At 43.2% G+C, this 72,089-nt stretch overlaps 1 protein-coding gene across 1 annotated transcript; it reads right to left on the bottom strand.

Moving 5' to 3' along the window:
- Window positions 1-13,250: 13,250 nt before the first annotated feature.
- Window positions 13,251-60,424, bottom strand: APOB (apolipoprotein B). The gene is given in 31 exon segments (XM_044445188.1): window positions 13,251-14,480; window positions 14,482-14,529; window positions 14,531-16,149; window positions 17,428-17,611; window positions 19,099-19,213; window positions 20,622-28,166; window positions 28,720-29,093; window positions 30,028-30,167; window positions 31,288-31,475; window positions 31,948-32,123; window positions 34,078-34,288; window positions 34,766-34,887; window positions 36,742-36,924; window positions 37,817-38,028; window positions 39,922-40,089; window positions 41,412-41,609; window positions 42,755-42,931; window positions 44,426-44,660; window positions 45,131-45,342; window positions 45,905-46,051; window positions 46,154-46,271; window positions 47,402-47,629; window positions 49,286-49,508; window positions 50,150-50,232; window positions 50,347-50,471; window positions 51,086-51,247; window positions 51,427-51,577; window positions 52,759-52,904; window positions 54,128-54,243; window positions 58,205-58,243; window positions 60,349-60,424. Coding segments are annotated over 31 exon segments (13,749 nt in total). The 5' UTR covers window positions 60,404-60,424; the 3' UTR covers window positions 13,251-14,431.
- Window positions 60,425-72,089: the final 11,665 nt, after the last annotated feature.

Genomic DNA, 72,089 nt, shown 5'->3' with positions numbered 1-72,089 from the left:
CAACATCACCATCTGGGTGTGACCTGATGACAAGAATTAGAACCACTGGACTACAGTGTCTCCGAGGCCCAGGCCCACCGGGTCATCCAGAAAGATACCATGGTCAATGGTTCTGAAAGCTGTTGGGAGGTCCAGAATAACTGGTAGGTCTTCTAACCCCCTCAGGTTTGTGGTCTATGTATGCACCAAGATGAACAAAGCAATCTTAGTTCTACATCCTAGGAGAAAGTCCGAATGAAAAGGGTCCAGATAATCAGTATCATCCAAATATTTTTGGAGTGCTGAGTTCACCATTTTCTTGATCACCTTGAGTAAGAATGCAATATATGGGACAGGCCTCACTTCCTAGATCTCTAGGGTCAAAGGAAGGTTTCTTTTTAAGAAAGACCGTATTCCTGCCTACTTCTCGCAAACAAGTTCCTTTCACAGAGAGGAATTAATCATTTTCTTTAGCCATGTGAAAAGTTCTCTTCTGGCTGATTTACTTAACCAGAATGGGTAAGTATTGATTCACCCATTCCTAGTCTGAACAGGTGGACAGTTGTACCTGGCTTTGCAACCTCCCTGAAGTGTTCATCTTATGAAGACAATATGTTGTTTTTGCCAAATGTACTTTTCCTCCCTGTTTGGCTTACTGCTACATAAACTTAGAATCACTAAATCATGCAGTTGGAAGGGGCTTTGATGGCTATCAGAGCCAATCCCCCCTGCGCAGGGAAGGACTCAGGTCTCCCATCCAGATTCTAACCAGGCTTGTTCCTGCTTAGCTTCCATGATTAGACAGGATCGGGCATTTCAAACTATATAGAACCTGCATTCTCAGTTTGTTTCAAATGATGGGGGTGCATAGGAAATAAACTGAAGCTGGTGGAAAACACCAACCCTGATGCTTTCTGCTGAATTTTCAGCTACAGCTAGATAGTGCAATTACTAGTTTGCTTTCCAGAATGAATGACACTGACAGCACTTTCTTCAACCTAAGCCTTCATACATACAGAGGTGATGACTTAAACATTGAAAATCCAAATTCCCACTCTTTTTATGTTTCTTGCAACAATATAGTTTGGGAGTTATGTGAACCTTCCTATTTGCCCTCAGATAAATGACTCTAAAACTGTCCACATTCATAACCAAGTTTATCCTCAAAAGCAAGAAGCCCTGCTCTCCCACCCCTTTTGACCAAATGGTGTGTAATTTCTCTTACCAATCTGCAGCTGCAAATCTTGGGCGCACCCAAACAGCTGGGATTTCTGAATACAATGCAACCTTGACTGCATTCCTCTGAAGTGAAGTTCAGTTGCTCGGAGAATCTATTGGTGAATTCCGTAAGTCTCATTAATCACTTAAGGAGCAACACTGCAGGGGAGGCCTTTACTTTTTTATTTCCCATTTGTCCTTGATATTCTCTGCTTATTACAAGATCCCTTCCTTTACAGAAGTGATAATGTAGCTGTTTTCACGTACAGATTTATCCCTTTTTGCTCACTCTGGGAGATCGTTCCTCTGTGTGAGATCTGGGAAACTAAATGACTTTTGTTGAACATGAAAAAGTGTCCTTCATAGGACAAAACACCTGGTGGAGAAGCCTTTTAATGTGATCTGCTGGCAAAACCTCTCCTGCCCTGCCTTTAGCCAGCATGGGACATTCCTCCCCTTGATTACCCTGGAAAATCTTTCTTTATTTTACAGATGCTGCAGTGACCGCAGATGCAAAGTACTAGTTAAAGCTAAGACAGATTATATGTGTTTTTAAATTCACCATGAACCATAGATGTGGTGTCCAAGATGTACCTGTTTTTGGAGACTGACTATGGAAATCTTTGTTGAATCTGCTAAGTAACTGTTGCTGCTGCTACTTTCTACAGTGCTCCATATCTGAAACTCCCTTTATTCTCTCCTTACCTCCTTACTAGACTCACCACCACCCCTTTTTGCCCGCTGTTCCTAAATGCTGGTGTTTGGGATGGGGAACAAAAGTTCAAATAAGGATATTAAAAAAGGTGAATGGTTATGAGCATGTCAGGTTATACCCCAGTCTGAAGTCATGTCCATAACAATTTTGTGGAAGAGGGCAGTTTGGAGGAAAATAGTGACCCCTGTAAGTGGCCACCATGTTTCCCCAAGAAACCCTCTTGGCTTTGTCTCAAGGCTTCCTGGAGAAAATTGTGGTGGTCTCCAGTGAATCAGGAGTGGAAGTGAGTGAAAGTGTCATTTTCTTCCCAGAGCCCTTCTTGGAATGTTCCTGTGTAATTAAGTAGTGTTGTTTCAAGGGGGTTCAGGGAAAACAAAATGGTGGCTACTTCTTGGCAGCCCCCAGAAGAAGTATTATTGCCAGCACCAATCAGTTTCCCTCCATGCTTCACACCCCCTGAACATCTGGCCCCTGATAATGGGGAACATTTTGATGAAGCTCTAGCAATGTCTATAAAAGTTCTAACATTCCTTCCAGTGTGCCAATAAACACATCTCTCTCTAACATGAGAACAAAACACTGCTCTGAAATTGCTGATTCACAGCTTGGCTAGCAGAACTTCCTAACTTAAACAGGCCCTCTCTGATTTGCAAAAGAAAAAGAATACAGAAGGGTAGCGAGGCAGCCTAGCTCTCAGGTTTGCTCAATAACCATGAACACCCCAGATGGGCCATGCAAGGGGGAGCATCTTTCTTTCAGCACTTCTCTGCTGGATCCAGCTCAGGTCCTTTTGTGGTCTTACAACACAGCAACATTCTTCAAAGTGCAGACATTCCTTTCAGCTTCCTCTTCAGCGGTGGCACACCAAGAATGTGGAATTGCCTTACCACTAAGCATATGAGCATACATTCTCAAGTGCATATTTGCTGGTCACACACTGTGGTGGCATGCCAGCAGAATATCGCCAGGCAGGATGTGAAAGGGGAGTCTGTGGATAATGGTGTGATGCCCTAATTTGCTGGGAAGGGAAGGGAAGGGAAGGGAAGGGAAGGGAAGGGAAGGGAAGGGAGTGAGAACACTTGTTCTCTTTCCAGTCACGCCTCACATAGTCAGATTCATCTGGTCAGATTATGATTATAATTACTATTATTAATAAAGTTGTTTCTTGCCTGGAAATTGATTGTACTTATTGGCTCTTATTTGTAATCTTGTATGCATTTCAAAATTGCAACTGGCTGCCCTGTATTTACTCCTGCTGTGATACTTGCTTAGATTTATTTCAGCTGCAGTCCAACTCACACCTCCCTAGAAGGAAATCCTATTGAGCTCATTGTGCATGGTGACTTCCATTCCATAGCATTAGGTCTCCTGAAATGGTCGTGGTGACCGCTTCTTGCTATTTCTCTTCAGGGTAAGGCAACCATGTTCACATCAGCAAACGGGGAAACATGATTTGCAGAAGTCACAGAACATTTGCAGAGCTACTTTATAGGGAGAGATACACATTCGGAAAGAATTGCTATAATTTCAGTGGGTTCCATTTAGTGGCACCAGAAGGGATGGGACTTCCCCTTGATCCCTTCCCATTCACGGCGCCTCATGCAGCTTCCATATGTGCTCACAAAGTACCCCACCCCTGACAATCCTCTGGAGCAGGTTCTAGGGCTACAAGAGCCTGAGGGTGGAGTCCTGCTTTGGGTTTCCATTCTGCCCATGGACGGCCATCCTTGAATCAAGCACATTAGACACAGAGTGCATCTCAGCACAGTGCGGGAGACAGGGGCCCAGTGCCCCGTGGGCTTGGCCTGCAGCTGCGGGGCTTGCTGTGGATGCTTCTCTCCCTTCTGATCCTTAAATCAACTTTGGCTGGGTGGCCTTTCAAATGGAGGATGTCCTCAAACAAAAGACTGTCTTGCTTGACACAAGGCCATCCTAAATTTGATTGATAGATAAAAAAACTTTACTACGGTCAAAGACCAGCTCCAGTCAATGAAAACATAGATTTAAAAAAGAAGAAACTACATAGAAGGATTTCTGTCTTAGAACCCCACTCAGATGAATAAATATTTCAACACAAAATCAGTCCTTTTAAATCAGTGACATTCCCAGGCTTTGTTCTTGTCCAACTAGGTGGGGCCACACTCCCTCAGAATCTGTCTTTGGAGACCCATCACGGCCACAAAGAATTTAGCCACACTGTATGTTATTGTTGGGTTAGTGTCAGACAGCCGTATATAGATATATTATTGTTCCGCATGGTCCGGGAAGTGATTCATCAGTCAATTTGATTGAAGACGGACAGGTTGAATCAGAAGTGGGCTTGATTGACTGATTGTGGGCTTGATTGATTTAACAATAACAACAACAACAATGGCAAGGATTCAAATTTCTCAGTGTTAGTAACAGTGCATGCTCTTCAGAAATCACCATGGCAAAAATTCAAACTCCTTTATGAACAAAATTTTGAAGATGGAGTAACAGTAAATGGCCAGATTCATTCTCAAAGTCTAGGCCAAGGGCGTGTACTTTAGGTCCATCCAGTTATAGTGCTTTGAGCCCATTTGTGCTCTTTGATCTCTCCATCACATACTTACTCACAGATCATAGAATAAACTGACGCTAATTGACTGGCAAAAGAACATCATAAAGTGTAACCAGCACTGGTCAAACTAAGTTAGGTTTGCATCTGCTAATAGTAATGATTGCCAGGATATACAAGAGACCTTGAATGTTTGTTTTTTTCCCCTTCTGGCCATTGGATCACAGAGAAGTGTAGATAACTGCTTCGGTGACACATCTGCCTGTGTCCAGATGAGATGCTGCACCAGCCCACCCCCACCGCTGTTCCTGAAGCGGTCACAGCACTTGTGCATGGCAGGTCCGGCCCTTCTGGAACAGAAATGTGAGCGAGTGCAGCAGACCTGTCTCAATCTAGAAGTGAGCCTTTTGCTCATCTGGGGGCTTTCTCTTGGACATAACTGAATTGTTTTTTGGCAAGAAGTGGGCTCCATTTGCTCCCCCAAAAAGCAGAGGGAAGCACTGTTTCGGAACCAAATTGGCAATAACATGGGGCTCCTATTGGATGCTGTCCTGTATTTACAAAAGGGATAGCCAAGAGAGGTGGCGACAGAAAAACTCTTATATTGAAAAGAAGGAAAATAGCTAAAATGTCAGGCAATGGCTTATATCCAGACTTTGTCATACACAGAATATATCCACTGAAATCAATGGGAGTTAAATTAATTCATTTAAGTCCCACTCTAAGAATGGCTAAGCCAGGATCTAACAGAAAGTTAAGACAAAGACTTGGTTCACACAAAATGATAAGCTCGGATGGTGGTTTATAAATCAGGGGTGACTCATAGGTATTGTCTGAATCCAACCAAAGTGGTTAACAAATCAGGCTGCTGGTTTAACACAACAAGCCCCATGGCTTACTGTGTTGTGTGAATTAAGGAAGGCCTTTTAATGAATTAATTTGAAGGTTTGAAAAGTAGGGAAAAGTGATGGAGGCAACTTGATTGCAGGATCTGCTATGGTAGACTATGCTGAATCTCTGACAACCCACATCAAGCTGTCCTAGGCAAGTGTGCAGCCCTTCAATGGAGTTGCTGATTTATTTCCTGGTCCAAATTAAAGTACTGTTCAAAGTCTTGAAATCCCTAAATGGGTTGGGACTTGGCTATCTGCAAAGACCACCTGCACCTGAATAAGTCTGCCAAGGCATAAAGATCCATGCCTGGGCCGGGCTGTTGGGTCCACTTTGCAGAGATATTTGTCTAGTGGTTCTTGGAAGGAGAACATTCCCAGCAGTGGTCCTGAACTTATGCAGTTTCTCCTGCCACCCTGAGGTTTGTGCAGTTCTTTTGCTTGCTTTGCTTGCTTGTTCTTTTGTTGTTAAAGGGAGCCTGGAGACTTTCTTCTTTGCCTTAACTTTATTGCTGCCTTGTTGTGCAACTTATTTATTTATTTTAGTACCATTCAACTGAAAAGTATTTGTGCATATATTTTAAGAATGATGCCTTTTCTATTTGAGAAAATTTGTTTCTATTTGTTACTGTGTTTGTGAGGGCTTCCTGAAGGGCAATTTAGAAAACTAAAAGTAAAAATAAGCACTGAGAACGATTAATGAATAACGTAAAGCCATGATCATCAGCTCATAGATGGTTTTGTGTTGAAATGGGCAAATCCTTGCTTCATTCAAGACAATGTGAAGCTGCCACTGACTTCAGAAGGAGATAACAGTTTAGCCTGGCCATTCATTATTGAAAGGTTTGTTCTACTTTATTTTTTATTTTGGACAGCCAACAGCAGTCATACTTTTTCTGGAGTGGCGGGGGGGGGGGCCCAAGCCCCATTCTATTGCTCACCGTTTATATGCCAGAGTTATTTCTCACACATTTATTGTGTTAGTCTCCTTAATTTGATCCCGTGCTGTGTCCCGGTGGGATGCCATTCAAACGTTATATCAGTGATCTCAGAGCTGAACTCCCAAAGGTTTCTTTTACAAATGGCTCCTTACAGAGGTGTGGCACACTTTATTAACTTAAGTACCCATTAGTTGAAAATTTCATTAGTTTGAGGGGAAAGGGGATCAGTTTCATCAATAGACCTGGTCTGGGTAGATTCTTTGTGTCAACCTGACCCATATCAAAATGGATTATTGTTGTAAGTGAGACAAGTGACCTAATGTTCTGCCTATTATGCACACATGATCTATAACCTTTTAAAATACTAGTGTGGGAAAACCGCACACTTCAGTGAATCCCCAAACCATAGATTCTTAACAGGTGGCAGTCCCTCACTTAGCAACATTTGTTAAAGGGTGTGTGTATGAATTATCAGGGGTTACAGTTTCCAACTAGGTAACCAAGGGGAAATCGGAGCAGAGAATGAAAAGGGGACAATGGACAGCATAATGCACATCTTAATGAGCTCAGATGACCCCCGTGGAACGTTGTACCTTAGTGCCACCATCTGGAAGCATTTCACTGTAGTTCATTCCCATCCAGAAGCATCCTCCTGGTTGCTCCGCATTCTTGAAAGGGATGTCAGAACCATCCTAATGCTATCTGTAAGTGCATCCTGTGTGTGCGCAGACACAGACACCCACCAAATGCCACATCCAGTCCAGAGTATTGTGGTCAGGGCAAGTTACCAGGATCTCAGGATTCCCTAGTTAAAGCAACTCCACTGCCTGTTGGTTGGTTTCTGGGCAGAATTCAGAAGGTTTGTTATGACCCATGAAGCCTCCTACAGTTTGGGACCAGGCTTTCCACAAGGCTGCCTTCTCCCTTATGAACCTATCCAGGTTCGAAGTTCATTATGGAAGCCCTTCTCCCGATGAGGTGCATTTGGTGGAATGTGAAAGATCTTCTCCATGGCTGCTCACAGGCTCTGGAAGTCTCTACTGAGGGAGGCTGAGTTGGCCCCCTCTCTGTTATCCCTCTACTCTCAGCCAAATAGGCTTTTATTCAGGCAGGCTTGGGGCATACCAAGTGGTCTGTTATTGAAGTGGCTTTAATTGGTTGGGTATGGTTTATGTCTTCTATTGTGTGTTTTAACCGTGCTTTTGTTTTTGTTTCTGGTACATTTTAAGGTAATCTGGATTTTATTATCTGCTTTGGGCATCAGATTTAGTGGAAAGGTGAGATATGAATTAAATACATAGATCTAATCTTAGATCCACTGATGGTTATTTGTAAGCTTTATATGCAAACTGCAAATCACCATCTGAATTGCCAAGATCAGATGACATTGCTGTTGGAACTATTTTCCTTGAAGAGTTGCCATGCTGCTGATGTTTCATCTCTAATGGTGCAATTCTATATATGTCCACTCAAAATTAAGTCTTCTTGATGTAAGAGAGTGTAAGGGTTGCACTTCAAATGGCCTAAGAAAACTTTTAGCCACTGTGCTCCATCACAAACTTCTCAAAGATCAATGTCCTTTCAGCCTGCTACTTATGCTCCAACTTCAAGAATACATAGAGAGACCATTCTGGGAGGTAGCTCCCCAGTTACTGAAATATTATTTCTTTGGAGAATGATAAAAATCATTATAATTCAAGTGAGCTTTTGGTATCCAGAAATAGGCTAGAACAGGGGTCTCAAACTCAACTTACCTGGGAGCCGCTGGAAGTAGAGTCTGGGTGAGGCTGAGCCGCATCAAGTATTTCACCACCGCGGTGGTGGTGGGCCGCTCAGCCTGCGGCCGGCCTGGGTGCCACCAGTACTTTGAAGGCCACAGGGCCCCTCCCCCATGCCCGCCTGTCCCGGCAATTGGCCCGCGGGCCGCGAGTTTGAGACCCCTGGGCTAGAAAATGCAAGATGAGGTTTAATTAATATAGTGGGGGGTTCAACTAGGAGCGATCAAAAAACTAGAATTGTATCTGTCTAAGGAAATCTTAGTCGATTTCTTCCATGAATTTAGTTGTCTGATCTACCTACGCAGCATACACTTGGCATGCAAACATAGTGGTAAAGCAGTGGTGGGGAACCTCTTAGATGTTAGATTTATAGATGTTACTGGATTACCATTGATGAGATCTGGAGTCCAACCACATCTGGAAGTTCTCAGATTCTCCACCTGGGTCAAAATAAATAAAACACCTTTTAATCTTCTCAAATTACAGATGATAACACCTGCATGACAGCAAGCATTGTCCCAGAAGAGACATTTTTCTTCTCCATCAGACTTGTAATATGATGTGTGTCATCAGCAGTTTTTATAAGTATTTGGTGTTTCATTTTAATGTCACCCTAGATCACTTTTTATTAACCAACCAAAACATTTTAATCAATGAATCATGGCAGTTATCAACTGAACAAGGGGTGGGAAATCTTGAGGGTCATATTTCTTCAGGCTTAAGTGGTAAGAGGCTACATTCTTCAGGGGGTTGGCCCAAAACATATGTGCCGGCCCACCCCTTAAGGTCTGGGGCAGACGTCCTTCTTCCGGTGTCCTCCCTGAAGGAGATTAGGAGGGTAACTACCCAGGGAAGGGCCTTCTCTGAGGTGGTGCCCCAATTGTGGAATTCACTCCCCAGAGAGGTTCACCAGGTGCCATCACTTTATTCTTTTCGCTGCTGAGCTAAAACCTTTTTATTTTCCCAATGTTTAAAGATCTGATTGTTTTAATTGGGGTTTTATTGTCAGTAGAATTTTTCAGGATGCTGTGTTTTATTTTACATCGTTGTATTGTTAAACTGTCCAGAGACTTCAGTAAGGGACGGTCTAGAAAAGTTTTAAATAAATAAATAAAGGAGAAGGGGATAGAGTTACTCTGTATTTTTGCCCCCCCCCACCTCTTTCTTACCTTTCTTATGCATTCCTCTCTCTTTGTTTTATACCAGAGAGATAGCGTGGTATAGTGGTTAGAGAACTGGACCAGGTCTTGGGAGATCCAAGTTCTAATCCCCACTTGGTCGTGAAACTCATTTGCTGACTCTGGACCAGCCGCTGGCTTTTAGCAGGTTCTTGTGAGGTCAGAATAGAGAGGAAGAAGAGGATGGTTAGGTGAGCTGTCAGGGATTCCTTGCAGAAAAATGTGTTGGAATCTAAATATAATAAATCAGTATCAACTTATATAAATACATACATGCACACATAACCATTCTTTCAAGCACAACTGTTCTCTCTCTCTTTAGGATGTTGGGATTTGTAGTCCAACACATCTGGAGGGGGCCTGACTGAAACCACCTATAGCCTTTTCCAAAGCACAGTGTGTTCAGATCCTTCAAGTCTGGGCCCTAAAGCTGACTTTCTACACTCTGTAGGGCTGAGTTGGAACAAAAGAACCATGAGTGAAAGGACAACAATATACTAGCATTGTTCTTCAACCCACATCCTGCAAAGTGGTGAAACTGAAATCCCCCTGGTTCATATTCAATATTGTAATTTGCACATATGTTGTTCTACCAACTTGCTCTTCTAGAACATTATTTCAAAGTTCTTACTCTAACACATCCCCTCCCTTCAGCTTCCTATAGCTTGTAAGTGCTATTGTTGAAAATAGAAGTGATACAAACAAGAAAGCCCAAGGATCTTAAACTTGACTGTACTGAAGGCCATGACTCTGATTTACTCTCCTGACCTTCTCTTTCATCATATGAACATCACATAGGAGGATTCTTCAATTAAAGGAATGCAATTTAAATAAGAAAACTAAAACAGCAACAACACTTAACCTCCTCCTCTGTCACCTGAGGCCACAATCCAACAAAGCATGAACTGGAATGGTGTAGTGGTTCAAATGTTGGACTGGGACTGAGGAGAACTGGATTCTAGGCCCCAGTCAGCCAGGGACCTCACTGAGTGACTTTTGGGCCAGTCACTCTTTCTCAGACTAGCCTACCTCACAGGTTAAGGGTTGTTGTGAGGATAAAATGGAGCTATGCAAGCTGCCTTGGGTTCCTCTCAAGAGGAAAAAAAGCAGGGTATAATTGCAATGAAATCATAACAATATTATGTGACCAGGTTGCTGTGGCCTCTTAGATCACAGGAAGGCGACCAGTAGCAGTCCATCCAAAGGCCAGGGGAACGTCAGCAGCACATCCTAGTATTGTTTTTTTTTCTACTGGCTGGGTCTCTTTGGAGTGTGGCTCAGCTGTGAGCCACCCAGCCAAGTGAGAAGACCCAAGGTCTGAAACAGGATTTAAAAATGTGGTGGTTGTGATCCCTTGCAGTGCAGGCAGCACACAATCTTGATGTTGCTTTTATAGAGCATTTTTAAATCTTCATTCAGTCTGGATTTAATTGCAATGTTCAATACATCATGATAGGCCTTTTAAATACTTGCTTTTGACCTCTCTGAATTTGTTGACATCTCCCGCCAGTTGTGATCAACTAGGATAGTGTTTTTTATTTTGACTTGATGCTTTCTGTCACCCACTTGGGATGTGGATCCCACTGGGAAAGCAGCATATAAAGAAACACGGTTTAGCACAACACAAAGAGTTGTGCGCACACCCGGAGCTTGTTTGACATTTCAACCTCAGCTGTTTGATAAGCTCTTGGAAGGGTTTATGTTGCGTTTAGGTAAACTGAAAGGTGAGTTACCCCTTATACGCCTGACAGATACGCCAAATAAGACTTTGGGTCTTCAGTATTTATTTTTATTTTTATTGCTATGAAATGAAATGGTGTGTGTGTGCAGTGAATTTTCATTGATGATCGTATGCTACTATACCTGTATAATCTTTAGTTCAATCTATGGAGCTGTCCATATTGCATTATTTTGTGGACTTCATCTATTTTATTGTTGATTTTATAATGGAACTGTACACCGCCCAGAGAGCTCATGGAGGGCTACAGGCATGGTTTATTAAGTAAGTAAGTGAGTAAGTAAGTAAGTAAATATTGCTATAGGAAGGCCAAGGGCAACCCTAACCCTAACCTGGAACCACCAGTTAATTTTCTGCATTATTTTAAGTTAATAGGCTCTCCTTTCTTTTCAAATAAATACTATGGGTTGATGCCAGTGTCCTGTTCATAAATGGCAATGTTCTCTGCCTCCCTTTCTCCATGTAGCCCCTCACGGTAAAGGCTTTACTACCTCAGTGCTTTACCTTTACCAAGGCCCTTTTTCCTCCCTTTTCTCTTCAGAAGGACTCATGTGCCCTTATAATAAAGCTTTTTTTCCATCAAGGGATTTTACTGCCTTTCAGTATATATTCTTATTCCTTCCATCACACAACCCATGGTGGTATTGCAGTATAGTGAGGCACTGTAAAAATACACTAGGCCTCTGTACCAAATAATGGTGGCATCCTGGAAAATACCACCTTTTCCTTACTTTAAGAAAAGATGCAAAAAGGTGGCTGCAAAACATGGGAGAGGCCCTGGGAGATGATGCGATGAACTCCAAGCTTCTGTGAGTGAGGAATCACAAGCACACAAGAAATTCCTCATGTATCTTTTTGTTCCGTTTTGTTCCCCCCCCCCGCCACTTTTTTCTGTGTATGTGCTTGTAGTTCCACTCTCGTTTTGTGTTCCTAGTGTTTTTTTTTCTGATGCTCATTTCTGTTGAAAGATTGTAAAAATAAAAATTACTAGTATGAAAAAATAAAGTTTTCCATGCTGTTCTAGGGAATGCCCAGCTCACCTCCAAAGCAGTTTTTCAGGGCAATACACGAGAGGAAGGAACTGACAGAAATCACGTTAGGACCAAAATGGGAGAAGAAGGGATTGGTAGAAATCATCTCTACCTCTGTTCCAGCAGTGTGAGCAGAGTTTGACACATGTGGACTCAGGATCTGACCCTACAAATAAATCTCAAAAATCATGATAGGGTGGAGTTGGGAATGTGTTTGTGATTTGGCTGTTCCTGAAATTATTTGGTTACTCTGCCAAACTCTGTGTTTCTAATAATAATCACAGTTTTCCAAAGATGGGAGTCCCAGTGCTTTTTTTGTAAAAAAAAAAAAAAAAGATGCCGGAACGCACGTCGCCGGCAGTAAGCGCACAACCACACACCCCAATCCCAAGCGGAGCAGTGTCCCAAGCCCTCACTATCTCACTATCAGATCGCAGATAGCAGACACAAAAGCAGCCCCCATGCACTATGTTAATGATGTTTGCTGCTGATCTGCTATGATTCAAAATCACTTCATAAAATCCATTGGAAAAAAGGGTGCCGGAACGCTGTTCCAGTGCGTTCCATGACAAAAAAAGCCCTGGGGAGTCCTATGAGAAAGAAGACTTTGAATACGGTTACATATATTTGCAAAATTGCTTTGTAGAGAATCTAATCTATATCCATATGCTAAAATAGTTTGGTAAATGGAAAATAAGAAAAATACGATGCAAAACAACCTAATCTCCTGATTTGCTGGTAGCACAAAGCCAGGATTTGGCATTTACCTGAACGAGTAGGACAGTGCATGTGCAAAGTGTGAGGCTTACATGTGCTCTTCTCTGCCCCCACCTCCCATGCAGCTGGGAAGAGAAATCAACTAGGACTTAGTCTCATTTTAATGGATTCCTAGCCTTTCACTACATGCAAACCAGGAACTGTGGTTTCAGAGTTGCCCCAATCAAGGGTAAAGTACATCTTTATTCAGATTTGTTTAGAAAGCTAGTTTCTTTGAAACCACAACTAGGGATCTGCTAAAGTGAAACTGAATTTGGATTTCAGGAATTTGCTAAAGTGAAACTCAGTCTTCCATTGTACAGGAGGAAGTGAAGGCAATGGGAGTGTGTAAGCCTGGCATTTCCCATGGGATCGGGCCTGCCTGTGTACATGCCATTAAATCCTGGTTTAACATTCAGAGCAAACCGGCCCAAATACAACAAATCCTTATTCTCAAATGAGCAAAGTAACAAAACAGACAAACACCTAGAGTGAATAGTTTAATTAAGACAGATACATACAACATTTCTACTAATACTGAAAACATGAGTTTATTCTGCTAGAAGCAAGAAAGGAAGCTAATTGGGAAGGAAGCCCATTCAAAGGAATTCTAATATGTACATAGCATTCCAGCTGCAAAATATAAAACCAAATAAATTATGTAGCCCAGATAGTTTGCTCTCAGAAATCTCAAATTTCAATCTTGTCAGTAATGGGTTGCCCAAAGATGGATCCTGCATCTTTAAAAGCTGAGCAGTAGAGAGAGTCCACTCCTCCAAGATTGCAGCTGCTGAACTTTTCCCATCTGTGTGGAACCGTTACAGCAAAGACAGAAGCACAACAGCCACGCTGCAGAAAATGGAGTTGGCAACCTTGGATGAACAGTGGCTGACTTTGGATTGGATGAAAAATGATACGTTTCACAATGAAATTGAAAATATATAAACAAGAGCTGCAAAGCATAGAAAATACTAGCTTGGTTGACAAGGAAAATGAAATTATTTGTACATGTATAGTGCTTGACCCATGACAGTGGGCAGAAATAGAAGCATTCTATTTTTACGTGTAGGCAGATTAATTTGACCACCGAGGTCTTTGTTCTTATCCTTTTCTGTTTCATGTAGAATGCATAGATTCCAACCCAACACTTGCACGCCAGCTCCTTTTCCCTGCTTTATTACACAAGTATATACAGCTATAGTTATCATGTCCCCCTTCAAAATTATTTCTAATTCACATTATTTTGCTTAGGCTGACCTTTACCTTATCAACTGCCCTTACTCCATACGGTTCTGAACATTCACTAAGACTGTTTACAGGCATTATTGTGCTACAACAGGGCTGGCTGTATAACCTCTGGAGTCACGGTACAGACTCCCTATAACGAAAAGTGGATCACAGTCTCAATCTTACAAGAAAAGTGGTTTTAATAAAGGACACTGAAATGGCATGAAGATTTCATTTATTGGCTTTTGCAGAGCATTAAACTAACCTGCAGATTATTCAGTTTTCATTTACAAATGCCAAAATTCAAATGAATAGCTTGCTGATGTTCTCAAAACAGTGATTGCTGCTGGATTTAAATATGGCATGACAAAACTTGCATAACCATTCTTCTTGTCTGTCCAGTCAAGACTGCAGCCACTTTGGTATATTTTGCTTGATCTGTTACATGGTCAGTTGTACAGTGCAGACCTGCTCCTTAGTGAATCTTTCACTCTTTCCACTTCTTGGACGACCAGTCAATGCTTTGCCGAATCAGTATGTTTCTTTTGGGGATTTTCCTTACTTAACTGGGCCATTTGAGAAATGGAGTTAACAGGTGGCAAAGCAAATGGCTTTGGTATGTCTATTCTGAGCTCTCCTTGGCGAACAGCTACATAGGGCCTAAGAATATCAGCTGTTGATTGATCAAACGCATAAACAACCTTTTGGAGATACTGCAAGAATGTAATAAATTGGTTTATTACCAGGTCAATCAAGTTTTTGGACTCACTGAGAAGCTGTGCATAATAATTGGAAAGTTGCTCAAATGCCTCCTGTATGATATCCTTCAACTGTTCTTTTTGTATAGCAGCACTCTTCTTAGCCTCTTCAGACCAATACTGGATCTTTTCAGAAGCCATCTTAGAGAGCCCTGTGATTTTTCCATTGTTCTCCACAAATTCTTTTGCTTTTTCTGTCAGATGAGCAACCAGCTCAGCAGCATCATTAACACATTTGGTGTGCCACTCTATTACAGCATTGAAAAAGCTCTTCAGCCAAGCTAAGAACTGCTCTTCCATTTCAAAATATTTTTCAGACCATCCAGCTATGCCTGAGTCAATATATTGCTTCCTTAGCTCTTTCACTGTATGCAAAAATTCTTCTAGCTTACTGGAGATACTCCACACATAATTTTGCATGAAGTTTTCAACACGAGGAGCCAAATATTTTGCATCTTCTGCTAAGCTTTTCAGTGCTTGTAAAAACTTTGTGGACAGTTGTTTGGCCTGGTCTTTTACATAGTCATAGTTTTGGGATTGTAAATTTCTGATCAACTCTTCTAATGCTTGAAAGGCTTGTTGAACTACAACTTTTAGGTTTTTTATGTGTTGTGAAAAGTCAAACTCTTGCAGTTCAACAAATATCTGACTGACTTTGTTTTGCATATGTGCTAGAAATGTTTTAATTTCATCAAGTATAACACTACCCCTAATAACCTCATTGAAAACTGGAATTTTAACCTCTACCTCAGTGAAAAATTCAATCAAAGCATTAAGATATTCCTGCAATTTTGTGATGCAGAGGTCTGCAACTTTGGCGAAGTTTTTAGTGGCCATCACATAAAGTTCTTCACCAGTGTGCTTTCCATCAACTCCTGGCACCTGGAATCTTGTTGTCATGAAGTATTCAAAAGAAGAGTCAATAAAATGGTTCATCCTTTCATGGTATTCTCCTATCGCTTTCATTGTGGAATTAGAATACAAGCCTCTGATTTGGTCATAAGTTATTTGATCAGCTTGGTCTGCAAGCTCACGATACAGCTTTCTGGCTTTCTTCCTCATAACTTCATATTTCCCCGTGGCCTCATCACTCATTACACGAAGCTGCTGTTCCACTTCATTGATATTGTCCAAAGTTCTTCTGTAAGCTGTGTCAACACTATCTTTCAAGTTGTCCTTCAGCTTTGATGTAGCTGTACTGATCGCCATCCCTGTATGCTCCTGGTGGTACTTATTAACAGCGTGATACAAAGCATCAGCCATCCTAGGCCCTTTTTCTTTTAGACCTTTGAGTAGGTCCATGGCACCATTCTCTTCCCAATTGGTTTTGACTTGAATCATTTCAGGATTTTTGAATGATATCTCACTTTTGAAGACATCAACATCCTTCTGGGGGTCAGACTGCAAATGTAAAGTACATTAATAGGAAGTAAATATTAGCTTCATTAGCTAAAAAAATTCAGCTTTGTTATAAAAGCAAGACATTAACTATTAGATTAAATAATTTGTTTAATGATTTGTCTGAATTTACAGTCTCCTGAAGGACTGTGGAATAAAAAGTAATGCACATTAAAATGTTGTAGGTGGGTGAAATCATTCCTGGGCACCATTATTATGGTTGCTATTTCATTATTTTATATAGCACATTTTACATCCCCATGTAGCTTTGGGCTAATGCCTAAAAATGCATCCACACCAACCTGCTTGATGGACTAGTCTAAATTTGCTGCATGCCACTTCCATTTGTGCTCATATCAAAGTCTGTCCAGCCCAGTTCCCACATTAATGTGGCACTTAGCAAACAGTATCATTTGGAGTAGCTACCAAGTGTGGCTCCGCCTACACCAATTGAAAAGGAGTCACCGTTTCTTCTGTGGGGGAAAGGATGGGTGCGCCTTCTCTCCCAGGGGCATCTGTGTCTACAGGATAACTGACAGCACTGCTGGGGTATGATATTCTGGGGCATTCCAGTTGGCCTTGGGATGTGGCATGCCGTGTTGCTTTTCTACCCACATTCGATGGCCATAATCCCTTATATAAGGAGAGGTGCATTGCACAGGGAGGTAGAGGAAAAGTTATACTACAACGCCAGTTGACTGCCTGAGGGGGTCACTATTTCGTTGAGTGGTGCTTTGCGCAGGTGGTGGAGCCTTACCAGCTAATGGTGTGTCAACACCCCGAATCATGAGATCAAGCCAATAACTGGAGAGTCATTCAAATATTCAGTATATAGAGATATACCTATAGATCTCTATCCATCTGCTTTTCCTTAAGGCATCAACTTTCTCCAATCTCCCATTTATATCCATTTGCCCTCTCTCAATACATCCACTTTCTCTTACCCAGGTGAGACTTTTGAGTAGACTATGCATTGCAAACAACTGAATGACTGACAGGACAGAACATGTGGGAGCAGCTAGACTAGTTGGCGTGACCACTGGCTAGGCTAGCCTTAGAAGGGCAAGTTCTTCTCCCCCGGCTTTAAGTAACAATGCTTTAGCATTGCCATGAGATATGCTTGACTGGAGGAGGAGTAAGCAGTGAGTCCAGCAGACAAGTTGACTTGATTGTGACTTAAATCCCATTGATTTCAATAGGAAGAACATTCTGCTGACTTAGCCTGCATCCAGGCCATGGTACTTAAGCAAGGGCACATAGTCTAAGTTCTGACTTCCCTACCTGAGTCCGGTAATAGATCTTGCTTCCGAGAACATCGGTGTCCTGGTTGATCTGAAAGCCCAGGGTGCCAGCAGAAGAAGAAGAAACCGATGTCACAAACTTTGAGTTATCTGCCTGGAAACGCACTTGCATATCAGTGAAGGTTGGGCTGGTGATGTCCAGAGATGCCGTGTGGTCAAAGATTCTAAAGAAGCCACACAAAAAATCAGATAAGGGATAAATAATATGCTGATGGTTACAGTGAAAAACTGTATCTGTATATCACAAACTTCTGAACAAAACTAATTTTCTTTGGAATGCCCTCTCCAGAAAGGACTGCCTTGAATTTGATGTATTTGGGGCACCTTATTTGCCAAGGCCTTCTGGAAGGGTTTTTTTTTATAGGTGTTGTTGATTTTTCTTGGTCTTTATGCTTAACTGGCTTTCCTGTTGTTGTTTGGTTGTATTCAGTGGAGGTTCTGCACTAGCAGAAAGCAGTTCTCTAACAAGGTACCCAATTTTCATCAATCTCCTCTACCTACTGCAACCCTCTGACAAATCCCATATTGTTCTGGCAGGTTTTCCAGTCCTCAAGAGCAACTTTGTGGGTGGCATAGAAGTTTCAGTGGGTAGGGTATATAGACAAAAATTGGGTGCCCCAGCTTGTACAGAAAGCCTAAAGCCACAATTTGAAGCAATCTTGGATTAGTTTTATCTGATTGCTTTTATTAGTCACTTCTGGAATCCTTTGGGGTGAAGAGCAGGGTCTAAATTTATGCATAAACAAATAAATATAATACTAAACACATTCCACAAATATTATGTAGAATGACCAGGCTAACTAACATCACCTTGACCTTGGACTATTAAAGAGGATAGATGGAAACACTCCATATATAATTTTAAACAATTAAAACTAATGCAAGTGGCTTCTACCTCACACTCCTGTATTAAGTATTCTGTTGTTGCAGCAGGAGGTAGAAGTGGGTTATTCCTGTTGAATCTGCAAAGTCTGTTCAAAGGATCAACCTTTGAGCGCAGAGGCATCTTATACATTAGGTTAATTGAGGGTGCAATCCTATTTATGCATGTTTAGTCAGAAAAAACCTTACATTGCCCAGCATTTCTTGGCTAGCTGACTGGGAAGTCCTGTAGGACTCTGTTCTGTCTGAACATGCATAGGACTGTGCCCAGTATTTCACAGCATTCATACATTTTTATCACATGAGCTCGTGGAGCTCAACATCAAAATTGGATCAATATGGGGGAGAATCGACTGCAAGGAAGGAGGCAGCATTTAAAGCTGCCACAGCCAAAGGCCTGTAACTGAAAGGCATGCCATGAAAGACAAGTTTTGGCAGTTGTCCCAGATGGGATGACTGACTGTGGGTGGTGTACCTCCATTGGTGGGTGGGAGTCCATGGTGGGGGGGGCACTGCCAGAAAGATGGTGGTGGAAGCTGCACATGGGCCTCACTTCCCAATGGCAAAGCAAAGAGCCACTTCTGAGAGGAGTGGCTCTTTCAGACATGCCTCCCTCCCCTTGTCCCCCTTGCTTGTGTGGCGGTGCTCAGGAGCACCCCAGGGAAGAGGGCAAGCGCCCATTTCACAGCCCAGCTCCATCCATCAGGTTTCCTCTTACAGATTCTGGCATACAGTTTGCCATTTGATTGACCGACACGAGAGTCTTTACCTATCTAGTTGCAGAACAAAGTCTTCCTTGTAAGCAGCACTCAGGTCACGATGTGCAAAGGAGCCTTGAGTATTTATCGTGAAGCGGTCGTCTTCATACCTGTAGGTGGCCACACCTAGAAAGAAGTTTCACATAGGTGGCGTTTGAATGCCAGGAGAGACTGCCTGCACTGAGAGCCTCCACCTCCATGGCCATATAATCCAGACTTCACTTGGTGTGCCAATATTCCCTGCACTGCATGGAGCAGTTTTGCCACTGCTTCCCTATGTCTGAAAGCAGCTGCTGTCACCATCCTGGAGGGCCAGTAGCTTGCAAGGATGGAACTGTGATTTAGAAGACACCCTGCACATCTCCCATCCGCCATATGCTACCTGGATGGCCTGCTTTTCCTCCTTGGTCCTGCCCCCCACTCAACAATGTTTCATGAATGATGTCGACCACATATAGATGCACGCAGGATTCCAGAAGCATGTCCTCTGGACATGGCGCTAGGAAATGGCGAGGAATCCAAAAAGGGGTGGGAACCTGTTGGATTCCCTGGGCTTGGCTCTGTCGAGCCCATCTGCTTTGTGGTGGCCTGGGAAATGCACCCTGAGTTCATGGGGCACTCCCCAGGAAGCAAGTCCCACATGCTGCGCAAGCAGTGCTGCTCTTGCAGTGGGGGTTCGTCACCAGGAATGGCGCCTGGCATGCCTGCTTGCAACACACTTCTTGCAGCCACTCCTGACAGGGAAGGTTGCTGGTTGCATAACCCGGGGTCCACAGGCATTTGCAGGCTTCCTCCCAGCTCAGTTTGCTTTGCGGGACTGGACGGGGCCCAAAAGGAAGTCCGTGGCTGCGATTGCAAAAGGGATTGTCCCTACCCTACATGGTGCTACATGGCACCAAGCATGCCAGCACTACCTGCTCCATCCCAAACATTGGCTGGATGCTCTTAGAAACCTTTCCATACTCAAGTGCCACGATTGCATGAGGTTCCTGGTGCTGGAGGCGGCTCTGAGCACAGCCTGGCACTGAGCTATCATGTGCAGCAAGAAAAGGTTGGGCGTGGAGGGGAGGTGTCGGCACAGGGACACTGGAAGTGGGGCCAACACACCTTGCCGCACGCTATCTAGGTAGTTTGTTTGTGCTCTTTGAAAGAAATGCTATATAAACTTTAAGTATTATTACTGCCCAGATAAAACAATGCATTTTCTCTTCTGAAATATAAAATGCAGAAGGTTTGGTATAAAATGCAGTGGTTTGGATCCTAGAAAGATGAGGATCCTGATTCCTCATCACCTTGCAGCTGTCCATGCTCTTGTGTGGGGAGCATGGTAAGGAGGGAGCTCATGAAAAATGCCGAGCCTGCTGAGGGAGAGGAAAGCACCCCAGACTGGTTGAAAACACTTCTGTTCCCAGAGAGGCTTTGGAAGGGGGCAGGTGAAACTGGAATGCTTTCTTTCATAGACTTATTTTAGCATCCAGGCCACTATGCTTGACCCAAAGTTGAAAGAATAAAATTGAGGGAATAGTAATCTTACCATCTAGATCATACTCCAGAAATTGCAGAGGTGAACTTGCAGTCAAATCGATGGAATGTTGGAAAGATCCCTTGTTGTTCTTTAGTTCTGTGTTCCAGGTGCTATTGTAAATTGGGGAATCAAGCTTGAAAGAACAAGCCAAAGCTCCAAATTTCGGAAAGTAAATTCCAGCAGGCAAAGCAATTTTGAAACCTGGGATTTCAACCTGCTGCTCAGGAATTGTAATTGTAGGCAGTTCAAAGTCGGCTATTTTTTTGGCTATGGCACTGAGATCCACATTCATATTGCTGAGAGAAAGGGTCTTCGGAAGAGTGAACTCTGATACTGTTAATAGATGTTTGGGTAGAGTGAACTCCAAGTAGGGAATTTTATATTCTTCATAGCTGGTTAGTACATCCAGCTTGGGAAACTTTACTACTGGCAGTGAAGGAAATTTAATGTCAAATGGTATTGTGGTCAGGTTTTTGGGGACTTTAATCTCACGTAGGTCCACAGTGTAAGATGGGACTTGCAAAGTTGTAAAGGGAATGCTAAATTCTGGTGTTGTGACAGGATTCTGAACTTTCAGCTCCATTTCAGGAATTGTGAGTGTAAATCCATCTGCCAGTTGGTTCACATTTAGGGGGAAAAAGTACCCATCTTCATTCTTTGTATACACTATAGCTGTTGATACATTCAGGTACTGCCTATCTTCAGCACGAGTGGTGAGATCCAGTTTCAGGATGTCCCATAGGCTCCTCTCATAAACTGGCAGCGGGTGTTTGAGGAAATGCAGATGCCCCCCCAATGATTCTGACAAGCCAAATCGAATTTCTGTCTGGTAATTTGCTAACTGCAAATCATGTCCAAGGAAGATATCATAGAACTGGCCTTCAGTCTTCCAGTCAATTTTCTGATGTTCATTATTGCTGACCATGGACATGGCATGGTTAACTGAAGTCTCACCAAATAAATAATGTAGATGAGCAGCTTGCATTTGAAGAGCTGCTGACATACTTCCTGGAGCTAGTTCAAAAGTTACTTTACAGTTCTGATTTCCTTTACCATTAACAATTAGATGATACTGAACATTATTTTCCCCTGCATGCTCCCACACTGCATAAAGACGACTGGTAGAGGCTTCGATGGCAACATTTTCTTTTGTGTCGAAATTCCAGACTCCATCCACACCAGAACTAGTCTCAAACTTGACTGCAGACCGAACAGTTTTAGCATTTATGTAGGCATTTGCCTCATGAGTTAGCGTTCCAGAAAATGCATGTGATTTGCGAAATTCTGCATTGATGGAACCTTTGGTTGAAGTATCCATGGATAGGTAAGATAAAATGCTTTCTAGAGTGACCTTGTGGGCAACTTCTCCTTTACAAAAGGCAGGAAAAGTATTCAACTCATAATTTAGATTAATAGTTGAAGTGATGATTGGTTTTGATTTAGCATTTCCTTTAAGTTCCTGCTGAAAACCCACATACAAGCCTGGAATATTGATTTTGGCTGTAGTTGTTACTGAAGCTTCTATGTTTTTCCTTGTGAGACTGATAGTACTGTCATGGTTTTCATAAATAAATTTATTGTTCAGGGATAATGCACTTGCTAGCTTCAAACCCCTCTTTCTTGTGAGACTGACAGTTCCATCCAATTTATACTGCAAGGCATCAATCACGGAAGAGGAGGATGAACTCAACCGAGCAATGATATCAGATTGATTAAAAAGTCCAGCGTTTGTGTTCAGGGTAATCACACTAGACTTAAATGAAAATTCGGTGGTAAAATTCCCAAGTGCTGGCATATGGACATAGCTGGGATGTGCTCGATAACTGGGAAGTTTGAGTGTCTGCAGACTATGAGGAATATGAAGAACTGGAAGCTCCAGGGATGGAAGGACAAATGTGTATGATGGCACTGACATTCCAACGAATGGGAAAGTGAAACTTGGAGTGCTCATTTCTTTTGGGATCACATAGCCAAAAGCTGGGAGCTCTGCTGTAAAAGGAGAAATCTCAATGTTGAGCACTGGAATGGTGTACCCTCGGATCTTGAACATCTGTGGGGCTTGGCTGGCTGAAGTATCCACTTTGTATTTCTCAAAGTTGGCTTTGGCTTGGTTATATGATGCTGTAAGGAAAGCTAAGGTGGTGTCCCTACCTTTTTCAAAATGCGTGTTGAAGAACTTAATATGGTTATTGAGTGCCCTGTGCACGCCATCTAAAGGAATTTCAAAAGAATGTACATCTTTGTTCTTCTTGTACTGAGCTTTGAGGTTTAAACTAAATGATTGCTTTGTGGTCTTCAATAAATTCTTCAGCCCTGTTTCCTCCCACAGAGAATAACCTTGCACGTGGGGTGTCTTGATGTCAACGTAGGGGATAGTTTGTTGAGGAATTGATAGGGGGGTGTTGAGAAATTCCAAGTTAGCATCACCATTCATGGATACAGAAGCTTCTATGCTATCATCATTGTTACTAGCAGACACATTATGGGCATATTTGTATTGGTTAAATCTTCCTTCAGCTATCCAGCTGATTTTTTGAGTGGAAGGATTCAGGATCAAGCCATACTTATTCAGACCCTCAATTTTTCCAACCATTTTCAGTGGGAAGCTAACTTTTACATTCATTTCGTTATTTGTTGATGTGCTAATTTCAAAGGGCTGTACCAACAAGTTTACATCATTACTTATAGTTCCAGAGATACGTCCACTCAGCTTAGCTTCATGTGCACCTTGCAGTTCTACTTTCAGTTCTGCAAGATTCAGGGTCCCTTGTAGATTTAAAGTGCTACGTCCCAGTGGTGGAGATTCAATTCTAGAACTAACCCGAAGACTTGCAGAACTCGGTAAAGTATATTCATATGCCAGTCTTTGGTTGACCTTTAAGTATTTATCATTGATCTTGTTTTCTACCACAAATGCAGCCACTGATCCTTCTACACTGAAACTGAGATTAGAATCATGGGTTCCTTCATCAGAGTAATCACGAGTATTCCATTTCCAGTTTCCTTTACCAATGGAACTAACTGAGACGTGTCCAGCTTCCAGTACTGTTTTTATATCATTGCTTAATTCAGCTTGGCTAGTGAACTGGGACTTTGGAACATTGAGCATATGTGTGTATGTTGTCTTGCTTTCCATTGAAATCATATTCTGCAGGTTGACCATTAACCTATTGTGCAGTTCTATAGCATTCCGTGCAGTATGGAAGTTAATGGTAGTTTCAGCATTACCTTGAACAGAAGTCCTCAAAAATGTTATTTCACCTGCATGATCCACTTTGAGGTACAGGTGGGAGAACTTCAGGCTGTCTTTTAAGACTAGCCGCTGCATCTCAGGAGCTTTGAGGCGTGTGTCTGCAGTCATGCTGAAAGCCAAGGCATCGACTTTGGATGTTGCTACAGCTGACACAGAGGCCACAAATTCTGGGCTGTGGGCAACAGTTGTGACATTCTGAAAACCAGCATTAGTGTTCAGTGTGAAGAAGGGAGAGGCAACTCTGAAGGCTCCAGACAGTTTTCCAAATGTAGGGACAGTCAAAGAGTGTGGAATGCGTGGAATCTGAAATTCTGGTATAGCAATATCTTCAAATTGGAATTCACTCAGATTGAGTGTTGGGATCGATAATGCTGGTATCTGTAACTCAGGCAGATTCATTTCTGGGAATGAAAAGTCAAAAAAATACATGTCTTTTATCTTTAGATCTTGGAAATACACATCACCTGCAGGAAACTGAAAGTCACTTGTCATTATCTGATCTATCATCTTCACAATCTTCAATTTGATTTCATTCAAATCAATTGTATAAGAGGGAACCTTATAGGTATTTAGAATAGTAAACTCAGGAGTAGTAAATCTAGCTGTAATTCTGATCTCTTGTAGTTTCTTGAGATTTATCTGATATGAAGGGACATACAGGTCTGTGAATGGAACAGTAAAAGCTGGAGTTTGAATTGTTGCTTCCCGTAGGGCCCGTAAACTGATTTCAAAAGCAGCCATATTGATTATCCCTGTTCTGATTTCAGGAACTAGAAAACCAGTTTCAACAAAGTGGTTCAAATGGTCAGCCATATTTTTTACATTGTATTGCTCAGCTAGAAGAGCTATCTTCTTGGAAGCAGCATTCCACTGATCAACTAGATAGGTGATTATGGCATTGTACACCTGGCTTGCCTTCTCAAGATGTTTCTGGCATTCTGTTGGTATGTCCATTTGATAAATTATATCACGTACCTCTTCCAGATAATCACGTATCTTCTTTTTCAGTTCCTTTACTGCTGTGGAGCTCAGGAGATCATTGAGCCAGTCAACTACTATAGCAAGTCTAGTTTCTTCTAGTTTCTTGATATATTGGAGAACCACAGCATTTACCTCTTTGATTAATTGTATGGCTGCTTCCAATTTCTGTGGTAATTCTAAGGCTCTGATTTCATCATTGATTTTCTGTGTTCCCTCCCGAATTTTATGGTTTAATTCATCTACAAACTTGTTGTAATCAAAGGACTTCAGCTGCTTTATAACAATATCAAGAACATTGTTGATTTCCTCCACCACATTTTTGAAATCAAATGTCTGGAGCTGCTTAATAATATCATCGATATATTTCTGTAACTGATTGAATAATGATTTTATATCAATTTTTCTCAGTGACACAGTTAATTTCTGGACTGTTTCTCTGATTTTCTGCTGCTTAAAAAACTCAATCACCTTGTCCATCAGAGCTTTGACCTGCTGATCAATTTGATAGTTTACGATAAGTTCATGCATTTTGGCTTGCAAGACGTTGATATTCTCAAACACTCCGAGCTGCTCCATAAGACTTAGAAGAATATATTTCAATTGTTCAAGGATTTGATTCATATGTTGACGTGGGAGGAACTCTTCCAACTTATTCATAAGTGTTTTGAAGTCAATTGCCTCCACCTGGTGCTTCAGACTCTCTGCAATATGTTGGACATCTATACTTTGAATCTGCTTCTTCAACTGGTCTAATTTTTCTTGCATCTGAGCCTTGATTTTATACTGATCATCTATATTCTTTGCCCAAGCTGCAGCGCTGCTTCCTATCTGGCTGAGGTCATACTGAGAGATAACAGACTGTAATTGTTCAATAGTGTCCATCATGTTTGCACTAATTTTGTATTGCCTGTCTAAGGTTTTCAGTTTTTCAACAATTTGCTCAATAAACTGTAAAATAGCTGTTCTGAAGTCATAGCTCTCCTTGATATACTTTTCAGCTTCCACTAGGAGTGTTTGCAGCTTCAAGAAAGCTTCTTGAAGGCTTGTTCTGGCTTTTTCCAAGACAAGTTGAAAGTCCTCCACTGTTATGATATAATCCTTTGCAAAAGCATCCAGTTTCTCTTTCAGGATGTTCACTTTACTTTCCAAATCGAAACTGTCCACGTAGTCATTAACCTGCTGGGAGAGCTTATCTAGTGTTGCCTTGTACTTCCTTACAAACTGGTCTACATTCACACTCTGCAGGCTCTTCTGAACAGCTTCCAGTGCAGCTAGGAAAGACTGACGACATTGCTCATAGTAAACAGGTAGCTTTTCTAAGAAGGGTAGATTGATGACATGCATATCCTCATTCTTATCATACAACACAGAAAAAGAGAGAGCAAACTCTTGAGGCTGGGCTGTATTTTCCCTTAAATCAAATGCATCAATTAGATTGACTGTTTCAGCATCTGTGAATGGTATATTTATAGGTAAGTCCAGCAGAGAAAGGTCTGCTAAAGTTTGTCCACTTAGCTTCACACCAATGGCTTTAGGATCATTAAAAACACTAAGTTCCTGGGTATGCACATTATTGTTCAGCTCAGTTTTCATTGTCCAAGTACTCTTTTGTTCAGATGGCATCAGAAGGACAGTGGCTTTATTATCCAGTGATGTCTTGTGCACTTTCCCAGAGGATAGTGTGTGGGCAGTGGATCCCTGGTAATCGTGGGAGAAGGTGAAAGCAAGAGGTTCCGCATGTAGCAGGAATTTGTTGTACAGTTTCCCTGAGTGTTCTCCCAAGAGCAGGACTCTCCCGTCAGCATTCGTACGCATATCAGCAGTGACTTTAAAAGGGGCTGCAACAGTTCGCACTTCATTAGAAAAAGTTAAAGACCTTGAGTGACAGTCGGTGTTGACCGTGAGCGTAGAGGAGAGTCCTGCAACATTTAAGTCAACTCTGTGGGTCAGAGCTACAGCCTGAATGTTTGCCACTGTGTCCGTCTTCAGGTGTGCCTTCAAATCTTCACAGGTGAAGGTGTAGGCATGCTTCACCTCACTTCTGCCAAAAGCACCTTTCACTTTGCCATCCAGATTTATCTTCCGAGGTTCAAGTTGAAACCGGGCATTGTTGTTTACATTGGCAGTGCCGTATTTTAACTCATTGTTCACACTGCCTGTTAGAGAAAAGGGCTCCAGCTGGAAGTCCAAATGATGCTTGTGAGACTTGCCCTGGCTGATGGTGTGATCTAAATTTGAAGCATAGGTCAGCGATAGGCCTACAATGTTCAAGTCATGTGTGTGTTCGAGCTTCATTTCTTTGTACGATCCTATCAAGTTGTTTGAGAACTTGAGGCCTCCTTTATTCACTTTGAAGGTCAATGTATTTGTGCTGTCCGCATCTGAAATGCTGCCTTGATACACACTTACGAGCATTACTTCTGTAAGAGCCACTTTTCCATCCAAGTTGAACATTGCATGATGTTTTCCAAAGCGCCCATTAGTATTTATCTTTGCAGAGGCCCCTGAGAGTCCAATCTGAGCATTCATTTCATTCTCCAGCATCAGTAGGTTGAACTGCAGTTTTGAGGTTGAGCTGCTGGCCAGGCCATTCTGGTTAATACTTAACTCTGACTTGTGTTCTGCGTTGTTTCTTTCCCCTTTTGCCGAAACATGGCTAATCAGCTCAGCACCTCGGTTATTAGCAGAACCTGAAATCAAGGCATAGTATTTATTTTCCATCCAACTGGCTTGGTACTCAGAACGCAGTGTAGCCCCTTGCCCGCCCAGAGATACGTCAAGCTTGTTGAGAATTGCAAAGTCCCTGTGGTTTCCAGCTGTCTCAGACGACAACTTCAGTTGGCTGTTTTGATACTTCAAGGAAGCAGTGTTAGTCAGAAAGCCGTTCTGTACGTTTGAGAAAGATGTGATGGTCCATGCGTCTTCCGTCTGTCTGCCAGTAATCTGGTTCGTAGCCTGAAGGATGGAAGAGTCAAACTTCAGGTTTGATTCCCCTACCCAGGTGAGCTTGCTTGTATCATAGGTGGTGGAATGAGTATATGTGGTTTTTGCAAAGGCTGAAGCAACATTCAGCTGCCCTTCTACATCTACATTCCTAACCAACAGGTTGTTGCTATCTTTGGCATCTTCATGGATAGACAGAGAAAATTGAGCACCCAGCGGGCTGGAAGTCTTAAATGTAAGAGCAGTTTTGCTTGTGGGACTGGGGTTAAATTGTTCTGCCTTGCTGTACTGAAAGTGTGAGCTGAGCAGTCCATGTTTCAGTGTGTTCTCATAGTCACAGCTGAAGGCATTCTGGTCAAAACTTGTTCCACCCTGACCTGAAATACAAAGGAATAGGGAAAATAAAATTAGGGTTGTTGTGAGGATAATACTGAAAGGAGGAGGATTGTGGAAATTGTCTTGTGTTCCTTGAAGGAAAAAATGCAGGCATATAATATAATATAATATAATATAATATAATATAATATAATATAATTAATATAATATAATATAAACCCAGCATCTTGAAAATGTTAAGTTGGACAGGTGACTGTGACTTCTGAATTATTGCTCATCCATGTCTTTGATCAGACTCCCTGTGAGCCAAAGGAATTCAAGAAACACACTGATGGAACTTGTGCATGCTTACTTGAAATCATGCCTCAGTTTGTTTGACAGCATTTACTCCCAAGTAAGTGGGTATACTGTTGACCTGAACTGCTTTTAAGACCCACTACCTTTAGAATGAATTATGTGGGATTTAGTCTAAGACTGCAATCCTATGTGCACTTAATTGTAGATTCTTACACCTTTCGTTTAAAAGAAGGTTAATCATGACAAACAACTTTAGATGAAATAAATACATTTGAAATAATAGGCACAGATTCTTACCTTGTATATTATATGAAAGTAGATCCAAAACACAATCTGCTCTCATGAAGTAGCGTGTTCTTAGGCTGAGTGTGTCCCCTGTGGTATTAGCCAACGAATAGGAGCCTGACCAATTGTAGTAATTGCTGTACACGTTGGAAGAGGCCTCCAAAGTACCCAGCAAAGGTATGTTGAGAGCGTAGGACTTTGGGATGGTGAATGATGGAAGCAGGAAATCTTGTGAGGGCATGTTTACTCCCAACAATGGCATTGCCAATGGAGGTAGCCATATATTCTCAGGAACTCTCAAGTCATGGGATGATTTGCCACCTAATGGCACTGGGATGGTGATGGTCATACTGTCCTTGTTCCATATGTATTTAATCTGGCCATCGCTGCAATGCAAAGTTTCACAGAGTGATGATTGTAAGAAGATTGCAAAAGAACAGATGTTGCACTTTACTCAGGAAGCTCCTCATACCCCGTTGGCATATTTTGCTCACCTACTCTGCCTACTGTGAGGATGTTTCTCAAGCATCTCTCAGAAAAGGGCCTTCCCTGTTATCTTATCAGCTATCTGAGAACACGCTCCAACTGAAGATGCTACAAATGGAAACTGAGACCTTCTGCAGGCAAAGCATGTGCTGCATTGCTAACTTTTGGTAGCTTTCCATTTGCAACTATGCGCTGCCCTTGCAGATTTTACTCCTATAAAGTATGTTTACTTCCATAGGTAACTGACTAAAATGGTGATAGCCCCAAGACAATAAATAGAACCATCTCTCCTGGAGAAAAGTTCCACTGAAACGAGTAAAACTTTTCTTTTCCCTTGGAAACATGGGGTGATTCTGAATGTGACCTGTACGGAGCAGACACCTTGCCTCACCTTTACAGGAAGTCCACGGGATGTTTGTAGCACCCTTTGTCTTTCTGTTAATAGCTCCATGTTGCCTTTGAATGTATAGTGCTAGACACATCATGAGAGGGCAAGTCTCACTGGAGAAGACAGTCATGCTAGGGGAAGTCAAAGGCAGAAGAAGAAAAGGACCACCATATGGATTGACTCCATAAAGGAGGGCACAGCCTTGAACTTAAGCAGGGCTGTCATGGACGGGTCATTTTGTGGGGCTTTCATTCCTTGGGTCACCATAAGTTGGAGCTGACTTGACAGCACATAAGAACAAAGGTGCCATTGGTTTGGAAGCACCCATGGATCACATCTAGTTGTTTGGGATAGATTAGCTTCCTCCTGTTGAACCAGTAATGCTGTTCTCCCTTTGCCGGCATCAAGTAGGACCTCTTACAAGGACTGCTCATCTTTTGCTTTACCTTCTGAAGAAAAGCTCCTCAGGAATGCTGATAAAATCCATGCTCTGAAGCTTCAGTTCCTGAAGTCCATTCAATTTGTCCTGTATCGTCTGGGCATAAGGAACATTCCTGGATCCCTGCTGCAATGAGGTGCTGATTGCCTGCAAGATCAGAGCAAAGCGTCACAGCAGAAGAGGTTAACCATCAGAAGCAGTTCAGCTGTTCCTGCAGCCCACCTGACTTGGGGAAAGTGCTAAAGCCTGTGAGAAGTAGCCTCAGCTCCACGTTCTCAGCTCTTGGGCCCAGTACTTGCCCTGGTAGTGGCAACAGCAACTACCAGGGCAACAGCAGCACTGCTTCTTTCCGCACTGTGCCAGGTTGTGCGAGAGACCTTGAACCATTCTGGAGGAGCCTGCATTGCTGCTTTCCCCACACTGGCACTGGATGCAGTGAGTTACCGCTGGCCCTGGAAAGAACCACAGCATGCACACTTCAGTGCATAGTCCCTAACCTTCGGCTACCCTTGTGAAACGACAAGGGCCATGTTATGGTGGCTCCAACACTGCAGTCACAATTCTGGCATCAGTGGGCCTTGGTCTTCCTGAACCCAGTGAATCATGGAACTAATTCCTACCCCCCTTCCCAGGGAGCTTTTTGTCCTATCTGATATGTAGTCATTAAAAGCAATGTTCGCCCTCTCCCCCCCCCCACATGCAGTGCAGTTTTGAGTGTACATGCAGCGTGTTTGACAATTGGACCCTAAAAATCTTGCCGTACTTAAGAAAAAAAATGCTACTCTTCTTGATTAGATTATGTTTCTCTGTAATTGCTTTTTTGCTGTGTCTTTTAGAAAACATATTTATTTCAAGACATTCTGTAGGGGATGGGATAGAAAAGCTATACATACATACAAACATATTTTTAAAACGTTGTCATATAAATTCACAAAACCCTCATACAGCTATAACACACTGCTATAACACAGGCTGCAATCATCAGCTGTGCCAGGGACTTAGATAGTGCTTCCTCCACTGCCTCCACCTCTGCTGCCCTCGAGCAATGGCCATGAGAAAAGCTGTGGCCTCAAACTCCCCGAGTAATGGTGGCCGTTTGCTGCCATCTGCCCCATCTCACCAGCTCCTGCTGGTTTTAATATCAGTTCTGCTCGTACTCACCAATGTTTGTAGTGGTCATTGAATTGGCCTCCTCTAAGTGCATCCCATGACCACAATTAATGGTGGGTGGACAGAAGTCTTTTATGTGGCTGGTATATTCACTTACTGTTAGTAAATGTGAAACGATATGCCGGAGCGTCATGTCTGTGTTGGCTACTTGGTGGTCCAGCAGCATGTTTGCATGCTTCCGCAAAACCTTTGCATACTCCATGAAGTCGACGGGCATCATGGGTGACATCTTCTTCAGGGCAGCACTAGTACCTGAATTCCACTCCATTTCAACTTTCTCATCATCTGAAACCCATAACAAATGGCACTGTGTTATCTCCCATCCAGTCGATTTTGCAAACCTATTGAGATGCTCAGTTGGACCTGTGGTGGGGAAAGTGGGATAGGGCTGGGGCATGTAGCCTGCACATGTGTATGAACATGGACTGTCCCATCTAGCTCAGCATGTGACTGACCAGCAGCTGCTCTACTGGAGTCTCCCACTGACCCATTTGGAGGTGTGGGGGACTGAACTGGGGACCTTTTGCGCACGAGTCCTGTACTCTGCCACGGAGCTGTATGTGTGCCGTGCGGTTTAAATCCACATCCTTGAGTTCTGCATGCACAGACTGCCATGCAGGGAAGACATCCAATGGCTGGATCAGGAAGGGACCCTGAGCTGCTGATCAGCACGTTCTTGAACCTTCATTGCACGTTGTCTTTCCAGGGCTATGGGTTTTGGTTGCTAAAGATCTTTCAAGTTGAGGAAGGAACCCACCATATCTCAGCATAATCCGCTCTGAAACTGAGGAGCCATAAATTGTGCCTGAGGAGTCAATCCTGCATTCCATCCCATTACGTGACCGTAGCAGTGAAAAATCTGTTTTTGCTTGACTCTGCAGACGAGGAACAGAGATTGACGCTTCCACTGTTGACTCCTTCCCAGGAGCATATCTGGAACAACACAGGCATGACTATCATTTTTGGTCAGTTTTTACTACTTGTGTTGCTTTACTTTCAGCATTCAAAATGGGTGGAAAGTAGGTGACAAAAGGTTCATTTTAATCTAGAATCTTACATAGTTTGTATAATTAATTTGTTTAAGTAACTGCTATCTGTTTATTAATTTATTGAGCAACTAAAACTATACTAGGCTTCAAATAGTACATTAAGATAACTAGTTTGTGAATTTTCCCGAACTAGTTGCCTTTAGGTGTGTTGGACTATAACTCCTAGTTTCCTCAGCCAACCTGGGAGAGGTGGGTGCTGTAGTGCAGTGAACCTGGAGGCCATCCGGTTGAGAAAGGATGCCTTTAGCCATTATTCTACCAATGGCTCTCTAAAAGATGTGGGTCTTAGAAATCTAGTATCAATTTTCTCTTCCTGGATATTGCCCTTATGAAGAAGAGGATGCTGAAAGGGAGGGCGCTTCTCGCAAACATTTCATCTGGCACCTTTTCTGATTTTTTGGACTTCCTTGTAGTTGTAGTTGGGAGAAAATTGCCCTGACTCTGAGGATGGTTTGTCTGCCCAAGTGACAGTGTCACGTGCACAACTCCGATCAGCTGTGTAAAGTCATGAGATCCTCCCATTCACTATTTGTTTGGTCCCCCCATTGGCCGAAAGTCACACAGACAATTCATCAAGGGAGACACATGGGGTTGTACTCAGAATTAGTCTAACTTAACTCCCATTCATTTCAGTGGGTTTATTCTAAGTATGACTAATTTTGGACACCATCCTTAGTAATCAGAAGACAGAATATGAGGCTGGAAGAACAAACTGAAGAAAAACAGAGAACAGGAGATGTAAAGGGAGAGGAAGTTGTACTCTGGGAGCTTCAGGAATGCTTCAGGACTCCCCAAAGCAGTAACGGGAATACCCCAGGCGGTCCTTATCTACTGCTAGCAATGTTCAGAGGCCACTGGGAACTGCCTCCACGTAATTTCTGCTGTAGCCATATTGAGTCGTGCTGGCTATCATGTCACTGTTGAGCCTGGCACAAATGCCCCTACAGTAGCACTGCCAGCGTGAAAAGGGATCGTTCTATACCATACAAGCTGGAGCCTATAGAAAGGCCTCTACAAGGCCAGTCTATGGAGCAAAGTCTCCAGTTGCTCAGGGACCCTGTGGATTTCCACTCCCTGCTACTAAGGCCCAGAAATTCCAAAAAGCAGAGTGGATGCGTGCTGTGTTGGCCACCTCTAATTAATACCATGATTATGATTAATCATTGCATTTCTACACTGAATGTATGCATAGTGGAAGCTGTCTCCCATCCTAATAACAAGCAGGCCTGACCCTGCTTAGCTTCTAAGACTGGGCACAATCCAGCACTTCAGGCTATACAGTGGTACCTTTGCTCACGAACTTAGTCCATTCCAGGACTCTGGTCATGACCCAAATTGGTCATGAGCCAAGTCAAATTTCCCCATAAGGTTCAATGTAAATAAGGTTAATCCGTTCTGTAACCATTTTTTATCACATACATTTGAAATAAAGTGACAAAGAACAACAAAGATCGTGGCCATCTCTCCCCCCACCCCAGCACAATTGAGGCCATCTCCCCCCCACCCCCAGCACGACCGCGATTGTGCTTGTCTTCCCTGCATGAGTGCGACCGCGATCACGGGCATAGATGGGTGCGATTGCGGGCATGCTTGGGGCGGGGAGAGATCACGGGCGTGATCATGGGCACACTTTGGGGGAGACGGGCGCAACTGCACCTGTCTCCTTCCTCCCAGCATGCCCGTGATTGTCACCTGATGCAGAGTGCATGACCTGAGGCAAATTTTTTGTGAAATTTCTGTTTGCAACTCGATTTGGTCATGAACTGAGGCGTTCTTGAGCCGAGGTACCACTGTATACTGTAATATCTGTCACAATTAGAAAAAACTTGAGTTGTTACCCTATGCGTCCTGTTAGAGTAACTTCAGGAACTTTCTTGTTGTTCAGGTCTACGATAAGGGCATAGGCTTTCTTCTTATGAGTGGAGGAATCAGTTAATCTGAAGTTGGTGCCCAAGTCGATGTTGAAATAGGGAACCTGGAAGTCGCTGTTAAAAATCTTTTTGCCTCGATTGTAGCTGAAGGTCAGTGTGGCTTCATATTGTTTTACACCTGAAACACATAATGGCAATGGATGGTTTTCAAACAGCACGAGTTCGATTGACATGTTGGCAGTAGCAACTACTGGAATGGATGAAAGGAAACATGGAAAGCGGGGTCTTAGGATCCTGGTTCTAGACTCTGTACTTGATTTCTCTGAGTTTGTTCTTTAAGTAGCTGGAGATTGGCAGCTGGACATGTAACTGACTGATATTCTTAAGTCTATGGTCAACGGTGCAGTAATCAAACAAGCAATGTATATGTGTGAACCAGTTCTCTGGCTCCAGTCTATCTGGCCTACTATGTGTTCCTTGCATCAAAATAGCTGAAGGTTCTGGTGATTTAATGTCCAGATCCTCCAAGAATGGCTTTTGGCAGGAGAACTATGCACTTTGCATATGGTTGCTGTAGAGATTTGGGCAGAAAAGAGCCATACATTATTTTATAAAGCTTACCTTTGCAATTTGCAATGATTGCATAGCCTCTTACCTTCAGCTTGAGCAGAGAACTTCAGGATGTCTATCAAGTCCTCTCCCTCTTTTACTGCTTCGTAGTTAGCACTTGCAGAATATTCCTTAACTTCTCCTGTTGGCTTCAGTTCAACTTCATACCTAGTGATGAGAAAACAGACAGATCATCTGCCATTATAAATGATGAAATATGATCATAATTCCCTTGTAAAAAAAAACCCAGTTCCCTAAACAGATATGATTGTGTGCTTAGTTGTTAAAAGAGATGAAGATGTATTTGTCAATGGCTCAACCTGAGATTAAAAAGATGAAACTGTATGAAGAATAGGACTGGTGATGGTGCAGCGTATCCGTGTGGTGTAGTGGCTAAGAGTGCTGGGCTGGGACTCCGGAGATCTGGCTTCTAGTCTCCACTCAGCCATGGAGCTCAGTGGGAGAGTCTGGGCCAGTCAGAGACTCTCAGCCTAGCCTACCTCACAGGGTTGTTGTTGTGGGGATATGATTGACAGGAGGGGGAGAGTTATGTAAGCTGCCTTGAGTGCCTTCAATGGAAAATAAAAGGTGGGATATAAATAAATAAACAAATTGTGGGTGTATAATAACCTCTATTTGTACATTTCTGTGAAGTTTCAGAAAGCTTAGCCATCATATCCATGCACTTTTCCTTGGCATGGGTGAATTGCTCTATTTCCAGTCTGTGTCCATTTCACATATTTTAAATCCTATTTTTTCTGCCTTCTTTCTGCCTTAATCTGTAAGATTCTTCAGGGAAAATTTGCATCCGAATGCACATTTAAGTAGATATTTGAAATTTCTCTTAGCTATAAATACATCTTTTTTATTAAGCTGTATATTATAGAATGCTCCTATGCCCCCCTGACAGAATCTAGGGCAGCCTTGGTATTCTTTGGATTCTGAGATCTCAGGTTGGAAACGGAGCATATCAGGTCTGCATTCAGATATCCCACGTACCCCTTGCAGCCAGCAGGGAAAGCACTGCTTCTCTGAGACTGTGTAAGTGATCTCAATAAGGGGACATTCCAGGGGCTTGGGAGGCTCCTGAGCAGGATAGCCTCCTTCCCGCCTCTTCTGAAGGACCACAGTTAGAGGACCGAAATCAGCTGTCCAAAACCAGCTGTTAGAGGACCGAAATCAGCTGACTTGCAGGGTGGGAGGCACAGAGAGGCAAAGGCTGCCTCCAGCACATCTCTTGCTTGCTTAGGATGCCTCTGAGTTCGGAGGCTTACCTGCACCCTGATTGGATTGCATTCTTAAAACATTTATTGGACCATTTGGGAGGTGCAGGATGCAAGTGCTGGTAGATAATATGTATACATGTGTGTGTGTGTGTGTGTGTGTGTGTGTGTGTGTGTATTTGTCACTGGGACAGTATGTTTTCTCATATTCCTTCCTTCAAAAGGGAATCTGAGACTGACCTCAACACTCTGAGTATCAGTTTCCACTTAAAGAGAGGTGGGATGGCTGGGTTCTAGCCCTGTGGACTATTGAACAGAGACTTCAGAGGGGGTGCAGGGTAAACTTCACAGTCTAGGTTCTAGGGTTTTCCACAACCTAGAGGACTGGTCCTAGGTTTTCCAGGGCTGTAGGGCAACGTACCCACAATGGGCCCCATCCTTCAATGAGTCGACCTTCTCACTGGCGTGGATGGTGCTTGTCAGTGGGGCCGTGCTGGGTGTGGGTTCTTGGCAGGTGCCTCACCATGACTGCCTTCGATGCTGGCCTTATATATAGCCATTGGGGAGGCACTGAGTAGGATGAGAAGACTGAGCTTCCCATCGTTCACCTGCTCCTCGATTTATCAGAAGCTGGATGAATTATGCTAAATAGACCCCCCCCCAAATTTTAACTTAGCAGTCATGGAAACCATCTTTTCTTCATGCAGAATTGGGTTGGTCTGTGTCAGCAGAGAAGCCGTAACAGAAAACGTGGATGACACTCGCCCACACACAGAGAAAGCCACACAGGTTGACTCACCTGGTTTCCCCAGTGAGTGGGAAGTAAGGTGCCTCCCCTGTGGAACTGGCATTGGGATATTCTACTGTGGTACAGAAGTGAAGGCCAATGAAGGAAGGTGAGCAAGATGTCCGAGACTCGCGGTTCTCAGTCAGAGGGCGGAAGGCTTCAGTGCGGGTTTGGCTGACCAAGTGCAACACATTGCTACAAGAGGAAAGGAAATATATGACCTCTCTAGGTTTATTCACCTGATTTGACCAATCAGCTATCCCAAGGAACAGCTTGCAAAAATGGGGATGTTACCAGCTTGATTTAAACAGAATCTTGTGCATGGCAGACAGCACGCAAATGGGAGGGTAGTTTCATTTCTTTAATATAATGTTTCATAATTTTACCCTAGGACAGGGTGCTAAATCTCTTTCGGCTCAAGGAACAAATTACATTTTAGAGACGCTCTTGAAGGCTGCATTTCTGCCCTGGATAGGGAAAAAGGCTAAAAGGAATGGGGCCCAAAATAACAAACACAATGTTATGTTGTCATTTAAAGCTCTTTTGCCAGTATTGAACATATTTTAACTTTGAGAGTGAGGGGAAGCTTCACAAGATCCTGGCATGATCGGCACTCAGGGGAAGGGAGTGCAGCATGGAAATCCAGAGGACTGGGCTGGTTCCTCACCCTGTGCTAGATCCTCCAAGCACTTTAAGCATGCGTGTATGTCATTCAGACAGAACAAGGAGAAGACCTAAACTGCAGTCTCCAGCTATCTGTCTCCACTGCCAAAAAGAGCCAGACTAATATAGAAATATCTATCGCATGGTGGAAAGTTGCATCTCCAGGCTAATTCACAGCCCATTTCACTTGGGGAATAACCTTCAGTGGAGAAAGTGGACGGTGGATGGTTATTTTTGTAACACACCGACTGTAGAAAGGGGACACACCGACTGTAGAAATTGCTGCAAAACATTTCTGCAATAAGCCAAAACATATGCCATGATTTTTTTGCCACAGTATGAAAAACATAGCATTGTTTTCACAAGTCAGAAAACCCCCCAAAAGGCAGGAATTTCTAAGAGATTTTATATTCCCAAACAATACCTGATGCTGAAGAGCTTGGTTGGGGTCTTTGGTGCAGGAATTGTGAACTTAAGTTTTCCAGCTTTCAGCGCAACGTGGACTTCCGTTCCAGACTCATGGTATAAATTGGTGTTCATCTGCACGCCAGTTTTAGCAAACTCAGGGAAGTTCACTCCCATATGTGTTATGAATTCAGCTGCCACGGAGGGTTTAGCAACCAATTCTGCTTGCAACTGCAGGACAGACACAAAACACAATCATTTATTTTCATGGAAACTTCTTCCCTTCCCTTCCCTTCCCTTCCCTTCCCTTCCCTTCCCTTCCCTTCCCTTCCTGACCTCATAGCAATTCCTTTAGGCTACTGACATTCTTCATATTGACAGTGTATTTCCCTAACAGGCTAGATGATAAAATTTGTTTCGTGTTTATGCACAACACAGAAGCTATGCTTAAGTGGCAAAGACCTCATAGTCAAGGAAATGGTTCGCATACACCTAGATTTGTATGATATGATGCTACTTCTATACATGAAGAAAACATAGACTTCTGCATTGACACACAAACAGTTTTGGGCAGGAGTACAAATTAGCCTGGGATATGAGAACATGATCTGTCAAAGTTCATAAAAGCTCTTGGCAAAACAAGAACCCCAAAATGATGGTCTATTGGATGAACTAGAGCCTGTGTTAGTAAAGGTAAAGGTTTCCCCTTGACGTTACGTCCAGTCATGCCTGACTCTAGGGGGTGGTGCTCATCTCCGTTTCCTGGCCGAGGGAGCCAGCGTTTGTCCGCAGACAGTCTCCGTGGTCATGGGGCCGGCATGACTAAACACCAAGGTGCACGGAGCACTGTTACCTGCCCACCAAAGTGGTACCTTTTTATCTACTTGCACTTGCATGCTTTCGAACGGCAGGGCTGGCAGGAGCTGGGATGGAGCAACGGGAACTCACCCCATTGTGCAGATTTGAACTGGCAACCTTTCAATCAACCAGCCCAGCAGCACAGTGGTTTAAACCACTGCGCCACCTGCAGTCCCAGAGTCAGTGTTAAGAGTATCATAATCATAGAAATGTGACCCAAATATTTCACAACCAATCAGAAATAATAACAGAAGAATTTAATGAAAAATGGAAAGCTTATGAAAAACAATTTAATTAACTTTCAAGAAAATAGAACTCGTAAAAATATAATGAGTTAGCTTTGTTTCAATGTTAAAGCTATGATGCTTTTTGCAGTTAGTTTTAAAAGATTGGACAATTTTGGTTTAAAGAACTATAAACTAGAATGATTTGTTTATGGGCCTTAATGAAGAACTAATTGACTTAATGGTGAGCAGAAAAGATAGAAATTTCTGCTTTTTTGTGATTTTTTTAGATATCAAAATTGTATGCTATATTTGTGTAGTATCTTTGGTATTCCTCTCCTCTCCCCTCCCCTTTTCTCCATCTTACCACTCTTTTTGTCAAATAAAGGAATGTGGTGGCGAAGCAATTACAAATAATTCAACACCGCCTTTTGTATTTTTTCATAGGACTGAACTTTATGCCACATCAATTCCAGTAATGATTGGGATCAGCACAGCCTCTTCTCACTCAAGGTGGCCATCCAGTCTTGTCAACAAACCCTCAGAATGCCCACCTGTTCCCACACCCCTCCAAAACTACTCACCTGCCCTTTACTCTAGCGCAGGGATCTCAAACGGAACTTCCCTGGGGGCTGCTGGAAGTAGAGTCTGGGTGAGGCTGGGCCGCCTCAAGTATTCCACCACCGTGGTGGTGGTGGGCCGCTCATCCCGCGGCTGGCCTGGGTGCCGCCGGCGCTTTGAAGGCCGCAGGGCCCCTCCCCCGTGCCCCGTCTGTCCCGGCAATTGGCCCGCGGGCCGCGAGTTTGACACCCCTGCTCTAGCGGAAACCTCACTTCATGATTTCTTCAGAATGTTAGTCAAATCACGCCCATCCTATGGCCTTGCAAAAACAAAAGCTAAGGAGGCCATGGCAAAGAGTAAGACGACTGGCTCTCTCCACCTCCCTGCAATCTGTAATTCTGCCTTGCATTACCTTCACTTCTCTCATGTCCTTGCCTGTGCAATAAATTTGTAGATCAGGCAGAAAACAACTGAGACTCACATTCCTCTGTGAAATCTTCACTCCAACCTTCGCTCCAGGAGTGGCTACTCCAGAAAAAGCAACATGTAGCTGCAGCCCTGCACCAGTTGGCAGCTCAAATTCATTGTCCATAAAGATGTAGTGAAGGAAGAGGTCTTTCTCAGCCCCGCTGGAGATGGCATGCACAATCTGTGAGCAAAAAAGGAAACGATTTGTCCCATACCTGTGACAGGGCATTGCATGCGCTTAGCCTGGGCGTGCGTTCTGACATTACGCGAGTTAAACCTTGCTGCAAAAGGAATCACGGGTACACGGGAGATTCTTTCAAATATCTTGCTTAACCTTCCTAGAGACAAAGAAGTGGCCACAAATGCGTTAGGGATATTTAATTCCTGTAAAGCACTTTTCAAATTTTGGGGTAGCAAAATGTCCCAAAACCAAAACAAAGGGATGCTGTCAGAGGAAGTCTGCTTCCCTCTGCTGGTTTGTTTGGAAGATGCCATGGGACACTTTTTTTTGGTCCAGATAGGGGACAAATGAGCAGCCAATAGCCAAAACCAATAGATTTCGGCGTGTGTGCAAATTTTTGTCTCCTGTCCAAAGACAGCCTTGGGCAACTCTGCATGGACATGCAGATTGATTCCTTAGATCAGTTTTAGCTGGAAAAATTGACCCTGCGCTGTTATATTAGCTGGGACAGAAAATATTCCTGCAGCCAAGGATTTGGGGTGCTTCCAGACAAGGGGTTCCAGTCAGGATCAATGTTGCCGTGGAAGGTAGGTTTCAAGGAAAGGTTTAAAGATTGCCTCCCTCCCAGTGCTTTGCTCTGACCTTTCCCAAGCCACTGATGCAGTTGCTAATTGCAGGAATGGCCTCCCATCCAGACTGACCTGCAGGGATGCAAGATTGCTTTTTCATTAGTCCCCAGCTCTGAGCTAACAACCATTTTCTTTTTTAAACTGAGTACCTGCCTTTGTTCCAGTGAGCCCTGGTCTTAAGTCTGCTCATGGAGTTCAGACCTAAGCATGTTCACTGTGAAGCAAGTATGTCTGTCTATCTTTAACTTATTTGTGCTTTGCCATCCATCCTCTGAATGCCAGAGCCATCCCATCACACAGGAACACACCACTCCAATCGCATCTAGTAAATCCACAGGATGAAAGCAGCTGCTTTGGACTTAGTAAAGCTTGCAGTGCTATCCTGTGCGTGACCAGTCAGAAGTATTCGATATGGTTTCCTTCCAGGTCAAGATGTACAGAAGTGCAGCCTGTAAGAGCAGCGTTCTCTGTATGAGGAAGCAGAAAAGGTCCTAAAAATCTCAGCAGTGCTGGCTGGAGAACCTGCAGAACACTTTTTTCCGTCTTAAACAGGATTATGTCCTGGCACTGTGACCTTAAATCATGTGATAAACACACTTTAGGTAGTGGTGGTTGGTGTACAATGGCAGGTATGGAGACAGGTGGGGTACAATGCATTGCACAGCTACACGCGTCAGTGTTTTGGAAATCTACCTTCTTCGGCACAGCATACAGGCTTCTGACGACTGTATGAAATAGATCTCTTAACAGCTTAATGTCACTGAGTTTCAAGTATCCCAGCTCTTTCTCGAAAATTTGAAGGTAGGCTCTGGCTTCAGGAGTTTCTTTGCTGCGGATTTCATTTACTGCTTTCTCTAGATTAACCATAATCCCTTTCATTAAATCATGAGACTGCAAAAGAAAAAGAAAAAAGTTTATACAGGTCACTCTAGGCTAACCAGTCCACATGTTCATGCATGGGATCTTTGCATGGAAGGATCTCTCTCCAGATAGTCTAAAATGTCTTGTAACAATTCTGATTCAGTTAACATATTTTCTTAACTTCTTTTATCATCTGCATAGTTTTATATAGTGCCTTGCATCCAAAGATCTTCAGACTCAGGCCATTAGTAGTAATTTCCATATGCTACATCACCATTCTCTCAAAGTCTCTGATTTTTGAAAAGGGGCTATTGAGATGATGTGGAAACTGGCACTAGGAAGAGGACCAAAACTTGGAAACCTACATTTCTAGTTCTTTAGCATCCTGCATGGCCTTTTGCACCTAGCTTCACATGTCCACCTCTTTGCATGGTCTACAACTCCTAACTAGAGATACCAGCTGACCTGAAAAGGGTCTTGGTCTTCTGTTCCTTCAATAGCTAATTGATCTGCAGAATTTAGCAAGTAAAGCTTTTCACATCCTCAAAATAAACACCGTTGCCTGCCAGTGTCTGCAGATGACATGGGTGTTAAAGTGCCCAGGAGTATGGGGTAGTTTAGACATTGACAACCGTGCCCAGCATTAAGGAACCTATGTTGCCATGATTTTTACTTGGTTTTTCAGTTCATCTTTCTTACTTTTGCTCCCTACCAAGATACTGCATAAGAAAAAGAACAGAGAATATTAGAATCAAAGAACTACTTATGCAGCTAAGAGATAATCTAGCTCCGCATTCTGTCTGTAGCAGTGCATAACAAAAGAACATGTATCATTTAAAAGCTTCTTTCTCTCTTGCTTTTATCTCATCTCTCTTATAGGAAAGATGAAACACTCATTTGTAAATTCAGCACTTGAGACCACTATTTCTTAACATATCTAGTCCAAGCAGGGTTCTTAGGGACCTAGACCTTAACAAGTGTGTTTAGCTTTGCAGCTTAAGCATGTTTTGTTTATTTAGGGCACTGGTCAAACATGGGCTGTTTCAAAGGTGCACTACCTTGATGGCTTTTTAGCAGATAAAGTGGTACACAAATGTTAACAATAAATTGAAAAAGAACTGTGTTTTGCTGTTTTAAAACCAGCAAATAACATCATCTAGAAAGCAATGGTATACCTGATCCTGTGCGCCTTCCTTGGACTGTCCAAAATAGTCAAAGATCGCCTGAGAAACTCCTTGGGGCACCTTGCCGTCGACCCAGTACAAAGCCCTGGTGGCACTGTCAGGGAAAAAGCCTTTTGGTCCAAACAGGGCTTCCAGCGTTGGCTCGAAGTTTTTCCCATCCAGACCAATCTAGCAGGAGAACAGAGAGAAATGGTGATTAGAATAGTTTTAATGTGCACAGTATACAAATGCAAATACAAATATGAGAACTTCATTTCCAAGCACATCTTTTGTTCTTGATCCCCAGTTTGATTTGTGCAATTGTCCTCAGCAGACTGACCTGGCCCTGCTTGAGTCTGGGAAGGAAATGCATGCAAAATTGGGGAGCTCTGTATGAATGTCCTGTTCAATTGCTGCTCAATTTGCCCAGAGCTCGTTTGGGCAAAGCAAGTGAAAACAGATGGGAATCAGGCACAAGACAAGCAGTCAGGCAATGCTCAGAGAAACCAAACAACTCTGAACTTCTTTGCCCATCTCTAGTGCCTTCTTTTTTCTTCCCTAGCAGATTTTCTGGGGAAAGAAAAAACACAGAAGCAGCAGTGGGGGAAACGTGTGAAGTCCAGGAGCCTCAGTGACTATCTTACTCCTTTCATGAAGTGATGCTAAATGATGAAGGGATCTGTAATCAACAGAAAGCTTGTCCAGCCAAGCAAAGACTTCAGAAAGAAGCAGATTCCTCAAAGATGTCCCCAAGCAAACTGCCTCCATTTTTAGCGGCACTCATTAATTACCTAGGGAGGAGTGCTATGCAGCTGATATCCAAGAAGGTGAGGATTGCCTCCAAGCTTCCCTCACCCTCAAAACAATAATAAAAAATAAATAAAAATAAAAAGGTCTGGTGTCTGATTCTGACTCTCTAAATGTTTCCCTGCCCCTGGAATAGGAGGGGCTGAGGCATTGCCTGGATTCAGCAGTGCTTTGGTTCCTCCGGAGTGGTGTAGTCACCATTTTTGAATGGCAGCCATTCATCATGACAGCTCCTGTTCTCCAGAAGAGTTGAAAATTCCAGGCAACTGTGTTGATCAATGTCAACACACCCATTTTCAGTTCCAGTTTTCAAGCCATTTCCAACCTTACCAGAGCAGGCCCTTTATAAAGCTAATCAGCCTTAAATTTCCATTTACTACCAAGCCACCTGAATATACAAGGGTCCTTCAAAAAAGCACTTGTTTTAAACTCTATTTCTTAAGAATTTCAAAAGCAAATTACACCACTTTTCTACAGTCACCTTCCTTTGTGCTGCATTTTCCCAGGGCCGTACCAACTTTTTAATCCCACCAGCAAAAATATATATAAAATATATTTATAAAAGTGTGGAAACTTTCTGAAGAGCCTCCGTGCTTTGTACTACAACAGGGAACAATACATGGTTGATGGGGAAATCACCCCCCACCCACCCTGAGCTTCGGCACTCGTGCGGCTTGTAGCTAAACCCGGAGGGAGCAGGGAATCCTGAGTGGGGGCAGATGATGCCAGGATGTCCACTAGTTAAGAAGCACCAGTGCCATGTTGCCGGGGCTGCTGCCTCCCTTGCTCTCCTGGACTGCAGTCGGTATCAGCAAGCAGAAGGAGGAGGAAGGACACAGGGAGGAAAGGACAGGAAGCCTTTGGAAACTGTAGTACCTCCATCACATCCAAAGGTTTCGGTCCAAACAACTGCAATGTGGTTTTCAGCATGGATTCCTTGGGTACATAGCTATTTGGGTCAAACAGCAGATTTCCTTCCAATTTTCCAGAAGAAGGTTCACTGGACCATGGCTTCGACAGGGAAACCTGGTAATTGCGTGAAAATCTTCGGAAGTCTTTGACGGTTGGAACCTGGGCTCCTTTAAGAGCCTCTTGAATTTTGTTTTTAAGCCTGATGACATGAAAACAAAGCATCCAAGTTATTAACAGCAACAGTTTGGTGCTGGGAACATCTTACAAAAACATGGTTTAGCAAGGTCCACTGGGCATGGTTTCAGCAAAGAAGCAACCGTAGCTACCTGGCACTGCAGAAGCCCTGCCTGGTCCTGACCTGCAATTTTCCTGGGCCATTCCTTTGCTTTCAGTCTGCCGCTTCACTGCATTCGCAGCACTGTGCCAGGACTTTGGGAAATCCCCTTACTTGGTGCACAAGTGGCACTTGTCAGGTGTGCTTTTAAGTTGTGTCTCTCCCCTGGGTGGGAAGCACAGTACTCTAGTCCACAGCCAGCTTCACCTGGGATTGTTACTGATCAAAGGTGAATAGGTAGCCTATGGATTCTTGCTTTCATGAGATTATTTCAGGTCTCCATTAATACACGATTGTGATTTTGACCGAAGGCAAAACTGCGCAGCTATACTTACGATTCAGTGAAAACGTCTTCGGAATCTAAGATGTTGGCAATGTGTGAGGCTACAAAGCTTTTTACTTGTTCATTCTTGTCCCTCTGAAGGACTTTAATGGCCTTGGAAATGTCAGGTGGGGAAGGGTTTCTCATCATCATGAGATAAGCAGTCAGGCGTTTTTCAGCCGGAGAGGAAGACTCCTGGAAAACTTTGACAAGAATCCCTTGGTCCTGCAACAATAGGATGAATGGAATATTGAAGCGTAAACATAAAAGTATGGTGTGATTCTTACTTTGGAAAACATTAGAGGTTCATTCCTTCAGTGACACTCTTTGAGTTCGATCCTCATATAAATCAAAGTATAGGGGTACTACCTCTGGCAGGGCCACCTTACCCCTGTAAAAAGTGAGATGGCTGGCTCAGGTGGTGCATGCTGGGAGGTGGCAGCAAGGTGTTGAAGGGAGAAGTGGGTGCTAGCCTGGAGGATATTGCCCTGCTGCTGGATGAAGAAAAGACGTAACTGCCATGCAGTTGCCTTTTTGTGGAATGGAGCAAGGACATGGAATGGGCGTAGACGCCACTGTGTCCTTGCCATAGGCAGCAAAACATTATGGGCCATCAGATCCAATCTGATGGATTGGTTCTAAAAAATATGAATCAGTCAATTAATACTGGCTTTTCCATGCTTGATGCACTACTTAGATATAAAATGGGATTTGTTTGATCACCAGGCTAAAGCATAATATGTGGAGGTGTGGGGAAGCCATAAAGTGACAAGACATTCAGCTTTACCTCTTCCGTAATAGTCATTTTTCTCAGTGCCTGAATAGCTGCTTTCTGGACTGCAGGTGATGCGGTGTTACTTCTTATACAGGTTTTCAGAGAGTGTTTCACTTGTGGATTGGCTTCTTCCATCACTTTCCCCATGTTGCCAATGGTCTGTGGATCATGCAAGAGAGAGAAAAATCAGTTTTCTCCAACCAGGGAATTCTAACATATAATCGATGGCAAAAGTGAAAGTTTTAACAAATAATAAAATACCCTCAGGGTCAAGTAAGTGAGTTCTTCATCCCCAGAGCATTCATTGTTGATCAGTGATGTCATAAAACCGGCAACATCCTTTATGTCTGTGGTGATTGTTCTTTCATTATCGTAGAATCTGTAAGGAAGGAAGGATGTGTCAACTAATTTCAAAGATGGAAGGCTAACTTAGAAAAAAGAAAGAACATGAGTGGGTTGAAGCTGTACCTCCCTTGCAGGTGTATTTTAGCTGCCCTTTCAAGTCAAGGTATAGTATGAACAGCCCATAAGGAAAATTGTTTTCAAAAGTTGTGTGTGATTTTTTTTTAAAGGTCCCACTTTAGTATCAGTGTCTCTTTGGGGCTTGTGTCGATCATGCTTGAGTGCTGGTGCTCATCAACTGTGCAACCTTTGGTGCTAAAAAGTTCTGAATTCTTCATATACTCAGCTATATGTTGGGGCTATATAGCAAAATAGACTAGCCATCCTTGACTCCAGATGTTTATTTGCATTCCTTAACATCATAAATCAGCCTTGCCCCCAACGCAGAAAGAAGAAAGTAAAGGGAAATGACAGCATACCCCAGTTCTTCTCCATCACCCCTTAACTAGTTCCTTTTCTGTATTGGAGATTTATTTTTTTTTTTAATGATTCTGCCCCTGCCCCAAATGTCGAATTCTGGGTGAGCTGAATAAAATAGTACAAATATAGCCAATGTTCAAATGAAGACACCGAGTAAATTTCAACTGATGAATCAATTCAATCTGCACAAAACTGCAAATGATTAAAACAATACTTTTGATGAGAAATTCATACTTCTTTTTGTTTGAATGTATATATTGCAGTGATGGCTAGAAGAGACATTCCCACCTTTGTAAGGGCATGGGGGAATGCTGCTTCAGTTTCCAGTTTTAATCAATTTAAATAGATTAAATTGTTTTGCTCAAGGAATCAGGAATTAACTTTTTCAGTCAGTGAAAACATTTATAATACTTTTAATTCAACCAGTTAGATGATCAAAGATTGCAGTCTTTATTAAGTTATACTTGGTTATACCTTAATACTGCATTTGTATCAGCCTATTTCCACCTGGCTCCCTCCAGATGGGCTGGATCATTGCTCCCATCATCCCCAACAAGAAACTTTGCTGGGGATGATGGGAGCTGTGGTCCAGCCCATCTGGAGGGGGCTTATTTGGGGAAGGCTGTTTCTCACTGTTTCCCCTAGAAAATCCTTTCCCTGCCAAAAGTACATCCACTAGTCACTTACCTATTGACTGCATTGCTCAAGGCGTAAAAAGAAGGCCGGCTCTGGTAGTGTCTGGCCATGTTGAGGATTTCCCGTATCCTTTTGGTGCACGGAGAAGGAAGCCATCCCAAGGTGTATGTAACAGCATCTGCCACAACTGGATCAACATTGCTGGTCCTCATGACCTGAAGGATGGCTCCAAAGCACTCTGGGGTTCCACACTGGGCCAGGGCCTGAATGGTGATGGGGCTAGAAAGGGAGACAAGCCAACCTCAGGGCTGCTTTGAGGGTGCATCCAGAGCAGCGCTTCTGTGGCATCATCAACACCCAACCCACTTTGCAACCTTCCATCAATCACTTGCGGTTCCCTTTCTGTCCATGTTATCAGCGTTCACCTTTCAGAATGCGCATTAGACCCCTTTCTATAGACATTTAGCTTCCCTGGCTGGTTTGGCAAACCTGAGATGGCAACAAGAATGCAACACAGAACCTCCCTAAAGGCCCCGATGCGAGAATTGCAAGGTGGTCTTGATATATCTCAGATCCCCAAAATCTTGTGCAAGTTTACGTGGGTTTGCCCCTTTTTCACAACAGCTTGGTCAAGGAGGCTTGGCTGAGAGACGTGAGTGACTCAAGGCCCTGAGTGAATGTCATGATTGAGCAAGGATTTGATGGCACGGTTCCCAGTCTCTACCAGCTTGCTGTCACATTGCTCTCATTTCCTTACAAAACGGGGACTCAAAGCACAAAGGACTCAAAGCACCAAGAGTTCAGGAAAGTCAATGCGATGACTCATGTCGTTAATGACTCATGCTTTATTCAGAGATAAAGGGGTCCCCCATCTTGCCGATTGTCCTCCCACTGGCACTGAGGATGCTTCTCTCCTTCCAGGCAGTGGAGCTTAGCAAGTAGGAGGGGTGGGCCAGATTAGGCCTGGCCACATACTTATCAACGGCATGGCTCAAGGCAAAAAAAGATGTGGCAGCTTGCAGATTATTGGTGCAGTCCTTAGACAAGACCAGGAAAGGAAAACCAGGAAGGATTGCACATTCTGGGGCTTTTAGGAAAGCCATCAGAGCACAACCATCACGATCCTTTCCATGCCAGTGGTGAGGGGAGCGGGGGGGTTGGAACACCATCTTCCAGGTTCATGGTCAGGGTGCAGTGACCAGCCCTGCAGCTGGAAATCCAAATGGCCCCATGCCCCCATCCCAGCCCATACCAAGTCTCGGGGCATAGGATTGTTCCTTTCATTTTGATACCAAAAGCTATGGTTCCATACTGGATGCCTGAAGTCGATTTCCTAGCTCTTAGGGAAAATCAGATTAGAAGTTCATTGTTTTTGAAATGGTTGAGAAATACTGCCTAGGACTGGACTGCTGGGCTGTATTCAGCCGGAGAGCTGAACTCCATTTCAGAGCAGCTACAGGGGACTATATTCCAGTGGTAGGTGGAACCACAGGTAAAAAAGGGTGGGGCAAAGTCAGTCAAAGGCATGCCGAAATACGACCCCCTGCAAAACAACCACCACCACCACCCAACTTAAAACTCTTAGTGCCAGTGGGGAAACACTGCAAAAGCCAGGAAAGGACCCAGTGATGGGTAGTTGGGGGAAACACTGTTGTGGCCACCTGCAGAGCTCTGGAGGGATGGTTTGGTAGCCCAAGTGGGCCAAATTTGGCTCCCAAGCCTCCCCTGTGGCCTAGGGTTTCTCTGAGGACAACATCTCCCAACCTTATTGCTCCCTCTGTTCTTTCTGGCACACGCAAGCTTGTCTTTCCTTGCAACACCCGAGCGGCTGCTGTTGGCTGCCCAGTGGTGTCACGGGGCGAACGTCTAGCATCCAGTTTGTTTGCTTTCACTGTTCATGCTAACCAATTTACACAAGTTCTTTTGATAAAGTACCTGGAAGTTTCTATCATCTTTGGCACCAAAGCATTCAGAGTGGCATTGTGCAACCCCCTCAGGCCAGTTACAAATCTGTAGAAAAGGCTGGCTCTTTTCTGGTTCTGCTCGGTGACGGATAGTTTCTGCAGTTCCTGAAGGACTTTCAGCACAGCATTGCTGTGCCTGGAGAACTTGGTCTCAACAGCTTCCAAGGACAGTTCTCTCTTTAGCCGGCCATTGACTGCAAAGAAATGCATCATTGCAGAAGGAGACATTGGAATCATCCCTTACGCAAACAAACAATTTATATGCAGTCTTTGGGCTGTTCCCAGTGGTGACTTTGTATTAGGGGAAAGTACTGCTGTGCAGGATGGTGGCACATAATTCTCTCCAATCTGCCCCTTATACTCTACTCTTGAGCTTTGGGGACCCCTAAACTAGAAAAGGGTAAGGAAGGGCACTGGAGGTAAAGTGGAAAGGGAGGCAGGTAAAGCTCAGATGTTGGGAAGGTGGGATCACTGAAGGCTGCTAGTACAAAGCCACCATTAACAATAGTGGTTATAAGAATGAGTTCCAGCGCCCCAGGATGATGCGTATTAAGATAGCTTGGATCCAGCGAACAAGCTTACCCATCAGTAAATAACCTAATAGTCCTGGATAACTGTGCCCTGTGCAGCTACACCTGTCCTTCATCCTTTCTGGTAGAGCATCAGTGGGCTGATCTGCAAAGCCTGCCTCGGCAAAAGTTGCACCCCTCCTGAGTGTTGCTCTCCTGGCAGCCAACATCCGTGCTTCTTCCCTTCTTAGTGTGCTCAAAATCCCCCGCTTTACCTCTGACCCACAAAACAGACCAAGTAGAGAATAATATCATTAACGCCTTACCATCAAAATTTCTGTTGTTGATTTTGGGGGTTTCTTCAAGTTTCAGTGTTTGCGTGACTTTGGCCATCATGCCGTACTCGTTTCTAAGTAGCAACAAGAGGGGAAAGGCACACGATCACCACGGCACTGTCTAAATATCATGCTACTTTCAACCATGTCTGTAAGAAGGAAGGGGTTGCACAAGGCATGCAACTTACTTGTATGAAAATGGCAGGAATAAATGTTTTTCAGTGCAGGTGACATCAGATATATGCTTTTTCTTTGAGTCAATAATGTATTGACAGCGCTGGTTGCTGCTTATCAGGCTGGACAGGGGCGTATTCTGCAAAGAGGATTGAGGCCGAGTTAGTTCACCGCAGTAGTGACACAAAGCACATAATGAATCGTTGTTAAGTTAGGCTTAACAGCGTGCCTTCTGCCAGAAGCATCGTCTCACCCTTCCTTTTTAGGTTTGTTTTTAAATTCAACATGCAGACTGAGAAAGATTCTGTGTGATCTAGAAACTTGTGTTATCACATTGTGAATTGTGATTGGTCATTATAAGGTTCAGATCACTGGTTTTACCACTCTGGGAAGAGATTTCATCAGAGTGTGCTGAAAAGTTGGAAGACAAGGTTTGCCTGTGAAGGTGATGGCACGGGACCGTTTGTGGTGTCCAAATCACCTCAAATGCAGCTGAGCAGGACAATTTCCCAGGGACCGGACTGTCAAAAGCTACTAGCCCTGAAGTATCAGAGTCTCAGAGGCAGCAGACCTATGTGCACCCCTTGCTGGGAAACATGGGCTTGAGGTGCTGTTGCACTGATGACCTGCTCGTGGGTTTCCCGTGGGCAGCTGGTTGGCTGCCATGTGAGCTGACGGCTGGAAGAAACGGACGCTGTGCTGAACCAGCACGCCCTTCTGCTCTGCTACTCGTATCGTGGCCCATCTACTCACCAACCCTTTAATGAGGGCAACTGGGCTGACATGATCTCTGATGGAGCTGAAGTTATCACAGTTTTTCAGGTTCCTGCTGATCACAATGTCGGCTGAGGCAGCTGGGTTGCTTTTCCAGTTTTGTATCTCAACATTGCTGTCACATTTTCCATATATAGTATCCTAGGAGGAGGAAAGTATCAGCTTCTATTTGTGTTTCCAAAATCAACTGACGTCCAGCTGAAATGCTTCCTTGATGATCCAAGGATAGCTTTTGCATTGGTACAGGCACCTGGTCTTGGCTTCTCAACCAGCTTTAATTACATAAAGAAAATAGGAAGTTTGAGGAGCACCCCACTTACCATGGAGAGTTGTTGGTCACTGCTGGTCTCCATTGGCACTAAAAGAGCAGAGATAATGCCCCTCTTGATGTTGAGAATGTGTGTTGGTTCATTGTCTGCAGGATAAAGCTGGACATGCTTCCCATCTTGAATACTGAATTTCAGATCAGACCTGCCCCAGACAAACACATATGGCATTTATGGAAAGAAAAATGGTGCTTCATATTCACATGGAACACACGGAAGTTGCAACAAAATGTGGGTGCTCCTGGTCACTCTTCAGATCAGCCAGCCATACCCTCCTCCAGAATACGCCACTGCCCCTTCCGCCTGCTCTTCTGCCCAATGGGGAGTGCTCTGTTGCTGCTGAACATGATCAGCTGTTGTTGGACTACCTGAGGCCGTTTTTCTCCTCTTGGGTCATCATCCCCAATATTTTATTATATTCCTGCAAACTCTGGAGTTGCTTCAAGCAAGCAGATAGCTCTTCTTTATTTCTCAGTAACCCCATTTTGGTATCATAGCTGCCGTAACACCGCTCAGCTAGCTTCGTCTATACAGCATACATGCACACACACACACAATATTTGCAGTTGGTCTATACAGTGCTGATATACTACAGCGTTGATTAGCACAGTACTCCACTTCCCCTACCTCACTCAGCCCTACCTGCACCCAACTTCTGCTGGCTACAGTGCTAAGGGGGCATCCGGCCATCTCCAGTTAAATGAACCCTGCCCACCAAGTAGGCATCACGCATCCATCCCCATCGCACAGGCATGTCAAGAGCTTCTACAAACCCTGTGCTGTGCACCAGGATCCTGGTGAGAAGCAAGCTACTGGATGAAGGCTGGTTGGCTACATTGCAATTCACTTAACACCGCAACAACTCAGCCTGGAACTAGCAAATGCCCAAAGGATGAATTAAAAACATTTTTATGGACAATACTATGTATCTGTTGTTAAAACCATATGTGTATTTAGATTTGCTCTAGGATCTAGTTATTTAGGGTGGAGTTCAGACAACAGGAGAACCCACATACAAGCTGAGCTTGGGTTGAGAGTGGGTTGCTGAAACAGATTGTCATGTTGTCCAAACCTGGCTGCCCTAACAAGCCATGGCTTGTTAACTGCAAGCAATCCATGAAGAGAACCCACTGTTCGTTGTCGGGTTTTGAACAGCTGGTTGTTCACCATGTTTTGTTATCTCAGCTAGGTACAGACAATGCAGCAGACTTGTTTCGGCAACAATCAACAAGTCACACTCAACTCGTACTCATCCCCAAGAATTATTGGGTCATTTCACTGAGAACTAAGGTCTGACAGAAAGTAACTTAAGTCCAATTTCCTTACTGGGACATGGCAGCAGCAAAGTCATCTGAGTTCTTTGATTCTTTAAGCAAAGGTCTTCCTTCAGAATCAACCCCAGAAACTTCTCGGAGGGTACACTGGCTTGTCCTCATGGTGTAATGGCATGTTTGTGGGACTTCCAGCTCAACCTGAAACAGAAAAGGAGGTGAGGTATGTTAACATCTTAATCATGCAGCCTTTGGATTCCCTGCAACAAATTAAGTGAAAGAATGGCTGAGTAGGAAATAGAGATGTCTGAGAAATCTGCAAAAGGTTCAGACGAGGTCACATTTCAATGAATCTGCACTCTGGATTTTGTGGTGGTCTGTCTTTTTCTGATTCAGAATCTGTCAACATGAAGACCAGGGTTTTTAAAAAACTTTTCAGGGAAATTTGCACAAATTCATACTTCCCCAAATGCACATCATCGCAAAAACTGGCACCACTGTCATGTGAGAACTGGGCCTGAGACACGAAAAATAGGGATGCTCTTGCATATAAATTAGATTATTGCCTTCTTTTTCAACACATTAAGCTTGAATTAATATGCCTGTAGATTACGTAGCAAATGGCTTAGACTCCTGTTGAAAGCATATTTGAATTCATAGGGTTTTGAAGGGAGCGTAATAATTAAAATAGAAATGCCATACATGATCCCATAGTGGAGATTGACTTCTGTACATGCCCAGGTGCTCACTGCTCAAGGCCCTCCTTTGTCCTGCTGCTTCTTTACCTTGAAACAGAATTTGGACAGGGAAGCCCTGCAGACAGAGCCCCACTCTCTGCAAAGGATGGCACCTGCCCACCCTGTTAGACTGTGTGTTAAAGCAAAACTTCTGCGTATAGATGCCAGGCCTAGCATAGTGAAAAGTTGGGATGAGGGAGATAAGATATGGTAGGCAATGAGATTTTAGTAATCCAGATTCTGTACAGCCAATTGTTCCATCAAGAACAGGCATGGATTCCTAAAGCATCTATTTTAGCATAATAACATAACAGAGCCCACCCTAAGGCATTTATTTTGGGATAGAAATACAATGAGGCCCATCAGTCAGCCATCTTTTTTGAGAGAGAGAGAGAGAGAGAGAGAGAGAGAGAGAGAGAGAGAGAGAGAGGTTTTTAGCAAAACAACTATAATAAGCAGAGCAAGCTGAAACAGACAAAGTTGCTAAGGGAATTTGATCCAATGGTCAGCCATCTTAAACAGCAGTAGCAACAATGGTATTCTTCTTCCCTGGGAGGTGGGCAGCCCGGCCTCGAATGGCAACTTCCCATTCACCAGAGTGCTGTTTGTACAAACTTCCCTGCAGGTACGAGGTCCACAAGTCAGTCCGTTCTATTCCACTTGGGCTTGCGCTTTCATTTTTCTTACCTTGCAGTTAATTTTTGAGCCAAAGTAGGACCCTGCTGTTCCCGTCACTCCACTGGCCGTATCCACTTCATAGAGATAGACATAATTTCTCATGTGCTTAAACCTGGTGGCCTCTCCTACAAGAAACAAACAAGTAAGTATGTTTGCACATCTTAACTTTTGCATATAATTGTTTATATTTAAATCACTGAAGCATTCGAGGGAAAACTCACACAATATAAATGATTCTTATTAACAGCAAACATCTAGAGGGTTTTTTCTTTTTGGGAGGGCAAGCCGCTATTTTCCTTTTGTAGGAAGCCTTGTATGCACACCTGCACACACACAGACAAGCCTCTCACAAAGAACATGTTTTAATGTAGAATTTTGTTTCCAACAGCAGAATATGTACATAAGTTTTTACTCGAGTTTTTACCTAGCTGTTCAACTGACAGTTTATTTCATGCTCAATGCAGCTGGATGCAGCCCAAAGCTTGAATGAGGAAACCACAGAAATTCTCAGTGTTGGATTCTTACCTTAAAATACATATCAATTTTACGAATATTGGTTAATTTCATAAAGTTTATATTGCGCTGAGGCAATGTTTCTGTGTTATGTGAAATAGCTTTATGATGATGTGTGCTGCTCATGCATCATTTGTCTTCTACAGCATTCCAGGCGGCCTCCACTCTCTTTTATCTTTGCAACAATCCTGTGAAATAGCTTAAGCTGGGAATGCCACCCATTGGCCCAAGGTCACCCGGTGAGTTCCATGGCTGTGTAAAGATTTGAACCTGGATCCCTGTGCTCCTAGTTAGACGATTTGGCTGCTACACCATGCTGGCTCGATAAATATGAATGTACAACCAGCCTAGATGTTCTCGGCGATCATCCAGGCTCACGTATCCATAGACGTGGACCGCACCTCCCAACACAGAAGAAAGGACTCTTGGCAGGTTCATCACGGTCCACAGTGGACAATGGCTCCTGGAAGTTGTCCCCTCTCCCCCACCGCGCACTGCATCTCACCCTGTGTCCTGGCCCAAGCCATGGAGATAATGAGAAGGAACAGCTGCAGATACCCTTGTATATTCACCCACTGTCTCACTCGTGATGAGAAAGGTGAGAAGGAGCACTTAGGACACGGGCATGGCAGGTACATTCCGTGAGGGAGTGAGGAGCACTGAGGATACCTTGGCTCCAAAAACTGGAGCCGGCCCTGATGGAGGGAAGTGCCTTCCAGGCAATTCATTTCTCCCCAAGGAGTGCTGAGTTCTCGCCATCTGACCAGCTTGCCAGACTCTTTTGTAGCACGGAACCCACCACTGGAGAAAAGAATCTCTGGTCCAAGGCCTCTGTCTCGATAAGCTGCTTGATACAAATGGATAACTAAATGAAGCCAAGCAACTGATCTGTTTTAGTGACTAAATTGATGCTGAAATATATCTAACCCTGAAGAAGCCCACAGGACCAAGTATCTTGGGAATAAAGACATCATATGAATCCTATTGCATAATGTTTTTCCAGCGGAATGACCATATTTCTTGTTTCCTACAAGGCAATACTCCTTCCCGCCCACCCCCATCATTGCTCTGCTCACTGTTAGTGTCACTGTCCTGATGACTATATATGCTTAAATTTGGGTTTAACTCCTGTGAAATCGTGTGTGTCTATGCATATTGCAAAGGCATATAGACAGAGCAAATACGATAAAATTGAGATGTTCTGGAAAAATGCTTAACTTTTTCCTGGGCTGTGCTGAAAAAGTGACTTAGTTATGGCTGTCTCTAGATGGTGCTAAAGTACTGTTTCTGAGAAAATTGAGCTTATCATCAGTGGACAGGAGGAAAACAACTCGGGGTATACTTTGACCCTGAAGATGAACACCATGTATCCAGTCAAGCAGTCAGGGACAAACAAAGTATTTCACAAAGGTTGTTCATAAACACTTCCTGATCTTTCGTTCTTTTTAACATGTCACCCTATCTGTAATTTAGTCTCAAGCCAGTTCTGTATGTCTGTGTTAGAACGAACATCTAGAATTTGGCAAATGTCAAAATGAATAATTGAAAACAGATATATTCCCCTGCTTTTGTAGATACACAAGTGATGCTGACAATCAGATATAGGTTATTGTCAACTTCCATTGAATTTTCAAGCATTCAAAAAGTGTCTTATAATTAACTTATAGTTCAGATGGATGTTCAAGCACCATTTGATCTTAGAAATTCAGTTTTCCTTGGGCAGAATCCAATGACGTGCTTATGCCTCCATCAAGTTTTTCATGCCACATGGATTCCTTCCGTAAATGGTGTGTCCCATCAATTCTGTTGCCTAAGCGGGCTTCGCAGCTTACACACAAGCATTTCATTTTGGGTGGCTTGGAAAGGGCTAAATTGCTGTTGTGCAAACAGTCAGGGCTGCTTGTGCAAAGAATCTGGCAGTGTGTAAGAAATCAGTGGGAACATAAAGACCCCACTGAAATTTTGGATTCTGTCTACATTGCATGCATTAATGCAGGCTCTACAGATCAGCATCTGTAAGTACACAACCTTGGGATAAAAAAATAAAATAGTAAAACTAGCTGTTTAAAACCGATCATTTGGTGATTGCGACAGAGATTAAAACTTATACCAGTACATATACTGGGGCAACAATGCTCAAATGAGCACAGGTCCGGTGATGAATAATTAAAAAGAGGCCACATGGGTTGTACCCAACTCTATTTCCAAAATAAAGTCTGGGGTTAGCAGCATACAGGAGGGAATATAAAAATGTATCAAGTTTCAGATAATGAAGTTAGACCCAGACATAGTCATTCTTAAAGCTCTTGAAATCTATGCAACCTGCTTTTGGCATGATTGACCTGTTCCATTGATTTCACTGTGCCTACCATAAGCCTGACTAAGTCTGGATCTAACCCACTCACTAGTCCAAGTCAGACATTCACAGAGAACAAACCAACTCCTATCTTAGCACAACAGCCAGCAGGGTCTTGTTGCATCACATAGTCATGCCCTGGCATCGTGCATATTACATAATTGCCTGCAGATTCTGGGAAAATATTTGAAGAGGGGGCCTTACACGCATACAGCTGTCTGTGGTAGGCACCTGCCCAGAGTTGTTCGTGTCATACACACAGGGGCCAGGTTGGCAGTGCCTACACAGCGTGTAGAACTGAGTTGCATTGCACAGATCTCCTACTTGGATGTCAAGGTAAAAGATGCTTTGACTGTTTAGTTTAGTTTAACATGCATGTATGTAGAAATGAAAATTAGGAGTAGCACTAGCTAAGAAGCAGGTAAACAGTTCAGTCAGTTGCATCGTTTGCCATGAAATTTATATAATTTCTCTGGTTCTGCCTGCGCCTGCAAAGGAATAACCTTGAAAGTCATGCACCAAACAGCAACGCAAGATAAAGTGAACTCTGAGTACCAAGACCACAGTCATTCCTTTTCCCAATCATGCATAATGCAACAGATCTGCCTTGCAGTTGACAAAGTTAATAATTTCTGCTTGAGTTAGGGTTCCAGAATTAATGCAAACAATTTGGACAACTTTTCGAGGAAGGTCTCAGGAATACAGATGTGCGTGCAGCATTTTTTCCAGCAGCCTGAGCAGGTATTCCTGTCCTCCAATGTCACTGTGTGTTTGGCTGATATAGTAGCAACAAATTAAATATGCTAGTTTGGTAGCTTCTCTTGCCTTCCTCCCAGGCTTCAATGGGCTGCCCCAGATTTCATGGTTAAAATACTGCATCTATATTTATTTGATTAAATGTCTATCTGTAGTTGCCATCTTTCCCCTCCATCAGAATCCATTTTTAAATAGTGAAACACCGGCTCAGGGAAGAAAGAAGAGAGGCTTTTGTGACCATCAGTTTGCAATCAAAGTGATATATAGATTGCACTGTGCCTAAATTGCCTCTGCTGTTAATATGAGCTGCTGAGTTTGAGTCAGGTGAGATGACGGTACATCTAAATAAAATGCGGTAGATACCACTCTGCAACACACGGTCATGAGCGCTCTGTAAGCTCCAAAACCAAGAATGTGCTTAACGGGTGTTTTAAGTAAGCAGCAGGAAGAGAAAAACTTACTTGAACAAATAGTATTTGTATTTTCAGACCCCTCATCATCTGTAAAATAAAATTAAAATGGAATTAGTTGGTTCCTTTCTAGAAAACTTAGACCAATTATTATCCAGCAACAATAGGGAAATATATTTGGAACCAATACAGCAACCAGAAAGGCAGTTCATAAGGAACCACCCAGTTGTGTACTAAGGACAGATTTTGCAAGAGTACCACAAACCTTTCATCTTGTCACTGACAGACTATGTAAGATTGTAACCTGAGGATCTCTCTTCCTAAATTGGGTTGCATGGAAAAAAAATAAATAAATACCCACAGGCTGCTATTGTATGTAGTCAAGTGTCAGATTAATGGCTTTTTTGAAGTGCTCAGAAATACAAAAAAATACCAAAAAGACAACTAAGGTTCCCATTATATGTAGAGCCTCTTCGTAAACATGCTGTGTATTTGACTTTACAGTCCAAAGGCAGTGTTCTATCTGGAATTAGCTCCTCAAATTTGTGGACTGAAGGCTTCTTTGACTCGTTTTTCTCTTTGCTAATAACTGGCATCATCTCTTGTACTTGTGAATGATAGAAGAACATAAACCATTAAGAAATGAAACTTGGTGCAAGTGAATTTCTTGCAAATCATCTTAGCTAATACCTTCAAGATCTACATTCTGGCTCAGACTAATGAGAAAATGACTGCTTCAAAAAGGAGAGAGTGTTCTTAAATTTTCTCTTTCAAGGAGAATGTTGCTAAAATAAGGAGGTACATATAAATCACCATAGGCTTTTCTGACTAAATTCTTCATATAATCCATTTGTACAGTACATCTGTACACACACACACACACACACACACACACAGAGCGAAGACAAATCTACATCAATATTCTAGAAAATTCAATAAATTACAATGAGGACAAGTTTAAACATTTCACAACCAAGTGGAAGTTCCAGTGCTAAACTGTTATTCTCTTTGGCGGGGAAGAATGCAAAGTGCTACATTAGTTGGAGACCATCTGTGAGGGACCATATGCAAAGCCATGAAAAAAACAAAAGCAAATTGAACTCAGAGGCAACTGCATGGGCTTATATTGCTCCAACCAATATGGCTCCACTGAAGTCAACTGAAATCTCGGTGATACATGCACTAACAACACAACTTCATACTTGGTCTACTCAGGCGTAAGTTCCAGAGCTGCCTTACCTAGAAACTCAATGCCCCTTGAAATCCATGGAATTCCAGCCAGAGAAAAAGTGCTTGCGGTTAATGTGCAAACACCACCATCCTGAAACCTAGAGACTTTTGCTTGAATTCACAGCCTTAAATTGGTCCTAAATATGGTGCTCTGAGTCTAATACTGCCTTCCCTAACCTGGTGTTTGCTAGATATTTGGGCCACAGCGCCCCATATTCCTGACTATTGCCCATGGATAGTCCAAAACATCTGAAGTTGCATGTTGGCAACTTAGAATTGGAACGCCCTCGGAGGCCGAAGTGATGCATGCTTGGCTCCAGAATAATACAATGTCTAGAGACATGTTCTGAAAGAAGAGTCTCTAAGATTGTCTCTCCGTTTCCTTTGGTATAGGGATGGAATTTCAGTATTTATTACAGTAAATGTTCGAGTCAATAGGTGTTGATTTTTAAATTCTAAACATTGGGGAACTCTCCCCCCCCCCCGCCCCCGTGTGTGTGTGAAAAAGAATGTCAGAAACCATAACGGAAACCCTGGAAACAACATCCTCGATACACATCTTTAAAAAACAGCAGCCCTAAACAAGCTATTTAAATGACCAAGGACCATCCTGTTGACCTGTCCATCCCGTCACGTCACAGCAGGGCAAACTGGCTGCTTCAGCTCAGTCTTCTTCTTGAAGGTGAACAGGTGCCACACTAACGCATCCAGCCCGAGAAAAGTCCCACCACACTAACTGTGCGTAGGGTGTGCAATCAGCCAGCTGGTACCACAGAGCAGATTTCCACAGATTTCCACAGATCCACTTGTCAGATTCCTGACGGCTCCATTCCATAATCATAATCTGCTCGGCTCTCTTTCCTGTCTAAGCCGCCTAGATGTAGCATGAGATTATCTAAGGGTTTTCCCGAGTAAAAGAGCAGAGGAAGGGGTGTTCCCCCACGCCAAGGTGAGGTGCTACTTACGTGTCCAGGCACCAGTGCTGAGCAGCAGCAGCAGCCAGAGCTGCGGGGCCCTCATTTTGAGCAAGGGACCCTTGCTCCTCTCTCTGCTCTTCTCCTTCCAGCCTCGCACCAAAGACAGACTGAGCACCCCTACTTGGACCGGCCTTTAAATAGTCCCTGGGAAAGCAGCTGAGCCAAACGGTTTAGAAAGTTCAGAGCAAATTACAAAAGGTCCAAAGGTTAGAGTCCTGGAGACTCTTTGCGAGAGGCACGGCTGCTCAGGCAGCAGAAGGTGTGCAGAAGGCATGGGGGCCAAAACGGGACCCCAAGGCTCCTTATCCAGCCACAGTCTATATGACCCCTACCTGGACATCTTTCACATACAATATTTTCCCTCTGTGGCTGTTTTATTACCATCACAGGACTGCACAACTGAGTGAGAAAGTAGATTTTATACATTAGGAACCTCTCCAGCTAAAGCTTTGGATCAGGATGAATATGCTAATACAGCTGGCCACACTCTGGTCACTTCCAAATAACCACAGGCATAGGTAACCCTGAGCCAACACAGCTTGCCCGGGTTAAGGCCTGACCCCATGCAGAATTTCCACTTGCAGTGCAGTGCCCCACAGTGCTTGGGGCAGCCGAGATCCCAGGCAACGGCAGCGGATCTGGCCACTGAGTGGCCTCTCCTTTGGGCTCCAGGTGTGTTTGCAGGCTTTGGTCCCAGCTACACTTCTCCCCCGGCTCCTCCCCTGCTCCACCTCCCACCATCTTCCCGGTGACAGCCTTACTGAGCATTGCAGCAGCTCAGGGGTAGCCACTGGGTTTGCTCCAGCTGTTTTGGACTATATGTCCCATAAGCTTCAGCCCATGGTGATGAATGATAGCAGCTGTGATGCAAATCTCTGAAGGGCGTCACTTTGCTTACCTCTGCAACGGATCCTTCTATGACAGCATCTTTACATGAGACTTACATGATGTGTCATGTGTACAGGCATAGCACGGCTATGCACACACCATCCACCACACTAAAATATAGATGGTCATAATTTTATGCTCTCTTTCAAGGTTCAGATATAGAGTAGAGGTACATAGAGCTATGGAGTGATGTCGCTGGTGTAGGTGCATTAAGGAAGAGCCAGGAAAGGCCAAAGCTAATGAATCACCTGTTTTCCCCCTGCAGATTTCTCAAATTCATTTCTTTGCTGCCAAGCAATAATGGTTGCACTCCTACATGCGACCCTGTTATCTTGTTTTGAAGGTTTCTTTAAGGCTTATACTTGGAGAAAAAGTGCAGTGCCTGTTTGTCTGAAAACGGACAAGCAACATCACCTACAAAAGGCTCCTATACCTTTGCATTCCGTCCCATCCTGCCAGTAAGCAAAAATGTTAGTGCTGCTGGTTACTCGATCCACTGGAGTCAACAGGGAGACCCATGAAGCTCCAGATTTTCTGAGGTGTGGTTCAGATTCAGACCCACAATGGGACGAGCAACTTGGGACAAATCAGGGTCTTTTCCAACGCAGGGTCCAAACCACCTTTTGTCTTCAGGGCACACCCTTAACCAATCCTTCCTTTCACTTATCTTGAGCCTATTGTGCAACCATTGCATTGGGAGAATCCAGATTTCAGAATTAGAAGAGAGGAACTTTGACTGCATGCAAAATATCATCTTGTGCTCTCTGTCTGGGGCTGCTTTGAGGCTGGTTCAGAAGACGCAGCTGAGGAAGAAATACTGCAACAACAGAACGCCTTGCCATGTGCACATTGTCCTAATATCACATCATTGGTTGCCTAAGCTAACAAAACAAACAATAACTCCTAGGGACACTATTACTTTTTCATTGATTATTGGAGTAAATGAAGGACTGAATTGTAAAGAACTGTTGGTGGTACTTTCGGGAGTCATGAGAGACAAGATTGCAAGGTTTTGGAAAGATGCTCAAGGTCTTTTATTTAGGAAATACCTTGATAGGATATGGTGAATGGCATTGATAAAAAAGCTGACCACCCATTTTTGTTTGGCTAGAGGAGAAAGAAAGAGAGATGATTTTGTTAGAATCTGGTATCCATTCTTGATGTATTTCCAAGGGCTTGATGGGGTTCATGGACCTTGATTTCTGGACTAGTAAGGTTTTAATAGCACAAAAGCAGTGCATTTAACAGTTTATTCTAGTAACTGTATTGTTGCGGATATTCATAATGCGACTATATGGTGTATATCTCTTAAAATAAAAATGTGACTGGGAAAAATAATATCACATCATAATAATTGGTGTGAAAAATATGATGTGGAGCTGCCATGAAGGACAATTTTGTTTGCCATGCTGCTTAGCATATACAGGAAACCACTGGGCGTGGCCACTGGTGTTTTGGGCAAGGCGTTGCAGTCTGCTGGTGACACCCAGCTCCACTTCTCCGTTGCATCTGAACGGGGAGAGGCTGTGCGTGAGCTAGAGCAGTGCTTAGTGGACAAGGTGAGGCACAGCAAGCTGCATCCTGGGAAGACAGGTGCGCAATGAGTTCACCTGTCCTGCCTGGGGTTGGCTCTCGAGGAAAGAAAGGTATGCAACTTGAGAGATGTGCTGAGATTCATTATTGCTATTAGAAGCATGCTGCTTGCTTATGTATGTATTATATTTATACCCCTCTCTTTTCCTTCCAAAGAACTCAAGGCAGCTTACATCTTTCTCCTTCTCATGCTCTCAATCATATCTGCACAACAGCCTTGTGAGGTAGGATGGGCTGAGAGTCTGTGACTGGCCCAACGTCATGCACTGGCCTCCATGGCTGAATGGGACCAGTTTATCCACTGCAAACCATGTGCTGGATACCTAAAATTGGACTACTGTGCTGCACTGTAAAAGAGAAAATCTTTATTATTATGTATGGTAAATACATTTGAGGTTTTCAAGATAATCTAGATCAATGAAGACAAAAGTGCAGCTTTAGCCAAAGTCTAAAGTCTGAAACAGTGCAAGGAATTTAGTCCAAAGGAATACTTATTTGTTATATCTTTGCAATAATAAGCCACCATGAATTTATCCTGCATCCAAATTAAATGCTTATCAAGCAATCCACCAACCCAGATACAAAGCTTCTAAATTAATCTCTAGTTTGGGCCTTTTGAGAGCCATTTTCATGAGAATCTCCCCTTGATAAAGATACATTCAAGGCACAACTGGGAGCTTACCAGCCTTTGCAAATCTCCTTCGTTTAAGATTTTTTTTAAAGAGCAAATAGCCTCATGAAATGATCCTACCCTATTTATGGGCAGAAATATTGGGTGGTGGAATTTCACTGAATTTCTTCAGCTGGAGGAGAAATTTCCTTTTTCTGTGGTAGGCCTCTCCGTTGGCATGGTCATAGCACAGGGTTTCTTCCCCCTAATGATTTTGAGGTTTTGTTCTGCCATTGCCATCAGCAACAGCATCATCTGTGTTGGCAGCTTAGCCTCCCTTTGCATCACCATAACACAGGTGTGGAAGGGCCCTGTTGTCTCCACCTTCCTGATGTAGCTTCAAGGAAGTTTTATTCCCCATGAAAGAGGATCCCATTACTCTGCCTCATTTTCAGGAATTTTATCTTGCAATTCTGTGGAGGTTTTGAGCACACCTACTGACTGCAAGGCAGCTGAAGGAGCTGTGTTGTTGTGTGTGCTCTTTCAAAGCACACCTCTCCATTGCTCTGCACCCTTCTAGGCTACCAGAACTTCCTGATCCGAAAAAGAATTACTTCGTAATGTTTTCTCCTGGGCTTTAATTGAAATGCAGTAAGCTGCAGAGACTAGTGGCTGCAAGAGACCTGATTGTACAATGAAAGATGGGACACTTGTGCACATTCCTCAGCCAGTTCCTCATCTGAGTAAGTACAAGAAACCTGATCCTATTTTCTTCTTCCTTGAATGTCTTTTGAAAGCAATTTCTTCTCTATCAAGTTGAATGAGAATGCTTGATAAAAATGTGGAGAACTTTCAGCACAGTGCGGTCCCCTCTTCTTCTTAAAAAGTCTTTTCAGCACCAATAAATATGCTCTTAGGATTTATTACAGGTATGATGCACAATTAGTTAGAAGCAAGGATCTAATCAAATACAAGTAATAGCACTGGCAGGGTGCCAGTTCCGGTTTCAGCCGGGGAAGAGCAAACAAGAAGGGGGATGTGACATGGGGAAAAAAGGAGTTCCACAGGGCAGGCTCCAATGGGACACTAATGCTTTGCTAAGTCTCTGACATGCTGCCTGCTCTGTTGCGCAAGCAGCCCCACCACTGGTGCAGTGTCGAATTAGCGCTTCCAGAGTAATCTGAAATCAGTTGAAATGCTTGCTTAGGGGTTTCCTCTGGGAAGTGCTAATTCTCTGTGCTTGCACAATGGAATTGGTGGGAACTACCCTTTGCGGAAGGGTTGCAGTGGGGTGGAAGGGACTCGGCAAAGATTTAAGCGCCCCGCTGGATTCAGCCCACAGAAAAAGAATGCAGCTAGGCCGAGGCCTTGAGGTCGAGGTCCAGGGCCACAAAGCCCAGGAGCCTAGAGAGAGCAGCTGGTACAGAAGCAAACTGCATTTTATTCCTGTAGTCAGGATGGCACAATAAGAGGACTGGTTTAGAACACAAGAATGCACGTACCAGTAAACAGTTTTGTTGTGGCTGTAACATATCAAAAATACAGAAGCAGTTGGGAGTACAGAAGCATGTGTCTCACAGCTGAAGTAACACACACGGATATCTAAAGGGGCCCCCCATAAGACCATTCTGTCTAGGATCTAAAACTATCAAGCTGCACAGCTGAGCATATATGATATTAACTTGGAAAAAGCATTGCAGTTGGTGCAGATACTTGTTAGTCCTTGTGGTAAGCAGGGCTAGAAATGCTGCTGGGAAATAATCACCTCTTGACTGGTTGTCAGAATGAAAATATCCCAGTGCAAGAAAATGTTCGGGCACCAGACTTGATATTTGCAAGGATGGAGGGAAGGTGTGAGTGTAGGGACCTCATCCCAAAGGTCCTATTTTTCAGAGGCAGCTTCTCCACATTCTGTGCTAGGGCAGAGATTGGGGAAAGTTACTGTGTGCATTCGCCTCTATTCTTCGCATATACAGGATTCTAGAGTGCAAGCTACGGATCCTCCAGTACCCTCATGCCACAGTTTAGGATAACTGGAATTCCCTAGCTGACATTCTGTGTTGTATTTTACATGGAAGTACTCCTACTGACTCATTCTCCTACAACTATGTCACACAGAGCTTAGTTTAAAACATCCTCACGTTTCAGCTTCTACCTTTGACATCTGTTTGTTCTTCTAATAAAACAAATAAGCCCAGGGACAAAACTACCTCCGACTCACTGTAGGAATAGCTGTGCAGGGTTCTTTTCTATCTCAAACACCAGCCACCACCTACATTTCCTAAGAGTCCCAGGCCCACGTGAGGGCCAGAGGCATTCTGGGGGAAAACAGATGGTGGCTGGATGCCAGAACTTTGATTTGATTCCTACTAGCAGTTAGGAATGAGTTTTTGAAAGTAAAGTAAGTGGGGATGGGGGTTATACCTTGGTAGGTGTGATGGAAGGTCTCTGGGGACATTAGAGAGCTAACTCAAGGTTGGCCATATTCCCATGTGTCGTACTTCTTTTACAGGAAGTGGAACAATTTGAATCAGGGTTGTGATGTTTTGGGAGAAAGGTTAAATAAAAGAGATGGCTGTGGTTTTCTCTCTCTCTCTCTGGCTATTAGAGAGGCAGGAAGATTGTTATCCTTCCTCTTTGCACCAAGGGTCCCATTCAAATTGCCTACTTCCCAACTTTTTTCAATAAGAAAAAGATGTTGCTGATGGATTCACATATCAACACATATCAGCCAAGGCACCCTGCTTGGTTATCAGGTGACAGCATTTCAACTTGTTTGTTTATTAAAAGCATTTCAATCCCATACTTCAGTCCTGACATTCCAAGAGCAACTCACAAATCAATAAGTTAAGACAACAATTTATCATTAACTGTGCTTTATTTTTTTAAACAATGTGGTTTCCCTTTAAAAATATGGTTTACCTTTTTTAAAAATACTGCTTTTATTATGTGAGGTTTTTCAGCATATTTTAAATTTGAATGCTCCATTATATTTTCAGAACATGAAGAAAGCTGAAATATAAAATGTGTCTGTAAAACAGAGATTGATATACTGTTTGGTACAGCAACAGTTTTTATAAGAATTCAACACATACTTAGGACATTTAAAATAAAATACCAGATTTTCAAACTCACTCCTGAAGTCTTAAGAAAAGGAAAGTATCCACAACCATAAAGCATTAGACTTGGTTTATTTTAAAATCTGCTTGTAGTGTTTGATTTATAAAAGTAAATTTCTGTTCAGCTAGTATAATTTTCAAATGGTTGTATTTTTTAAAAGAAAAGGGAATGATTTCAAAGATTCAAAATATGCTATATGTAACTAACCATGTTATCTAACAGGGCTGGATTTTGTTTTAGAAAAGCCATTTTCAGTGAATAAATAGCAAAATAGGTGTATTGTTTAACCCTTTGTTCTGCTCCAACTTGTTCTCTGATCTGCTTTGCAAAGGCTTCAATCCTAAAACATTTACCAGAGTGTAAATACCAGTGAAGTCGGGGCGGGCGGGGGGAGGGTTCTTCCATAAACATGGCAAAAATTGCTATGCATTCAAATAAATGACACAAAGGGTATAATAAGCATTTGCGTGGCAAAGCTCTAAATCTTTCCATTCTCTTCTAACAAGGCACGCTTTACAAATTTTTAAGTCATCTGACTATTTGGTATAGAAGAGTGGCCACAGGGCTGTGGATCTTTTTCTCCTGTCCTCCAGTTTCCTGAACCTTTTCTGGTTTTCTGCTTTATTCTCAGGGAGCTTCAAAGTTTCTTTTTAATTTTTTATTTTTTGGTGTGTGGTGCCTTTCAGCAACTGTATTGTTGCAAGGTGGCCGGCAGTTTTCCCCCTTTCCCATCCCTCTGCAGCCTCCCCAGCTGCCCATCCTTCCTGATCTGAAAAAGCCCCATGAAGGAGGAGTTCACTCAGCATATCTTGAACTGAAGCATGGGAAGTCAGGGAGGCTGCATACAGCCAGAGAGATTACTGTGCTATGCAACAGGGATGCCAAAGCCTCACACCCCCAGCCATGAGAGTTACACCTGTTGTGATTGTCCTCCTCACCCACTGCTCTTTTCTAACCGACTAGATAATTTTTTAGAACTGCCTGGTCTTCATCCCTACTCCCTCACATGCTTTTTCCAAGCAACAAAGGTCTCTGTTGCTCTAGAGTAGACGCAACATAATACACACACTTGTGTGCGTATGTCATTTGCCTTATGCTTCACATTTTAAAGGCTGTCTATACATAGACTTTTTGGGATTCTCTCCCCCCACCCTTTGTTTGCACAAACTCTCTTGAACTATTTGGATAAACCCCAAATTGCAAATTTAGGCTAGAGATTATCTGCTGCTAAGTGCAGGTGTCAAGGAAGTGAAGGCAACAGCTGTTATTGAGTAACTGGAAAAATTATTCTAGAAGTTAATTTTTCTGCTCTTTTGAAAACAGGTTTACTGAAGGTAAACAGAGAATCCACAGCTCTGTCAGCAGGTGATTTCTGTGTGGAATTGCTGTGGTGAAGTATTATTCACTCTTCATCTTCAGGAAAATAATGGCGTTGTAATAGGCAGATGAAAGACAGGTTGTAGTGGGGAACCCCGGTTTCAAATGCGTACTCAGCTGCAAAGTGCAGTAGGTAAACTTAGGCCAGTCATTCTCTCTCATAACCTACCACACATGCTTGTTGTGAGGATAAAATATGGGGAAGAGAGGACCATACGCACCATCTCAGATAAAAGGCAGGATATAAATGGTATTATTTTAATGTAAGGATGTATTTAAATCCGACCTCAAAATCGAAGTATCCAGCACCCATCATGAAAACACTGTATGAATAGTTTTAGGGGGTAGTTTTATGCCCCAAACAAGCATCCCTCCCCCCACAAAAAAAGCACCGAGTGAGGATAATTTCCTCTTAGCCTCATCTGGAATTAAGCTGGAATGGCTGACCGGGGACCAGAATCTGGATCTCTTGGATGGCCCAGGCAACACACTAACCACCACCAACACTGGTTCTCCAGAAGCCTGCTTAAAATGATTAATTTCCTTTGATGTCATGAACAAAACAATGCTAATAGAACTGTCCTGATGGTAGGCTCCCTATTTCAACACTTCCAGTGTTATCTGAGGCATCATGTGGTATGTTCATGTTGTCAACAGTGCTGTTATAAAGTGTTTCTCGGGTTGGTCTCAGTCATCAGAGGGGAAAAAAGAACACAAACAGCATGGCCAAAGGAACAAAAAATGTTTATTTTCTCAGGAACAAATAAACCAGGAGGTGACACCTGTAACAGAGATAGACTTCTTCGTAGTTTACATTTCCTAGATAATACCAGTGGTTTTCATTTCCCAACATGCACAAGAATCAGTCAGGTGATTCAGCTTCAGAATTAACCTTCAGAAAGCCAGGCAGTTTTGGACTGACTGCTTATTGGTTTAGGTACTGTGTCCAAGCAACCTTCTGGCTATTTCTCCTTGGCTAAATAAAGTGAGTTTCCCATTACGGAAAAAGGAAAGTACTTTGAAATTCTCTTATCACCTTTGTTTCAGATAATGAACTATTGTACCTAATAAAACACCAAGGTGGATCATATGAAGATACCTTCTACTGATATTGACCTATCTAGCCCAGAGATGTCTACCATGACCCGCAGCGGCTCCCCAAAGTCTCAGGGAGAAATTCGTGCCCTGCTCCCAAATCTCACCCCACTTCCTGAGATCTTTGAATCACAAGCACTGGGGATCAAGCTTATGCAATCCTATGGCTGCAAAGCATGTAACTCAGTCTCTAGAGTGGAAGACGAGAAAGATCGCCAGAGCTCCTGTCACTTTTACAGTTCCCATGGAAGCGACACTTGCTGAAATTCCCTCTTCTGCACAACTACTGAAGTTGCAGTAGGAGCCTAGATTCTTTTTCAGCTAGACTTCCTTTTGATCTATGAACTATGCACCTTTCCCTTCAGGTAATTCTTATTACGTCAGATATATCTAGATGCATTTCTCAGGAAAGATCAACTCCCAGCTGTATCTGGGAGTCCTGTCCTCCACCAGTCAGAACTCTAAAGCTGTTATCTGCTGCTATTAGTGGATTATGCTCTCCGCTTTGATAACTGATTCAGCTTCTAAGGTGGGGATGCGAATGTACCAAATGGAGCCTACAGGTGCTCTATAAGTCATCTGGGTTGGCCTTCCCCAACCTGGTGCCCTCCAGGTATGTTGAAATGCAACTTTCTTTATTCCCAGCCAGCATAGTCTGTGGTCCAGCAGCCCAGCACATCGGAAGGGAACTGTGCTGAGGAAAGCTGCCTTATATAATCCATCACAGCCATCTGGTGCTCACCTTGAAAGGATTACCCAGAGGCACCCAGAGGCATCCAGTTACCAGTCACCCATTTATTGTATTTATTAAACACCTCATAACATAGATGTTGGTAGGATTTGAGCAGTGCAGCTTAAAATTTAATAACACAAAATGCAGTAAGATCACAAAAAATCCAGCAGAACATAAAAACAAGCGGTTATGTTTTCTTAAAATCCTGAACATAGAAAACAGGGCTAGCAAGGAGAAGGCTAGGATACAATCCTTCTTCCTGATTATTTTCTATGTACATGATATTTTATTTTGAATATGGGCATGTGCTAATTGACACGAACTCTCAGCTTCAACCTGAAGTGGTGCAGTCTAGATGGTGCTTGTGCTCCTTGTTTACTGCTTGTGAGAACAAGGCCAGGAGTATCTTTGGTTTCCCTTTCCCTTTGGCTAACCGCACAAGCCTGCATGTTCTTTCCAACTAGAACTATATTCCATAACAGTCTAATCAGAAGGCAAATTCATTCTCATTTTCTGAAGACTAAATTTCTGTATTCTATATCACCTTCCAGTACACAATTTTTTTTAAGGATTCATATAACGACACACAATCTTGTATGGGCTTCGAGCAAATCCAGCATGTTACTTCCTATGTAGACAACTTTCCCCTGCCAGACCTTTGCTAACTGCCAGCAATCACTGTAGGCTACATCACTTCCTTTTCCTGTTTTCAGCTTTACAGAGCCTTTTCTTGATGTTTAGAATAATCTTCAGAATTCACTGCTCCCATCTCTTTCTGTTTTCCAGATTCTCCATTTCTTTGGCATTAACAAGGCGATCAAAATATCCTTGAGGGGAAACATGGAAGGAGAGAGGCTGCTATTGTGTTTACTGATGTGGGAGCCATTGTAGATGGTGACTTCCACACTTGGCACACTCGTGTCACACTGACCAGGACCCTGAGCACCACTGGCATGGGAGGAAGCCGTGTTGTAGGCCCCCCACTTGGCATGGCAGGAAGGTACAGGAAGCAGCCACGTTGTTGGGGTAAATGTGGAATGGGCCCTCTCCTTCACCGAAACAAATGTGTTCAGTGTGACTGCTGAGAGAGCATCCCAAAAGAGATGAAGAGGAAGAACAGTGGAATAATTGGAAACACACCATGGGTACACACACAGTGCTCTCAGGGTGTTGTTTACCCCCCTTGATTGTTTAGAGATCTGTTCCTTCGGTGTTGCCAACTCATTAAAAAAGGAGAAAAGGTACTGATTTCCACATAATTTGCATAGGCTAATTTGTACATATGGACACACTTAGAATTAATTGCTGTATTAAATAGAAATGGAGACTATCCCTCCAGAGTGGAAAAGACCACGACCTGTTTGCCTGCCCAGGTTTGCACCTGTTCATGGGTACTCCCTTCTGATGGCTCTTTATTTTAAAGGACGTGGGCTGGCCATCCCTTCAAAGAGAGGGTGCCTTCAAGCAGAAGACTTCTTCCAACAAACCTGCAGGCAGAGGACTGCCTGAGGACACTTCACCACCTTGTGTACACCTTGTTATGCACGCGTCCTTTTGTTTGTCTTTCTGGCGGAGTCTCGAAGGCTGACACAGCGTCTAATAAAGTGCTTTTTTTGTATTACGTAGCAGCAGCAGCGATAGCGTTGTGGTATCAGCACTTGACATTGCTGCCCATCTTTTATGCCTGGCCCTTGAACTTGCACTGATACCAGCAATAATAACCCTCTCTGAAACTACATAAGATACTAGTCTTCACCTACTGTCTCCTTTGGAAAAGAAAGTAAGGATATTACCTTCATGTAGGTCTATAAAGTAGGGCAGGTAATGAAAGTTGGGGAAAGTTCATTAGGTTAAAAAAGCCCATGAGAATACAAGGCTGGTCTGCATGCCTATTGGACAGGGACAAACAGTAAATAATATTATATGGAGGCTACCTTGTGTTCGAAGGACTATAGCGTAAAAAATGCCTTTAAGGCAAGTCTTCATTACTCATATTGGCCTGCTAATGTGTGAATTTTGAAGCTGTATCATTAATTAATTATTTTTAATCCTGTCTTTAAGCCTAATAATGGTGATCATGATGAGTAACAAAAACTCTGAATCAAAGACACAATGTCAGTTAAAACACACATCACGTAAAAAGAAGCGAAAACAAAATACAATGAAAATGCACCATGCAAAACCTAGAGCACACCTGTCCAATTGCAATGCCCTTCAGCAGCAGGTGGGTTTATATGCTGAAGGCCTGCCTGACTAACCTAGCCAGTGGAAGACTGGCCTAGAGGAGCACTGGTGCAGCTAGGCAATTTTAGA

The sequence above is a fragment of the Varanus komodoensis genome, unplaced genomic scaffold, assembly GCF_004798865.1.
Source record: "Varanus komodoensis strain SLA01 unplaced genomic scaffold, ASM479886v1 scaffold47, whole genome shotgun sequence".
In the NCBI taxonomy this organism is placed as follows: Eukaryota; Metazoa; Chordata; class Lepidosauria; order Squamata; family Varanidae; genus Varanus; species Varanus komodoensis.
Note: the sequence above shows the minus strand (reverse complement) of the source record. Positions and strands in the feature narration are given on the sequence as shown.